General features: G+C 50.8%; 2 protein-coding genes and 3 long non-coding RNA genes across 8 annotated transcripts; 4 read left to right on the top strand and 1 right to left on the bottom strand.

The window, feature by feature from the left end:
- The first annotated feature begins 25,423 nt into the window (after nt 1-25,423).
- Nucleotides 25,424-26,470, top strand: LOC135278653 (ribosomal RNA processing protein 1 homolog). The gene is made up of 3 exons (XM_064385271.1): nt 25,424-25,580; nt 25,696-25,903; nt 26,221-26,470. The coding sequence occupies exons 1-2, from the start codon at nt 25,557-25,559 to the stop codon at nt 25,897-25,899; spliced, it is 228 nt and encodes a 75-aa protein (XP_064241341.1). The 5' UTR covers nt 25,424-25,556; the 3' UTR covers nt 25,900-25,903; nt 26,221-26,470.
- A 398-nt stretch (nt 26,471-26,868) lies between these two features.
- On the bottom strand, nt 26,869-33,919 carry LOC135278342 (uncharacterized). 4 transcript variants are annotated; one of them, XM_064384901.1, is made up of 2 exons: nt 28,121-33,917; nt 26,869-27,544 (listed from the first exon to the last, which is right to left on the bottom strand). In XM_064384901.1, exons 1-2 carry the CDS (start codon nt 29,158-29,160, stop codon nt 27,526-27,528), a joined length of 1,059 nt encoding a protein of 352 aa, XP_064240971.1. In that variant the 5' UTR covers nt 29,161-33,917; the 3' UTR covers nt 26,869-27,525. The 4 variants fall into 4 exon arrangements, with proteins under 4 accessions (XP_064240971.1, XP_064240968.1, XP_064240970.1 ...); XM_064384898.1 differs by lacking the exon at nt 26,869-27,544 and having other exon boundaries at nt 27,551-30,170; nt 31,040-33,919; XM_064384900.1 differs by lacking the exon at nt 26,869-27,544 and having other exon boundaries at nt 27,551-30,167; nt 31,040-33,919.
- A 639-nt stretch (nt 33,920-34,558) lies between these two features.
- Nucleotides 34,559-35,472, top strand: LOC135278977 (uncharacterized). Its single transcript, XR_010346347.1, has 3 exons — nt 34,559-34,670; nt 34,781-34,970; nt 35,245-35,472. It is a non-coding gene; the product is annotated as an uncharacterized LOC135278977 (long non-coding RNA).
- A 10,839-nt stretch (nt 35,473-46,311) lies between these two features.
- LOC135278885 (uncharacterized) lies at nt 46,312-47,212 on the top strand. The gene is made up of 3 exons (XR_010346263.1): nt 46,312-46,425; nt 46,536-46,725; nt 46,988-47,212. It is a non-coding gene; the product is annotated as an uncharacterized LOC135278885 (long non-coding RNA).
- Nucleotides 47,213-52,187: 4,975 nt separating this feature from the next.
- LOC135278890 (uncharacterized) lies at nt 52,188-53,088 on the top strand. Its single transcript, XR_010346268.1, has 3 exons — nt 52,188-52,301; nt 52,412-52,601; nt 52,864-53,088. It is a non-coding gene; the product is annotated as an uncharacterized LOC135278890 (long non-coding RNA).
- The last annotated feature ends 17,932 nt before the right edge of the window (nt 53,089-71,020 follow it).

Raw genomic sequence — 71,020 nt, 5'->3', positions numbered from 1 at the left:
TGACCATATCAACAGGGGTCTGGTGATGGTTGCCATGGAAACTAATCATAGCAACAGGAGTCGAGAGATGGTTGCCATGGGAACTCATCATAGCAACAGGGGTCTGGAGATGCTTGCCATGGAAACTGACCATAGCAACAGGCGGGCTGGTGATGGTTGCGATGGAAACTGACCATAGCAACGGGGGGGGATGGTTGCTATGGAAACTGACCATAGCAACAGGGTGCTGGGGATGGTTGCCATGGAAACTGAGCATAGCACCAGGGGGCTGGTGATGTTTTCCTTGGAAACTGACCATAGCAATAGGGGGCTGGGGATGGTTACCATGGAAACGGACCATAGGAACAAGGGGCTGGGAATGGTTGCCATGGAAAGTGACTATGGCAACTGGGGGCTGGGGATGGTTGCCATGGAAACTGACCATAGCAACGGGGGGCTGGTGATGGTTGCCATGGAACCTGGCATAGTAACAAGGGGCTGGGGATGGTTGCAATGGAAACTGGCCATAGCAACAGGGGGCTGGTAATAATTGCCGTGGAAGCTGACCACAGCAAGAGTGGGCTGGGGGTTGTTGCCATGTAAATTGATCATAGCAACTGGGGTGTGTTGATGGTTGCCATGGAAACGGACCATACCAACAGGGGGCTGGTGATGGTTGCCGTGGAAACTAATCATAGCAACAGGCAGCTGGGGATAGTTGCCTTGGAAACTGACCATAGCAAGAGGGGCCTAGTGATGTTTTCCTTGGGAACTGACCATAGCAACAGGGGGCTGGTGATGGTTGCCATGGAAACTGACCATAGCAACAGGGGTCTGGTGATGGTAGCCATGGAAAGCGACCACAGCAACAGGGTGCTGGGGATGGTTGCCATGGAAACTGAGCTTAGCAGCAGGGGGGTGGGGATGATTGGTATGAAAACTGACCATAGCAACGGCGGGCTGGTGATGGTTGCCATAGAAACTGACCACAAAAAGAGGGGTCTGGGATGGTTGCCATGGAAACCGACCATCGAAACAAGGGGCTGGGGATGGCTGCCATGGAAACCGACCATAGCAACGGTGGGCTGGTGATGGTTGCCATGGAAAGTGATCACAAAAAGAGGGGGCTGGGGTGGTTGCCATGGAAATTAATCATAGCAACTGGGGGGTGTTGATGGTTGCTATGAAAACTGACCATAGCAACGGGCGGCTGGTGAGGCTCGCCGTGGAAACTGACCATATCAACAGGGGTCTGGTGATGGTTGCCATGGAAACTAATCATAGCAACAGGAGTCTAGAGATGGTTGCCATGGGAACTCATCATAGCAACAGGGGTCTGGAGATGCTTGCCATGGAAACTGACCATAGCAACAGGCGGGCTGGTGATGGTTGCGATGGAAACTGACCATAGCAACGGGGGGGGATGGTTGCTATGGAAACTGACCATAGCAACAGGGTGCTGGGGATGGTTGCCATGGAAACTGAGCATAGCACCAGGGGGCTGGTGATGTTTTCCTTGGAAACTGACCATAGCAATAGGGGGCTGGGGATGGTTACCATGGAAACGGACCATAGGAACAAGGGGCTGGGAATGGTTGCCATGGAAAGTGACTATGGCAACTGGGGGCTGGGGATGGTTGCCATGGAAACTGACCATAGCAACGGGGGGCTGGTGATGGTTGCCATGGAACCTGGCATAGTAACAAGGGGCTGGGGATGGTTGCCATGGAAACTGGCCATAGCAACAGGGGGCTGGTAATAATTGCCGTGGAAGCTGACCACAGCAAGAGTGGGCTGGGGGTTGTTGCCATGTAAATTGATCATAGCAACTGGGGTGTGTTGATGGTTGCCATGGAAACGGACCATACCAACAGGGGGCTGGTGATGGTTGCCGTGGAAACTAATCATAGCAACAGGCAGCTGGGGATAGTTGCCTTGGAAACTGACCATAGCAAGAGGGGCCTAGTGATGTTTTCCTTGGGAACTGACCATAGCAACAGGGGGCTGGTGATGGTTGCCATGGAAACTGACCATAGCAACAGGGGTCTGGTGATGGTAGCCATGGAAAGCGACCACAGCAACAGGGTGCTGGGGATGGTTGCCATGGAAACTGAGCTTAGCAGCAGGGGGGTGGGGATGATTGGTATGAAAACTGACCATAGCAACAGTGGGCTGGGGATGGCTGCCATGGAAACTGACCATAGCAACAAGGGTCGGGGGATGGTTTCCATGGAAATTGACCATAGCAGCAGTGGGCTGCAGGTGGTTACCATGGAAACCGACCATAGCAACGGTGGGCTGGTGATGGTTGCCATGGAAAGTGATCACAAAAAGAGGGGGCTGGGGTGGTTGCCATGGAAATTAATCATAGCAACTGGGGGGTGTTGATGGTTGCTATGAAAACTGACCATAGCAACGGGCGGCTGGTGAGGCTCGCCGTGGAAACTGACCATATCAACAGGGGTCTGGTGATGGTTGCCATGGAAACTAATCATAGCAACAGGAGTCTAGAGATGGTTGCCATGGGAACTCATCATAGCAACAGGGGTCTGGAGATGCTTGCCATGGAAACTGACCATAGCAACAGGCGGGCTGGTGATGGTTGCGATGGAAACTGACCATAGCAACGGGGGGGGATGGTTGCTATGGAAACTGACCATAGCAACAGGGTGCTGGGGATGGTTGCCATGGAAACTGAGCATAGCACCAGGGGGCTGGTGATGTTTTCCTTGGAAACTGACCATAGCAATAGGGGGCTGGGGATGGTTACCATGGAAACGGACCATAGGAACAAGGGGCTGGGAATGGTTGCCATGGAAAGTGACTATGGCAACTGGGGGCTGGGGATGGTTGCCATGGAAACTGACCATAGCAACGGGGGGCTGGTGATGGTTGCCATGGAACCTGGCATAGTAACAAGGGGCTGGGGATGGTTGCCATGGAAACTGGCCATAGCAACAGGGGGCTGGTAATAATTGCCATGGAAAGTGATCACAAAAAGAGGGGGCTGGGGTGGTTGCCATGGAAATTAATCATAGCAACTGGGGGGTGTTGATGGTTGCTATGAAAACTGACCATAGCAACGGGCGGCTGGTGAGGCTCGCCGTGGAAACTGACCATATCAACAGGGGTCTGGTGATGGTTGCCATGGAAACTAATCATAGCAACAGGAGTCTAGAGATGGTTGCCATGGGAACTCATCATAGCAACAGGGGTCTGGAGATGCTTGCCATGGAAACTGACCATAGCAACAGGCGGGCTGGTGATGGTTGCCATGGAAACTGAGCATAGCACCAGGGGGCTGGTGATGTTTTCCTTGGAAACTGACCATAGCAATAGGGGGCTGGGGATGGTTACCATGGAAACGGACCATAGGAACAAGGGGCTGGGAATGGTTGCCATGGAAAGTGACTATGGCAACTGGGGGCTGGGGATGGTTGCCATGGAAACTGACCATAGCAATGGGGGGCTGGTGATGGTTGCCATGGAACCTGGCATAGTAACAAGGGGCTGGGGATGGTTGCCATGGAAACTGGCCATAGCAACAGGGGGCTGGTAATAATTGCCGTGGAAGCTGACCACAGCAAGAGTGGGCTGGGGGTTGTTGCCATGTAAATTGATCATAGCAACTGGGGTGTGTTGATGGTTGCCATGGAAACGGACCATACCAACAGGGGGCTGGTGATGGTTGCCGTGGAAACTAATCATAGCAACAGGCAGCTGGGGATAGTTGCCTTGGAAACTGACCATAGCAAGAGGGGCCTAGTGATGTTTTCCTTGGGAACTGACCATAGCAACAGGGGGCTGGTGATGGTTGCCATGGAAACTGACCATAGCAACAGGGGTCTGGTGATGGTAGCCATGGAAAGCGACCACAGCAACAGGGTGCTGGGGATGGTTGCCATGGAAACTGAGCTTAGCAGCAGGGGGGTGGGGATGATTGGTATGAAAACTGACCATAGCAACGGCGGGCTGGTGATGGTTGCCATAGAAACTGACCACAAAAAGAGGGGTCTGGGATGGTTGCCATGGAAACCGACCATCGAAACAAGGGGCTGGGGATGGCTGCCATGGAAACCGACCATAGCAACGGTGGGCTGGTGATGGTTGCCATGGAAAGTGATCACAAAAAGAGGGGGCTGGGGTGGTTGCCATGGAAATTAATCATAGCAACTGGGGGGTGTTGATGGTTGCTATGAAAACTGACCATAGCAACGGGCGGCTGGTGAGGCTCGCCGTGGAAACTGACCATATCAACAGGGGTCTGGTGATGGTTGCCATGGAAACTAATCATAGCAACAGGAGTCTAGAGATGGTTGCCATGGGAACTCATCATAGCAACAGGGGTCTGGAGATGCTTGCCATGGAAACTGACCATAGCAACAGGCGGGCTGGTGATGGTTGCGATGGAAACTGACCATAGCAACGGGGGGGGATGGTTGCTATGGAAACTGACCATAGCAACAGGGTGCTGGGGATGGTTGCCATGGAAACTGAGCATAGCACCAGGGGGCTGGTGATGTTTTCCTTGGAAACTGACCATAGCAATAGGGGGCTGGGGATGGTTACCATGGAAACGGACCATAGGAACAAGGGGCTGGGAATGGTTGCCATGGAAAGTGACTATGGCAACTGGGGGCTGGGGATGGTTGCCATGGAAACTGACCATAGCAACGGGGGGCTGGTGATGGTTGCCATGGAACCTGGCATAGTAACAAGGGGCTGGGGATGGTTGCCATGGAAACTGGCCATAGCAACAGGGGGCTGGTAATAATTGCCGTGGAAGCTGACCACAGCAAGAGTGGGCTGGGGGTTGTTGCCATGTAAATTGATCATAGCAACTGGGGTGTGTTGATGGTTGCCATGGAAACGGACCATACCAACAGGGGGCTGGTGATGGTTGCCGTGGAAACTAATCATAGCAACAGGCAGCTGGGGATAGTTGCCTTGGAAACTGACCATAGCAAGAGGGGCCTAGTGATGTTTTCCTTGGGAACTGACCATAGCAACAGGGGGCTGGTGATGGTTGCCATGGAAACTGACCATAGCAACAGGGGTCTGGTGATGGTAGCCATGGAAAGCGACCACAGCAACAGGGTGCTGGGGATGGTTGCCATGGAAACTGAGCTTAGCAGCAGGGGGGTGGGGATGATTGGTATGAAAACTGACCATAGCAACGGCGGGCTGGTGATGGTTGCCATAGAAACTGACCACAAAAAGAGGGGTCTGGGATGGTTGCCATGGAAACCGACCATCGAAACAAGGGGCTGGGGATGGCTGCCATGGAAACCGACCATAGCAACGGTGGGCTGGTGATGGTTGCCATGGAAAGTGATCACAAAAAGAGGGGGCTGGGGTGGTTGCCATGGAAATTAATCATAGCAACTGGGGGGTGTTGATGGTTGCTATGAAAACTGACCATAGCAACGGGCGGCTGGTGAGGCTCGCCGTGGAAACTGACCATATCAACAGGGGTCTGGTGATGGTTGCCATGGAAACTAATCATAGCAACAGGAGTCTAGAGATGGTTGCCATGGGAACTCATCATAGCAACAGGGGTCTGGAGATGCTTGCCATGGAAACTGACCATAGCAACAGGCGGGCTGGTGATGGTTGCGATGGAAACTGACCATAGCAACGGGGGGGGATGGTTGCTATGGAAACTGACCATAGCAACAGGGTGCTGGGGATGGTTGCCATGGAAACTGAGCATAGCACCAGGGGGCTGGTGATGTTTTCCTTGGAAACTGACCATAGCAATAGGGGGCTGGGGATGGTTACCATGGAAACGGACCATAGGAACAAGGGGCTGGGAATGGTTGCCATGGAAAGTGACTATGGCAACTGGGGGCTGGGGATGGTTGCCATGGAAACTGACCATAGCAACGGGGGGCTGGTGATGGTTGCCATGGAACCTGGCATAGTAACAAGGGGCTGGGGATGGTTGCCATGGAAACTGGCCATAGCAACAGGGGGCTGGTAATAATTGCCATGGAAAGTGATCACAAAAAGAGGGGGCTGGGGTGGTTGCCATGGAAATTAATCATAGCAACTGGGGGGTGTTGATGGTTGCTATGAAAACTGACCATAGCAACGGGCGGCTGGTGAGGCTCGCCGTGGAAACTGACCATATCAACAGGGGTCTGGTGATGGTTGCCATGGAAACTAATCATAGCAACAGGAGTCTAGAGATGGTTGCCATGGGAACTCATCATAGCAACAGGGGTCTGGAGATGCTTGCCATGGAAACTGACCATAGCAACAGGCGGGCTGGTGATGGTTGCCATGGAAACTGAGCATAGCACCAGGGGGCTGGTGATGTTTTCCTTGGAAACTGACCATAGCAATAGGGGGCTGGGGATGGTTACCATGGAAACGGACCATAGGAACAAGGGGCTGGGAATGGTTGCCATGGAAAGTGACTATGGCAACTGGGGGCTGGGGATGGTTGCCATGGAAACTGACCATAGCAACGGGGGGCTGGTGATGGTTGCCATGGAACCTGGCATAGTAACAAGGGGCTGGGGATGGTTGCCATGGAAACTGGCCATAGCAACAGGGGGCTGGTAATAATTGCCGTGGAAACTGACCACAGCAAGAGTGGGCTGGGGGTTGTTGCCATGTAAATTGATCATAGCAACTGGGGTGTGTTGATGGTTGCCATGGAAACGGACCATACCAACAGGGGGCTGGTGATGGTTGCCGTGGAAACTAATCATAGCAACAGGCAGCTGGGGATAGTTGCCTTGGAAACTGACCATAGCAAGAGGGGCCTAGTGATGTTTTCCTTGGGAACTGACCATAGCAACAGGGGGCTGGTGATGGTTGCCATGGAAACTGACCATAGCAACAGGGGTCTGGTGATGGTAGCCATGGAAAGCGACCACAGCAACAGGGTGCTGGGGATGGTTGCCATGGAAACTGAGCTTAGCAGCAGGGGGGTGGGGATGATTGGTATGAAAACTGACCATAGCAACGGCGGGCTGGTGATGGTTGCCATAGAAACTGACCACAAAAAGAGGGGTCTGGGATGGTTGCCATGGAAACCGACCATCGAAACAAGGGGCTGGGGATGGCTGCCATGGAAACCGACCATAGCAACGGTGGGCTGGTGATGGTTGCCATGGAAAGTGATCACAAAAAGAGGGGGCTGGGGTGGTTGCCATGGAAATTAATCATAGCAACTGGGGGGTGTTGATGGTTGCTATGAAAACTGACCATAGCAACGGGCGGCTGGTGAGGCTCGCCGTGGAAACTGACCATATCAACAGGGGTCTGGTGATGGTTGCCATGGAAACTAATCATAGCAACAGGAGTCGAGAGATGGTTGCCATGGGAACTCATCATAGCAACAGGGGTCTGGAGATGCTTGCCATGGAAACTGACCATAGCAACAGGCGGGCTGGTGATGGTTGCGATGGAAACTGACCATAGCAACGGGGGGGGATGGTTGCTATGGAAACTGACCATAGCAACAGGGTGCTGGGGATGGTTGCCATGGAAACTGAGCATAGCACCAGGGGGCTGGTGATGTTTTCCTTGGAAACTGACCATAGCAATAGGGGGCTGGGGATGGTTACCATGGAAACGGACCATAGGAACAAGGGGCTGGGAATGGTTGCCATGGAAAGTGACTATGGCAACTGGGGGCTGGGGATGGTTGCCATGGAAACTGACCATAGCAACGGGGGGCTGGTGATGGTTGCTATGGAACCTGGCATAGTAACAAGGGGCTGGGGATGGTTGCCATGGAAACTGGCCATAGCAACAGGGGGCTGGTAATAATTGCCGTGGAAGCTGACCACAGCAAGAGTGGGCTGGGGGTTGTTGCCATGTAAATTGATCATAGCAACTGGGGTGTGTTGATGGTTGCCATGGAAACGGACCATACCAACAGGGGGCTGGTGATGGTTGCCGTGGAAACTAATCATAGCAACAGGCAGCTGGGGATAGTTGCCTTGGAAACTGACCATAGCAAGAGGGGCCTAGTGATGTTTTCCTTGGGAACTGACCATAGCAACAGGGGGCTGGTGATGGTTGCCATGGAAACTGACCATAGCAACAGGGGTCTGGTGATGGTAGCCATGGAAAGCGACCACAGCAACAGGGTGCTGGGGATGGTTGCCATGGAAACTGAGCTTAGCAGCAGGGGGGTGGGGATGATTGGTATGAAAACTGACCATAGCAACGGCGGGCTGGTGATGGTTGCCATAGAAACTGACCACAAAAAGAGGGGTCTGGGATGGTTGCCATGGAAACCGACCATCGAAACAAGGGGCTGGGGATGGCTGCCATGGAAACCGACCATAGCAACGGTGGGCTGGTGATGGTTGCCATGGAAAGTGATCACAAAAAGAGGGGGCTGGGGTGGTTGCCATGGAAATTAATCATAGCAACTGGGGGGTGTTGATGGTTGCTATGAAAACTGACCATAGCAACGGGCGGCTGGTGAGGCTCGCCGTGGAAACTGACCATATCAACAGGGGTCTGGTGATGGTTGCCATGGAAACTAATCATAGCAACAGGAGTCTAGAGATGGTTGCCATGGGAACTCATCATAGCAACAGGGGTCTGGAGATGCTTGCCATGGAAACTGACCATAGCAACAGGCGGGCTGGTGATGGTTGCGATGGAAACTGACCATAGCAACGGGGGGGGATGGTTGCTATGGAAACTGACCATAGCAACAGGGTGCTGGGGATGGTTGCCATGGAAACTGAGCATAGCACCAGGGGGCTGGTGATGTTTTCCTTGGAAACTGACCATAGCAATAGGGGGCTGGGGATGGTTACCATGGAAACGGACCATAGGAACAAGGGGCTGGGAATGGTTGCCATGGAAAGTGACTATGGCAACTGGGGGCTGGGGATGGTTGCCATGGAAACTGACCATAGCAACGGGGGGCTGGTGATGGTTGCCATGGAACCTGGCATAGTAACAAGGGGCTGGGGATGGTTGCCATGGAAACTGGCCATAGCAACAGGGGGCTGGTAATAATTGCCGTGGAAGCTGACCACAGCAAGAGTGGGCTGGGGGTTGTTGCCATGTAAATTGATCATAGCAACTGGGGTGTGTTGATGGTTGCCATGGAAACGGACCATACCAACAGGGGGCTGGTGATGGTTGCCGTGGAAACTAATCATAGCAACAGGCAGCTGGGGATAGTTGCCTTGGAAACTGACCATAGCAAGAGGGGCCTAGTGATGTTTTCCTTGGGAACTGACCATAGCAACAGGGGGCTGGTGATGGTTGCCATGGAAACTGACCATAGCAACAGGGGTCTGGTGATGGTAGCCATGGAAAGCGACCACAGCAACAGGGTGCTGGGGATGGTTGCCATGGAAACTGAGCTTAGCAGCAGGGGGGTGGGGATGATTGGTATGAAAACTGACCATAGCAACGGCGGGCTGGTGATGGTTGCCATAGAAACTGACCACAAAAAGAGGGGTCTGGGATGGTTGCCATGGAAACCGACCATCGAAACAAGGGGCTGGGGATGGCTGCCATGGAAACCGACCATAGCAACGGTGGGCTGGTGATGGTTGCCATGGAAAGTGATCACAAAAAGAGGGGGCTGGGGTGGTTGCCATGGAAATTAATCATAGCAACTGGGGGGTGTTGATGGTTGCTATGAAAACTGACCATAGCAACGGGCGGCTGGTGAGGCTCGCCGTGGAAACTGACCATATCAACAGGGGCCTGGTGATGGTTGCCATGGAAACTAATCATAGCAACAGGAGTCTAGAGATGGTTGCCATGGGAACTCATCATAGCAACAGGGGTCTGGAGATGCTTGCCATGGAAACTGACCATAGCAACAGGCGGGCTGGTGATGGTTGCGATGGAAACTGACCATAGCAACGGGGGGGGATGGTTGCTATGGAAACTGACCATAGCAACAGGGTGCTGGGGATGGTTGCCATGGAAACTGAGCATAGCACCAGGGGGCTGGTGATGTTTTCCTTGGAAACTGACCATAGCAATAGGGGGCTGGGGATGGTTACCATGGAAACGGACCATAGGAACAAGGGGCTGGGAATGGTTGCCATGGAAAGTGACTATGGCAACTGGGGGCTGGGGATGGTTGCCATGGAAACTGACCATAGCAACGGGGGGCTGGTGATGGTTGCCATGGAACCTGGCATAGTAACAAGGGGCTGGGGATGGTTGCCATGGAAACTGGCCATAGCAACAGGGGGCTGGTAATAATTGCCGTGGAAGCTGACCACAGCAAGAGTGGGCTGGGGGTTGTTGCCATGTAAATTGATCATAGCAACTGGGGTGTGTTGATGGTTGCCATGGAAACGGACCATACCAACAGGGGGCTGGTGATGGTTGCCGTGGAAACTAATCATAGCAACAGGCAGCTGGGGATAGTTGCCTTGGAAACTGACCATAGCAAGAGGGGCCTAGTGATGTTTTCCTTGGGAACTGACCATAGCAACAGGGGGCTGGTGATGGTTGCCATGGAAACTGACCATAGCAACAGGGGTCTGGTGATGGTAGCCATGGAAAGCGACCACAGCAACAGGGTGCTGGGGATGGTTGCCATGGAAACTGAGCTTAGCAGCAGGGGGGTGGGGATGATTGGTATGAAAACTGACCATAGCAACAGTGGGCTGGGGATGGCTGCCATGGAAACTGACCATAGCAACAAGGGGCGGGGGATGGTTTCCATGGAAATTGACCATAGCAGCAGTGGGCTGCAGGTGGTTACCATGGAAACCGACCATAGCAACGGTGGGCTGGTGATGGTTGCCATGGAAAGTGATCACAAAAAGAGGGGGCTGGGGTGGTTGCCATGGAAATTAATCATAGCAACTGGGGGGTGTTGATGGTTGCTATGAAAACTGACCATAGCAACGGGCGGCTGGTGAGGCTCGCCGTGGAAACTGACCATATCAACAGGGGTCTGGTGATGGTTGCCATGGAAACTAATCATAGCAACAGGAGTCTAGAGATGGTTGCCATGGGAACTCATCATAGCAACAGGGGTCTGGAGATGCTTGCCATGGAAACTGACCATAGCAACAGGCGGGCTGGTGATGGTTGCGATGGAAACTGACCATAGCAACGGGGGGGGATGGTTGCTATGGAAACTGACCATTGCAACAGGGTGCTGGGGATGGTTGCCATGGAAACTGAGCATAGCACCAGGGGGCTGGTGATGTTTTCCTTGGAAACTGACCATAGCAATAGGGGGCTGGGGATGGTTACCATGGAAACGGACCATAGGAACAAGGGGCTGGGAATGGTTGCCATGGAAAGTGACTATGGCAACTGGGGGCTGGGGATGGTTGCCATGGAAACTGACCATAGCAACGGGGGGCTGGTGATGGTTGCCATGGAACCTGGCATAGTAACAAGGGGCTGGGGATGGTTGCCATGGAAACTGGCCATAGCAACAGGGGGCTGGTAATAATTGCCATGGAAAGTGATCACAAAAAGAGGGGGCTGGGGTGGTTGCCATGGAAATTAATCATAGCAACTGGGGGGTGTTGATGGTTGCTATGAAAACTGACCATAGCAACGGGCGGCTGGTGAGGCTCGCCGTGGAAACTGACCATATCAACAGGGGTCTGGTGATGGTTGCCATGGAAACTAATCATAGCAACAGGAGTCTAGAGATGGTTGCCATGGGAACTCATCATAGCAACAGGGGTCTGGAGATGCTTGCCATGGAAACTGACCATAGCAACAGGGTGCTGGGGATGGTTGCCATGGAAACTGAGCATAGCACCAGGGGGCTGGTGATGTTTTCCTTGGAAACTGACCATAGCAATAGGGGGCTGGGGATGGTTACCATGGAAACGGACCATAGGAACAAGGGGCTGGGAATGGTTGCCATGGAAAGTGACTATGGCAACTGGGGGCTGGGGATGGTTGCCATGGAAACTGACCATAGCAACGGGGGGCTGGTGATGGTTGCCATGGAACCTGGCATAGTAACAAGGGGCTGGGGATGGTTGCCATGGAAACTGGCCATAGCAACAGGGGGCTGGTAATAATTGCCGTGGAAGCTGACCACAGCAAGAGTGGGCTGGGGGTTGTTGCCATGTAAATTGATCATAGCAACTGGGGTGTGTTGATGGTTGCCATGGAAACGGACCATACCAACAGGGGGCTGGTGATGGTTGCCGTGGAAACTAATCATAGCAACAGGCAGCTGGGGATAGTTGCCTTGGAAACTGACCATAGCAAGAGGGGCCTAGTGATGTTTTCCTTGGGAACTGACCATAGCAACAGGGGGCTGGTGATGGTTGCCATGGAAACTGACCATAGCAACAGGGGTCTGGTGATGGTAGCCATGGAAAGCGACCACAGCAACAGGGTGCTGGGGATGGTTGCCATGGAAACTGAGCTTAGCAGCAGGGGGCTGGTGATGTTTTCCTTGGAAACTGACCATAGCAATAGGGGGCTGGGGATGGTTACCATGGAAACGGACCATAGGAACAAGGGGCTGGGAATGGTTGCCATGGAAAGTGACTATGGCAACTGGGGGCTGGGGATGGTTGCCATGGAAACTGACCATAGCAACGGGGGGCTGGTGATGGTTGCCATGGAACCTGGCATAGTAACAAGGGGCTGGGGATGGTTGCCATGGAAACTGGCCATAGCAACAGGGGGCTGGTAATAATTGCCATGGAAAGTGACCACAGCAAGAGTGGGCTGGGGTGGTTGCCATGGAAATTAATCATAGCAACTGGGGGGTGTTGATGGTTGCTATGAAAACTGACCATAGCAACGGGCGGCTGGTGAGGCTCGCCGTGGAAACTGACCATATCAACAGGGGTCTGGTGATGGTTGCCATGGAAACTAATCATAGCAACAGGAGTCTAGAGATGGTTGCCATGGGAACTCATCATAGCAACAGGGGTCTGGAGATGCTTGCCATGGAAACTGACCATAGCAACAGGCGGGCTGGTGATGGTTGCGATGGAAACTGACCATAGCAACGGGGGGGGATGGTTGCTATGGAAACTGACCATAGCAACAGGGTGCTGGGGATGGTTGCCATGGAAACTGAGCATAGCACCAGGGGGCTGGTGATGTTTTCCTTGGAAACTGACCATAGCAATAGGGGGCTGGGGATGGTTACCATGGAAACGGACCATAGGAACAAGGGGCTGGGAATGGTTGCCATGGAAAGTGACTATGGCAACTGGGGGCTGGGGATGGTTGCCATGGAAACTGACCATAGCAACGGGGGGCTGGTGATGGTTGCAATGGAAACTGGCCATAGCAACAGGGGGCTGGTAATAATTGCCATGGAAAGTGATCACAAAAAGAGGGGGCTGGGGTGGTTGCCATGGAAATTAATCATAGCAACTGGGGGGTGTTGATGGTTGCTATGAAAACTGACCATAGCAACGGGCGGCTGGTGAGGCTCGCCGTGGAAACTGACCATATCAACAGGGGTCTGGTGATGGTTGCCATGGAAACTAATCATAGCAACAGGAGTCGAGAGATGGTTGCCATGGGAACTCATCATAGCAACAGGGGTCTGGAGATGCTTGCCATGGAAACTGACCATAGCAACAGGCGGGCTGGTGATGGTTGCGATGGAAAGTGACCATGGCAACCGGGGGCTGGGCATGGTTGCCACGGAAACTGACCATAGCAACAGGGGGCTGGTGATGTTTTCCTTGCAAACCGACCATAGCAACTGGGGTCTGGTGATGGTTGCCATGGAAAGTGACCATAGCAACAGTGGGCTGCGGATGGTTACCATGGATACTGACCATAGCAACGGGGGACTGGGGATGGTTGCCATGGATCCTGACATAGTAACAAGGGGCTGGGGATGGTTGCCATGGAAACTGGCCATAGCAACTGGGGTCTGGTGATAATTGCCGTGGAAACTGACCATAGCAAGAGTGGGCTGGGGTTGTTGCCATGGAAATTGATCACAGCAACTGGGGGGTGTTGATGGTTGCCGTGGAAACCGACCATATCAACAGGGGGCTGGTGATGGTTGCCATGGAAAGTGACCATCGCAACTGGGGGCTGTTGATGGTTGCCATGGAAACTGACCATACCAACAGGGGGCTCACGATTGTTGCCATGGAAACCGACCATAGCAAGGGAGGGCTGGAGAGGTTTTCCTTGGAAACTGACCATAGCAACAGGGAGCTAGGGATGGTTGCCATGGATACTGACCATAGCAACATTGGGTGAGGATGGTTGTCATGGAAACCGACCATAGCAACGAGAGGCTGGGGATGGTTGGTATGGAAACTACCCATAGCAAGAAGGGGCTGGTGATGGTAGCCATGGAAACCGACAATAGCAACGGGGGGAGGCGATGGTTGCCATGGAAACGGACCATAGCAACAGGGGGCTGGGGATGGTTGCCGTGGAAACTAATCATAGCAACAGGCAGCTGGGGATAGTTGCCTTGGAAACTGACCATAGCAAGAGGGGCCTAGTGATGTTTTCCTTGGGAACTGACCATAGCAACAGGGGGCTGGTGATGGTTGCCATGGAAACTGACCATAGCAACAGGGGTTTGGTGATGGTAGCCATGGAAAGCGACCACAGCAACAGGGTGCTGGGGATGGTTGCCATGGAAACTGAGCTTAGCAGCAGGGGGGTGGGGATGATTGGTATGAAAACTGACCATAGCAACGGCGGGCTGGTGATGGTTGCCATAGAAACTGACCACAAAAAGAGGGGTCTGGGATGGTTGCCATGGAAACCGACCATCGAAACAAGGGGCTGGGGATGGCTGCCATGGAAACCGACCATAGCAACGGTGGGCTGGTGATGGTTGCCATGGAAAGTGATCACAAAAAGAGGGGGCTGGGGTGGTTGCCATGGAAATTAATCATAGCAACTGGGGGGTGTTGATGGTTGCTATGAAAACTGACCATAGCAACGGGCGGCTGGTGAGGCTCGCCGTGGAAACTGACCATATCAACAGGGGTCTGGTGATGGTTGCCATGGAAACTAATCATAGCAACAGGAGTCGAGAGATGGTTGCCATGGGAACTCATCATAGCAACAGGGGTCTGGAGATGCTTGCCATGGAAACTGACCATAGCAACAGGCGGGCTGGTGATGGTTGCGATGGAAACTGACCATAGCAACGGGGGGGGATGGTTGCTATGGAAACTGACCATAGCAACATATGTCTGGTGATGATTGCTGTGGAAACTGTCCATAGCAACAGTGGGTGGGGAGGGTTGTCATGGAAACTGACCATAGCAACAAGGGGCTGGTGATGGTAGCCATGGAAAGTGACCATGGCAACCGGGGGCTGGGCATGGTTGCCACGGAAACTGACCATAGCAACAGGGGGCTGGTGATGTTTTCCTTGCAAACCGACCATAGCAACTGGGGTCTGGTGATGGTTGCCATGGAAAGTGACCATAGCAACAGTGGGCTGCGGATGGTTACCATGGATACTGACCATAGCAACGGGGGACTGGGGATGGTTGCCATGGATCCTGACATAGTAACAAGGGGCTGGGGATGGTTGCCATGGAAACTGGCCATAGCAACTGGGGTCTGGTGATAATTGCCATGGAAACTGACCATAGCAAGAGTGGGCTGGGGTTGTTGCCATGGAAATTGATCACAGCAACTGGGGGGTGTTGATGGTTGCCGTGGAAACCGACCATATCAACAGGGGGCTGGTGATGGTTGCCATGGAAACTGACCATCGCAACTGGGGGCTGTTGATGGTTGCCATGGAAACTGACCATAGCAACAGGGGGCTCACGATTGTTGCCATGGAAACCGACCATAGCAACGGAGGGCTGGAGAGGTTTTCCTTGGAAACTGACCATAGCAACAGGGAGCTAGGGATGGTTGCCATGGATACTGACCATAGCAACAGTGGGCTGAGGATGGTTGTCATGGAAACCGACCATAGCAACGAGAGGCTGGGGATGGTTGGTATGGAAACTACCCATAGGAAGAAGGGGCTGGTGATGGTAGCCATGGAAACCGACAATAGCAACGGGGGGAGGCGATGGTTGCCATGGAAACGGACCATAGCAACAGGGGGCTGGGGATGGTTTCCATGGAAACCGACCATAGAAACGGGAGCTGGGGATGGTTGCCATGGAAACTGACCATAGCAACAGGGGGTTGGGGATGGCTGCCATGGATACCGACCATAGAAACAGGGGGATGGTGATAGTTGCCATGGAAACTAACCATAGCCACAGTGGGCTGGGGATGGCTGCCATGGAAACTAACCGTAGCAACAGTGGGCTGGGGATGGCTGCCATGGAAACTGATCATAGCAACAAGGGGCGGGGGATGGTTACCATGGAAAGTGACCATAGCAACAGTGGGCTGCGGGTGGTTACCATGGAAACTGACCATAGCAACGGGGTGCTGGGTATGGTTGCCATGGAAACCGAGCATAGCAACAGGCATGCTGGTGATGGTTGCGATGGAAACTGACCATAGCAACGGGGGGGATGGTTGCTATGGAAACTGACCATAGCAACCGGAGGTGGGGATGGTTGTCATGGAAACTGACCATAGCAACATGGGGTGGGGATGGCTGCCACGGAAACCGACCATAGCAAGGGGGGGCTGGGGATGGTGTCTATGGAAACTGATCATAGCAACAAGGGGCTGGTGATGGTTGCCATGGAAAGTGACCATGGCAACCGGGGGCTGGGGATGGTTGCCACGGAAACTGATCATAGCAACAGTGTGCTGCTGATGGTTGCCATGGAAACTGACCTTTGCAACGGGGGCTGTGATAGTTGCCATGGAACCTGACATAGCAACAATGGGTTGGGGATGGTTGCCATGGAAACTGACCATAGCAACAGGGGGCTGGTAATGTTTGCCATGGAAACTGACCATAGCAACAGGGGGCTGGGGTTGGTTGCCATGGAAACTGACCATAGGAACAAGGGGCTGGGAATGGTTGCCATGGAAAGTGACTATGGCAACTGGGGGCTGGGGATGGTTGCCATGGAAACTGACCATAGCAACGGGGGGCTGGTGATGGTTGCCATGGAACCTGACATAGTAACAAGGGGCTGGGGATGGTTGTCATGGAAACTGGCCATAGCAACAGGGGGCTGGTAATAATTGCCGTGGAAGCTGACCACAGCAAGAGTGGGCTGGGGGTTGTTGCCATGTAAATTGATCATAGCAACTGGGGTGTGTTGATGGTTGCCATGGAAACGGACCATACCAACAGGGGGCTGGTGATGGTTGCCGTGGAAACTAATCATAGCAACAGGCAGCTGGGGATAGTTGCCTTGGAAACTGACCATAGCAAGAGGGGCCTAGTGATGTTTTCCTTGGGAACTGACCATAGCAACAGGGGGCTGGTGATGGTTGCCATGGAAACTGACCATAGCAACAGGGGGCTGGGGTTGGTTGCCATGGAAACTGACCATAGGAACAAGGGGCTGGGAATGGTTGCCATGGAAAGTGACTATGGCAACTGGGGGCTGGGGATGGTTGCCATGGAAACTGACCATAGCAACGGGGGGCTGGTGATGGTTGCCATGGAACCTGGCATAGTAACAAGGGGCTGGGGATGGTTGCCATGGAAACTGACCATAGCAACAGGGGGCTGGTAATAATTGCCGTGGAAGCTGACCACAGCAAGAGTGGGCTGGGGTTGTTGCCATGGAAATTGATCACAGCAACTGGGGGGTATTGATGGTTGCTGTGGAAACCGACCATATCAACACGGGGCTGGGGTTGTTGCCATGGAAACTGACCATCGCAGCTGGGGGGTGTTGATGGTTACCATGGAAACTGACCATAGCAACAGGGGGCTGGGGATGGCTGCCATGGAAATAGACCATAGCAACAGGGGGCTCACGATTGTTGCCATGGAAACCGACCATAGCAAGGGAGGGCTGGAGACGTTTTCCTTGGAAACTGACCATAGCAACAGGGAGCTAGGGATGGTTGCCATGGATACTGACCACAGCAACAGTGGGCTGAGGATGGTTGTCATGGAAACCGACCATAGCAACGCGAGGCTGGGGATGGTTGGTATGGAAACTATCCATAGCAAGAAGGGGCTGGTGATGCTAGCCATGGAAACCGACAATAGCAACGGGGGGTGGCGATGGTTGCCATGGAAACGGACCATAGCAACAGGGGCTGGGGATGGTTGCCATGGAAACCGACCATAGAAACGGCAGCTGGGGATGGTTGCCATGGAAACTGACCATAGAAACAGTGGGCTGGGGATGGCTGCCATGGAAACTGACCATAGCAACGGGGTGCTGGGAATGGTTGCCATGGAAACTGACCATAGCAACAGGGGGGTGGGGATGATTGCTATGGAAACTGACCATAGCAACTGGGGGGTGGTGATGGTTGCCATGGAAACTGACCATAGCAACGGTAGCTGATGATGGTTGCCTTGGAATCTGACCATAGTAACAGTGGACTAGGGATGGTTGCCATGGAAAGTGACCATAGCAACAGGGGGCTGGGGATGGTTGCCATGGAAACTGACCATAGCAACAGGGGGCTGGTTATGGTTGCCATGGAAACTGACCATATGTCTTGGTTTGAAAAGACAGGAGTCTGTGAAGGAAGGCAAAAAGCCTCCTGTGAAATGGAAAAGGTAAACCCCCTCCTTCCGAATTATCACAATTTCAGAATTAAAAGGGCTCTCAGGCAAAGATATGGGAATAACAGTTTTTTACTAGGAAGAAAAAAACCTAAATAACAATGTAATTTAGCACAAGCAAAAAACCACTGGCAGAGTGAGAAAAACCTGACACCCTGAGAAGTCAGGGTGTTGATAGTAGTCCAGCCAGATGGTGGCTGCTCCTCCTGGAGCGGCGATCTGCAGAAGGGTGTAGATCCTTTCTGAAAATGCGGCGAAGGAGCAGCTGGGCCTTGGTTCCTGATTCCTCTGGGAAATCCAGCGAAGAAGGCTGTCTGTGGTCTCAGAAATGCTTGTTTTATGGTGGCAGGGATGCTTGGCTCCTCCCTCTGGGTGGAGCATCTCCCAATGGGATGATGTAACTAATCTTACCAGCCACAGTGAGTAATTCAATAGCCCATTAGCAGGAGATTATCTTCCAGGCAGTGTCATTGTTCTTGAAAGAGATAAGAAAAACTGCCTAACCCCCAACAGATGGCAAAAATAGAATACATGCTTATTTTACAAGCCAGGACATTATCCACCCCTTATTCTATTTCCATCTGTGTCACAATGAAATCTTATACTCAGTTTTCACTTAAGACCAGGTTTCCCTGTGGTACACAACGGGTTTCCCCATCTTTCTGCATTACCCACCAAGTGTAACCAGGTCCTTGAGCAAAAACAATCCCACGGATGGGTTTGTCTCTGCCTGAGGTGGGATTAATCCAGACAGTTTTCCCTAAAATACCCTTCATATGTACCACAGGGACTTTATCTCCATCTATTGTGTGCAAGGGTTCAGACTGGGCAGGGCCAGCTCGATTGATGGACCCTCGGGTGTTGACCATCCAGGTTGCTTTTGCCAGGTTATTTTCCCAGATTCTAAATGTTCCCCCACCAAGTGCCTTCAGGGTAGTCTTAAGGAGTCCGTTGCACCATTCAACTTTGCCAGCAGCTGGAGCATGATAGGGGATGTGATATATCCATTCGATACCATGTTCTCTGGCCCAGGTGTTGATAAGGCCGTTCTTGAAATGGGTGCCGTTGTCAGATTCAATCCTTTCAGGTGTGCCATGTCTCCATAGCACTTGCTTTTCCAGGCCTAAGATGGTGTTCCGGGCAGTGGCATGAGGTACAGGGTAGGTCTCTAGCCATCCAGTGGTGGCTTCCACCATGGTCAGCACGTAGCGCTTGCCTTGGCATGTCTGGGGCAGTGTGATGTAGTCAATCTGCCAGGCCTCCCCATACTTGTACTTGGACCACCGCCCCCCATACTACAGGGGCTTCACCCGCTTGGCCTGTTTGATGGCAGCACATGTCTCACAGTCGTGGATAACCTGAGAAATACTGTCCATGGTTAGATCCACCCCTCGGTCTCGTGCCCACTTGTAGGTGGCATCTCTGCCCTGATGACCCGAGGCATCGTGAGCCCATCGAGCCAGGAACAACTCCCCCTTATGGTGCCAATCTAAGTCTATCTTTGACACTTCTATTCTCGCTGCCTGATCTACCTGCTCGTTGTTTCGGTGTTCCTCATTAGCCCGACTTTTGGGGACATGGGCATCTACATGACGGACTTTCACCGTTAGTTTCTCCACCCGAGAGGCAATGTCTTTCCATATATCAGCAGCCCAGATTGGTTTTCCTTTACGTTGCCAGTTGGCTTTTCTCCACCTTCCCAGCCAGCCCCATAGAGCATTGGCTACCATCCATGAATCAGTATAAAGGTAGAGCTTTGGCCACCTCTCCCTTTCAGCAATGTCCAGGGCCAGCTGAACGGCCTTGAGTTCAGCAAGTTGGCTCGATCCACCTTCTCCTTCGGTAGCTTGTGCAACCTGTCGTGTGGGGCTCCATACGGCTGCTTTCCACTTCCGGTTCATCCCTACGATGCGACAAGAACCGTCAGTGAAAAGAGCGTAACGTGTTTCCTCTGCTGGTAGTTGGTTATAGGGTGGAGCTTCTTCAGCTCTTGTCGCTTGTACCTGCTCCTCATTGTCAGTGAGACTAAAGTTTTCACCTTCTGGCCAGTTTGTAATTATCTCTAAAATCCCAGGGCGATTCAGGTTTCCAATACGGGCGCGCTGGGTGATGAGGGCAATCCATTTGCTCCATGTGGCGTCGGTGGCGTGGTGGGTAGTAGGAACCTTTCCTTTGAACATCCACCCCAGCACTGGTAGTCGGGCTGCCAGGAGGAGTTGTGCTTCCGTGCCAATCACCTCTGAGGCGGCTTGAACTCCTTCATAGGCAGCCAAGATTTCCTTCTCTGTTGGGGTGTAGTTGGCTTCGGACCCTTTGAAACTTCGGCTCCAGAATCCCAATGGTCGACCTTGAGTCTCACCAGGCACCTTCTGCCAAAGGCTCCAGGAACAAACCATTGTTCCCGGCTGCAGAGTAGAGCACATTTTTGACTTCTGGTCCCGTTCTGACTGGGCCAAGGGCTACAGCATGAGCGATCTCCTGCTTGATCTGGGTGAAGGCTTGTTGCTGCTCAGGGCCCCAGTGGAAATTGTTCTTTTTGCGGGTAACCAGGTAAAGAGGGCTCACAATCTGGCTATACTCGGGAATGTGCATCCTCCAAAAACCTATGGCACCTAGGAAAGCTTGTGTTTCCTTCTTGCTGGTTGGTGGGGACATAGCGGTGATCTTGTTGATGACCTCAGTGGGAATCTGGCGCCGTCCGTCTTGCCATTTCACTCTCAGGAACTGGATTTCTCGGGCAGGTCCCTTGACTTTGCTCTTCTTGATGGCAAAGCCAGATTCTAGCAGTATCTGGATGATCCTCTTACCTTTCTCAAACACTTCTGCCGCTGTGTTCCCCCACACAATGATGTCATCGATGTACTGCAGGTGTTCTGGAGCCTCACCCTTTTCTAGTGCAGTCTGGATCAGTCCATGGCAGATAGTGGGACTGTGTTTCCACCGCTGGGGCAGTCGGTTCCAGGTGTACTGCACGCCCCTCCAGGTGAAAGCAAACTGAGGCCTGCATTCTGCTGCCAGAGGAATGGAGAAAAACGCATTAGCAATATCAATAGTGGCATACCACTTCGCTGCCTTGGACTCCAGCTCGTACTGGAGTTCCAGCATATCTGGTACAGCGGCGCTCAGCGGTGGAGTCACTTCATTCAAGGCACGATAGTCCACAGTCAATCTCCATTCTCCGTCAGATTTGCGCACAGGCCAGATGGGGCTGTTGAATGGTGAGTGGGTTTTGCTGACCACCCCTTGGCTCTCCAGCTCACGAATCATTCTGTGGATGGGGATCACGGCATCTCGATCCGTCCGATACTGCCGGCGGTGCACTGTCGAGGTCGCAATTGGCACGAGTTGCTCTTCCACCCTCAGGAGTCCTACTGCAGACGGGTTTTCTGACAGTCCAGGCAAGGTGTTCAATTGCTTAATGTCCCCTGCCTCTACAGCAGCTATGCCAAAAGCCCACCTGAGTCCCTTTGGGTCTTTGTAATAGCCGTTCCGGAGGAAGTCTATGCCCAGAATACACGGGGCCTCTGGGCCAGTCACTATAGGATGTTTCTGCCACTCCTTCCCAGTCAGGCTCACCTCGGCTTCCACCAGGGTCAATTGCTGTGATCCCCCTGTCACACCAGCAATAGAAACAGGCTCTGCCCCCACATGTCCCGATGGTATCAGGGTACACTGCGCACCAGTATCAACTAGGGCATCGTATTTTTGTGGCTCTGATGTGCCAGGCCATCGGATCCACACTGTCCAGAAGATCCGGTTTTCCCGTGCCTCTCCCTGGCTAGAGGCAGGGCCCCTCTAACACTGGTTATTATTCCTCTCCTGGGTATACATACTAGAGGTCCCTTCAAGGGGATCTGACAGATCGTACCCAAAAGCTTGGTCATGGGAGGTTGAGGCTACCTTCACCTTGGTGGAACTCCCCTGGTTAGAGTTTCCCTCCTTGAGTTGACAGACCCGTGCTGCCAGGACAGAAGTGGGTTTCCCATCCCACCTCCCCATGTCTTCCCCGTGGTCACGCAGGAAGAACCACAGATTAGCCCTTGGGGTGTACCCTCTCTCTCTAGCTGGGGAATGTTGGGCTCTGACTTTGGGGCCTGTGACTCATACGGGTGCTGCATTAACCTTCCTCATTTCCTCCCTCATCTCTTCTTTGAACTCCTTAATCACAGCTGAGATATGAGCCTGCATTGGGCCATTAATCATACTCTCATAATTCCTAAGTTTGTTGGCAACAGAGCCCACTGTCTCTCGGTTAGTGTCAGCATCAATTGTTGCAATGAAAGTGGTGTACTGAGATGGCCCCAGATTTGCCAGACTCCACAGCATTTGCCCTGTGCACCTGACCTTGTCGGGGTCATTATTATGTTGTCCATCCCTCCCAAAGAGTACCTCTAATACTGCCACTTCCCTTAACTGTTGGATCCCTTCCTCCAGGGTCTTCCAACGCATTCTATGGTGGTGCTCCTGCATTCTCTCCCTGTGGACAAACCTCTCTCTGACACTCATTAAAAGCCGCTCCCAGAGAGAAAGGGATCCTGGCTCCCTTACAAAAATCTGATTCATACCTGAGTCCTGGGTTAAGGGTCCCAAGTTCCTTGCCTCACCACCGTCCAGCTGCACGCCTGTACCCATAAGGTCCCAGACCCGGAGTAGCCAGGTAGTATAAGCCTCACGCCCTCGTCGCACAATGTCTTTGTGCAGATTACGGAGACTTTCGTACGTCAGGGACTCGGTGATGATCGCAACTCCTGGCTCCCCTGTGGGTTGTGAGGTTCCTCCATTCCTATCTCTATCTGGGTGCTCTGCTTTCATCTCAGACCTCCTTGTTTCTACCGGGGCAACTGCTGCTGGCTGTGACTGCCTTTGTGGTTCAGCTGGAGCCTGGACAGTTGTAACATTTGTGGGTTCCACAGCTGTACTATTAGACTGTCCCTCTTCAAGGCAAAAGGCGGGCTTCTCACCAGCTGGTGAAATGCACTCCTTCAGCATCTCTTGCATCTCCTGCATCTCCTTAACCAGCACCCTCACCCAATCTGGGTGGTTCGTTTCTGAGGCAGGCTGTGGGGCAGGGTCAGGCTCTGGAGCAGCAGCATCTCCAGTCTCTGGGGTAGTGTCAGGCTCTGCAGCAGCATCCCTAGTCTCTGGTGTAGGTGTCAGGGTAGTTATCCAGGTTAATCTTCTCTTATCTCTGAGTGCTAAACATAACAGGCATATCAGCAACACCATCCATTGTATGATATCATTAGCACTTAGAGTGGATCTTAACCCTTCGAAAACTGGTGGAGCAGACCCAAAAAGATGGTTAAAAGGTTGGGAGAAAGTTTCCCCCCGTGTCATTTCTACACAGTAGGTACCATTATTAAAGTAACTCCAAAAACATGCAGTTAGTGTGTGATAGCTCTGAATCCATGTACCTGCCATCCAGAGGAAATTAAAGATCCATGAATCCTTCACCCAGAGGACAAACTTGATAACAGACACAGTGGCTTTAGTTATAGGACCCATATTTAGATAAGGGCCTGTAAATGGGAAGAATACACTTGCGACCACATGCCACCCAAACCAGGGAAAACTAGACCACATGGTGGTACTTAAAAATTAAACTACCTAAGAACTGTTAATCCCTTTTTTTTTTTTTCTCAATGCCCTCGAGCCCCTGTTCAGGCGCCAAAATCTGTCTTGGTTTGAAAAGACAGGAGTCTGTGAAGGAAGGCAAAAGCCTCCTGTGAAATGGAAAAGGCAAACCCCCTCCTTCCGAATTATCACAATTTCAGAATTAAAAGGGCTCTCAGGCAAAGATATGGGAATGGGAATAACAGTTTTTTACTAGGAAGAAAAAAAACCCTAAATAACAATGTAATTTAGCACAAGCAAAAAACCACTGGCAGAGTGAGAAAAACCTGACACCCTGAGAAGTCAGGGTGTTGATAGTAGTCCAGCCAGATGGTGGCTGCTCCTCCTGGAGCGGCGATCTGCAGAAGGGTGTAGATCCTTTCTGAAAATGCGGCGAAGGAGCAGCTGGGCCTTGGTTCCTGATTCCTCTGGGAAATCCAGCGAAGAAGGCTGTCTGTGGTCTCAGAAACGCTTGTTTTATGGTGGCAGGGATGCTTGGCTCCTCCCTCTGGGTGGAGCATCTCCCAATGGGATGATGTAACTAATCTTACCAGCCACAGTGAGTAATTCAATAGCCCATTAGCAGGAGATTATCTTCCTGGCAGTGTCATTGTTCTTGAAAGAGATAAGAAAAACTGCCTAACCCCCAACAGATGGCAAAAATAGAATACATGCTTATTTTACAAGCCAGGACACCTGGGTCTAAAGCTTGCATCTCTCAGTTCCTGATGCTATTTGCTACCCTTCAGCCTTGACTGGCCCTGATGTGACTGACTGCTGGGCAAGTGGGGCTGGGGATGCTCAGCCTGGAGAGAGGAGACACTGGGCAGCCTCACTGCGGCTCTGCAGGACTGGAAGGCTCCCGCAGGAAAGAAGGGGACAGAGTGTTCAGCAGGGCCTGTGCTGACAGGACAAGGGGGGATGGCTTTCAACTGCAACAGGTTGATGGAAGCTGCATCTAAGGAAGCTGCTCTTTTCCACTGGGGGTGGTGGGGCACTGGCCCAGGCTGTGCAGAGAGGCTGTGCATGTCCCATCCTTGGCAACAGGGCTCTCAGCAGCATGCTCTGGGGGAAGACTGCTCAGCTGGGAACAAGATGTTGTTCTTCAGGCTCCCTTGCAAGCCCAACCGTTCAGGGACTCCATCATTCCATGGTCTCCACTGTCCACTTCAGATGGAGCCTGGGAACTGTGATGTCACAGCCCACGCTCCAGCTGGAACGTCCAGCGCCCAGCAAAGGGCACAACACAACCCTTGGCCGCTGTGTTGACACGCTCTGCACCTTGCTCCTGCCCTCGCCTTTCACTCTTCTTATCCCCCCGATACCCCGATCACCTCGATCATTCCTGACAGCTCCTGAGTGCCTGGATTTCATCATCCAGCCCTGCAGGATGCTCCCCTTTCTTCTGAGGAAGGTATGGTGCCATTCCATGGAGGTGGACACCCCCCACCTGCCCGGGTGGGCTGGAGCTCTGTGGGCATGGAGTGGGACAGGGACCCGCTCTGAGCTTTTGCTACCTACCTCTGCAGGCTGTCCCAGACAGAGAGGAGGAGATGGAGGTAGATACCAAGATTGATATGGAGGAGGAGATGGAAATAGATGGAGAAGACCCTGGAGAGGAAGAGATGGATGTGGATGAGGATGATGAAGAAGAGATGGACGTGGATGTGCATGAGGACGAAGAGATGGATGTGGATATGGAAGAGTCCATTGAGGACATGGATATTGATTAAGAAGGTGAGGAAGCGGCCATGATCTTGGCATGAAGAGCAATGCCAGCAGCAGGACAGGCAGAGTGGGTCTCCTGCTGCCAGGCTGGGGCTGGGCTGGGTGCTCCCTGCTCAGGGACATTGTAGCCAGGCCACTGGATTCTGGTGGCCATCCACAGCCCATCCTGTGCCTGCTTTGCTCCACACAAGCTCCATGCCAGACCCAGCCAGGCTCAGTTCTGGTAGCAGAGTCCTGCTGCTGGGTAAGCATGTGCCAGCCTGGGGGCACATGCAAGAGCCCTCTGTGCCTGACTGGAGTGACCATGCCATTTGCTTTTCTTCCAGGTGCGATGGACATCACCGACAGAGGCACCACCCTTTTGTATATATGTTTTACACTTTGTTGTTGTTTTTTAGAATATAGATTTTAGGGCTATTTTGGACTTCTGTAAATACATTTCACATAGTTTTGCTAGGTAGGTTTTTCTCTATATATGTTCTATCAATTGTTGTTGTTACAAACATTCTTAGAATGTAAATATCTTCTGTATTTTTGCTTCTGTTCTTCTGTAATAAACAAATTTTATTTTTCACATCTCAGTTCTCCTTGCATTTGCTTCAGGCACAGGCAGCATTTTGACAAGTTGTGCTTTCCACTTGCTCCAGGTTCCCAGGGCTGGAGGTCCCTGGCACAGCCTCCCCAGGAGTGGGGGTCCCTGTGCACAGAGGGGTCCCACTGACAGAGGTGAGCCTCTCCTTGCAGTTTCTCTGGACACACTTGGGAGCTGTAGGGGCAAAGCCCAGCGTGCCCTGGCCCATGAATCCCATGTTGGAGCAGGGCTGAGCCTGTGTGCTCCTGCAGAGCTTCAGCCATGGCTCTTCCCTGGGCAGCCCCAGGGCTAAGGAGGGGGAACTGGGCTGTGGGCACCCTGAGGGGCTGGAGCCAGCCTGGAGGGAGCCTCAGCCCCACATGGACCAAGATTTCCTTTGGAAACCCTCTCTGTCCCCAGACTCTGCTGAGCACAACAAGAATTGATCCTCCTAGTTCAAGGTGTGAAGTTCATTGGCACAAATTTGTCCCTTGGACTTTGTCCTGGTTTAGGGAAAATTTGGGAGATAACCCCCAAAGGGGCTTCTCTACAAAAGCAGATTCAATTGCCCCTCCACCCTCCAACCAGTTTGGGAGAAAATATCTCCTTGGAGAAAAAGTGGAAAGAAACCTGTTTATTAAACAATAGAAACCAAACAATATTAAACAACAAAACTTTTCACTGATCCAAAAAAACAAGCAAACTCAGAACAGCCACCTCCCTGGGTTGCAGCTCGGCTCACTCAGTCTTTGATCAGTCTCTCTGGTGCTGGAAATGCTGCTGCCCAGGCCCAGACAGGGGGGCTACAGGTGGAGCTGCTGGTGCTCTTCTGGGTGTTCAGTGCAGAGCAGGCTTGAACAGGTCCAAGAAAAAAGGAAAAAATCACAGTCCAGGGAACTTCTTTGCTTCAGCTAGGTAAAACTAACTAAAAGCAAGAAAATAGGGAAAAAGGAGCTCTGTCCGGCTGTCTGTCCATCCGCAGAATACACAGTCCAGGAGCAGGAATGTGGAGGAGTGAGAGCAGTCTGAAAACAAACTGTGCGCTTCTTCCCTCCCCTCTTCACTGTCTGGAAGAGAGTCTTAAAGGTGTAAAACATATTATTCAGTATAAACAGAACAAGACGATTGGGGATAAAAGCATCATATAGTCAACCCAGGACATTCCACCCCTTATCCCCATATCATCGGCTTACTACTAAAACTAATATATATTCTTACTCTACAAACACATATATTATACATCTAATATACAGCTATACACAGACAATGGTGGTAACATTCAGCAAACAGTGATATTTATACATTGTTCTCACCCAACAATCAGATCTCCCTGAGGTACACATCCTGTTCTTCCATCTTTTTGCATTATCCACCATGTGCAACCTGGTCCCTGAGCAAAAACAACTCCGCAAATGGGTTTGTCTGTACTCAAGGTAGGATTGATCCAAACTGTCTTCCCTAACAAACCCCTGACATGTACCACTGGGACTTTGTCTCCATCTACTCTATGCAAAGGCTCAGATTGGGCAGGGCCCACTCAGTTAGTAGAGCCTCGGGTATTAACTAACCAGGTGGCCTTTGCCAAATGCTGCTCCAAATTTTTGAAAGATCCCCCACCTAAGGCTTTTAAGGTGGTTTTTAGCAGCCCATTGTACCTTTCCACTTTTCCCGCAGCTGGTGCATGGTAGGGGTTATGGTACACCCACTCAATGCCATGTTCTCTGGCCCAGGTGCTGATAAGGCTGTTCTTGAAATGAGTCCTGTTGTCTGACTCAGTCCTCTCAGGGGTACCATGTCTCCACAGGACTTGCTTTTCCAGGCACAGGATGGTGTTCTGGGCAGTAGCATGAGGCACAGGGTAGGTCTCCAACCATCCTGTGGTGGCTTCTACCATTGTGAGCACGTAGCGCTTGCCTTGGTGTGTGTGGGGCAGTGTGATGTAGTCAATCTGCCAGGCCTCCCCATACTTGTACTTGGACCACCGCCCACCATACCATAGGGGCTTCATCCGCTTGGCCTGTTTGACGGCAGCACACGTCTCACAGTTGTGGATAACTTGAGAAATACTGTCCATGGTTAAATCCACTCCTCGGTCTCGTGCCCTCTTATAGGTGGCATCTCTACCCTGATGACCTGAGGCATCATGGGCCCATCGAGCTAGGAATAACTCTCCCTTATGCTCCCAATCTAGGTTTGTCTTGGACACCCCTATCTTTGCAGCCTGGTCTACCTGCTCATTGTTCTTGTGCTCCTCATTAGCTCTACTCTTGAGGACATGGGCATCTACATGGCGGACCTTCACAGGTAGCCTCCCTACCCTGGTAGCGATGTCTTTCCACTCTTCAACAGCCCAAACTGGTTTTCCTCTACGCTGCCAATTAGCCTCTTTCCACCTCTCCAGCCATCCCCACAGAGTGTTGGCTACCATCCATGAATCAGTATAGAGGTAGAGCTTTGGCCACCTCTCTCTTTCAGCAATGTCCAAGGCCAGTTGAACAGCTTTGAGTTCAGCAAGTTGGCTTGATCCATCTTCTCCTTCAGTGGCCTCTGCAACCTGTCGTGTGGGGCTCCATACGGCTGCTTTCCACTTCCGATTCATTCCTACCATGCGACAGGAACCATCAGTAAAAAGAGCATATTGTGTTTCTTCCGCTGGCAGTTGGTTATATGGAGGAGCTTCTTCAGCATGTGTCATTTCTTGTTCTTCTTTATCAGTGAGACTGAAGTTTTTACTTTCTGGCTAGTTTGTAATTATTTCTAGAATTTCAGGGCGATTCAGCTTTCTAATACGGGCACGCTGTGTTATGAGAGCAATCTACTTATTTTATGTAGCACTGGTGGCATGGTGGGTAGAGGGAACTTTTGCTTTGAACATCCACCCCAGTACTGGTAGTCGGGGTGCCAGGAGGAGTTGTGCTTCGGTGTTTATTACTTCTGAGGCAGTTTGGACTCTTTTATAGGTTGCTAAAATTTCTTTCTCTGTTGGAGTATAGTTGGCTTCAGACTTTCTGTAGTTTCGACTCTAAAATCCCAGTGGTCGGCTTCGAGTCTCTTCAGGCACTTTCTGCTACAAGTTCTAGGACAAACCATGGTTCCCGGCTGTAGAATAGAGCACATTTTTCACATCTGGTCTTGTTTTGACTGGGCTAAGGGTTACTGCATGAGCGATTTTTTGCTTAATTTGGACGAAGGCTTGTTGCTGTTCAGGGCTCTAGTGGAAAGTGTTCTTTTTATGGGTGACTAGATAGAGAGGGCTCACGATTTGACTATATTCAGGAATGTGCATTTTCTAAAAACCTATGGCACTTAGGAAAGCTTGTGTTTCCTTCTTGTTGGATGGTGGAGACATTGCTGTTATCTTGTTGATGACATCAGTGGGAATCTGACGCTGTTCGTCTTGCTACTTTACTCTTAGAAACTGGATTTCTTGAGCAGGTCTTTTGACTTTGCTCTTCTTGATGGTAAAGCCGGCTTTCAGGAGAATTTGGATAATTTTCTCTCTTTTCTCAAACACTTCTGCTGCTGTCTTCCCCTATATAATGATGTCATCAATATACTGCAGATGTTCTGGAGTTTTACCTTTTTCTAGTGTACTTTGGATCAGTCTATGGCAGATGGTAGGACTGTGCTTCTACTCCTGGGGCAGTCGGTTTCAAGTGTACTGCACACCTCTCTAGGTGAAGGCAAACTGAGGCTTGCATTCTGCTGTCAGCAGAATGGAGAAAAATGTATTGGCAATATTGATAGTGGCATACTACTTCGCTGCTTTGGACTCAAGCTCATACTGGAGCTCTAATATGTCTGGTACAGCAGCGCTCAGTGGTGGACTCACTTTATTTAATGCACGGTAGTTAACCGTCAGTCTCTATTCTCTTTTAGATTTATGCACAGGCTAGATGGGGCTGTTGAAGGGTGAGTGGGTTTTGTTGACTATTCTTTGGCTCTCTAGCTCTCGCATCATCTTATGGATGGGAATTACAGCATCTCGAGTGGTTTTATATTGTCGATGATGTACTGTGGAAGTGGCAATTGGTACTTGTTGTTCTTTTCTCTTTAGAAGCTTTATTGTAGATGGATTTTCAGACAGTCTAGGCAAGGTATTCAATTGCTGGACGCCCTCTGTTACTATAGTTGCTATCTTAAATGCTTACTTCAGTCCTTTTGGGTCTTTGAAATACCTACTTCACAGATAATCTATGCCCAGGATACATGGGGCTTTTGGGCCAGTCACAATAGGATGTTTCTTCTACTCATTCTCAGTCAAGCTCACATCAGCTTCTACTAAAGTGAAGTCTTGTGATCTCCCTGTCACACCAGCGATAGAAACGGATTCTGTCCCTACGTGTCTTGATGGAATTATGGTACACTGTGCACCAGTGTTGACTAAAGCTTTATACTTTTGTGGTTCTGATGTGCCAGGCCAACGAATCTATACTGTCCAGAAAACACGATTTTTTTTAGCTTCTACTTGGCTAGCGGCAGGGCTCCTCTAAGCTTGGTTATCTTTCTTTCTTTGGGCATATGTCTTAGAGGTTTTTTCAAGGGGATTAGACATGTCATTATTATTATCATACCTGGCAGTTTGGCTATGGGTAACTGGAGCTGCTTTCCTTGTGGTGGAACTTCTTCTCTGAGCTTTGTCTTCTTTTAATTCACGTACTTTTCGGGCCAGAGCAGCGGTGGATTTTTCATCTTATAGCTTCATGTTTTCTCTACAATTACGCAGAAAGAACCACAGCTCAGCTCGTGGGGTGTACTTTCTTTCTCCATCTGGGGAACGTCTGCATTGGGTACTAGAACCTCTGATCTGTACTGCTGAGATTTGGAGAAGGTTTTCTTTAATCTCTTTTCTAAGCTTCTTATGATTCTTTTTTATCTTATCTTCTAATCTCTGCAGACGTGTTTCCACCGCTGCGATTCTGGCATGTGTGGGGCTATGCACAGCATCTGCATAAGCTCGGAGTTTCTTTGCCATGTCAAGCACAGTCTCATCCGTGTTATCTCGCTTTATGATAGCTAGAGCAGATGCATATTCATGTGGTTCAAGTTGTACTAGTTTTCGCCACATCACAGATGTGCATGGTACTAAGTCTGGATTTTTAGTTGTTATGTCATCTGAGAATATAATTTCTCTTATTGTTATTTTTTTCAAGCGTTGAATCTTTTGTTCTATGGTTTTTTACTGTGTTTGCTGCATGTAGAGATCATCGGCACACAGGTATCTTTGCGCTACACTGTTTAAGACCCGTACCCAGAGGCTGTGAGGGTTAGCCCCCCTCATCATGCTTTGGTCAATGACAGGATCATGTGACAGGGATCTCAAATGCTTCGCTTCTGTGTTATTCAGAATTGTAGCTTCGCTTGCAGCATTTTAAAGACAGACTAACCAGCTAATTATGGATTTATCAGATCGTCGGGTGTAATCCTTCCTTAGGCCACGCAGGTCTTTTAGGGAGAAGGACTTAATATTGGCTTCTGATTTTGTGTTAGTTGCTTTGACTCCTGATTTTATGTTAGGAAATGTTGAGGGTCTTTCTTTTGCATCATCATCATTATCATCTATTGGTCGATCGGTCTTGTCTGTGCACTTCTTACTTTTAGTGCTAGTAGCAACAGCTATTGGTTGAGGCTTATTGTTTGGTTTAACCACTGGCTTAGGTTCACTATGTGGTTTAGCTGCTGGTTTTGAGCTTGGGGTGTTGGTTGCAACTTGAGCGATTGGGATAGCTCTTGATGTATCTCCCTGCCCCCGTTCCTCGGTCTGCTGCCCTAGAGTATCTAGCAGTGTACGATAAGCATATGCTAGGGCCCAGCTCACTGCAATGATCCTTTTCTCCTTAGGGCTATCATTGAGATACTTCTCTTTCAGATATTTCCCCACTTCAGCTGGGTTCTGAATTTGTTCATGGGGAAAGTCCCAGACTATAGGGTCAGAGAATTCTTTCAGGATTTGGCTCATATTTTCCCATTCTCCACCCCACTCAGGATTCTCCACACGTGGGTCTACTTCTGGGTCAGGGGTCTCATCAGCTCTTCTAGACATCTCAGCCCTCATTCTAGAGAAGCTGCAGACCATATAGAGGAAGCCTACTAGATTAAATGCCAGAAAGATGGTCTCTTTAATATTCAGGGGAAACTGAACATTCTCTACAAGTGACATAACAGATTCAAAGGAGAAGAAGGAAAGGAAAGGCTGGAAAGCCTCATTCCCTGCTCCTCCTCTAACCAGCTGGGTGCAATTACTAATAAATTCCCAAAACATACTGCTAGAACTGGGATGCAGGGTAAGACGAAGAAACCATAAACCATACATATCGTAAACAGACGCCAGTATTTTTGTAAACGCCTTATAAATCACTATCACCAAGGCTAACACAATAGCTAATCTAATCCATGCTCCTTTACCGCAAAAACTACGTGATAGGGACAATAATCCTAGTGACCAGAAAGGTATTGAAACCTCAAAAAGGTCTAGAGACCAGAGCCACATAAAGGCCTCCCCAAGAGACATTACAAATTCAAATAACATGGCTACTGGGTACTTTAACCTACTACACACCAAGCACAACAAACCTACAATCAATAAAGGGTTTTTTTCCACTTTCTCAAGCCACGCGTTGGGCGCCACTAGCTGTATTTGTCTTGGTTTAGGGCAAGTTTGGGAGATAACTCCCAAAGGGGCTTCTCTACAAAAGCAGATCCAATTGCCCCTCCACCCTCCAACCGGTTCAGGAGAAAATATTTCTTTGGAGAAAAGTGGAAAGAAACCTGTTTATTAAACAATAGAAACCAAACAATATTAAACAATAAAACTTCTCACTGATCCAAGGAAAGCAAACTCAGAACAGTCCTCTCTCCTGGTTGCAGCTTGGCTCACTCAGTCTCTGATCAGTCTCTGGTGCTGGAAACGCCGCGGCCTAGGCCTGGCCAGGGGCTACAGGTGGAGCTGCCGGTGCTCTTCTGGGTGTTCAGTGCAGAGCAGGCTTGAACAGGTCCAAGAAAAAAGGAAAAAAATCACAATCTGGAGAACTTCTTTACCTCAGCCAGCTAAAACTAACTAAAAAAAAGAAAAAGGGAAAAAAGGAGCTTTGTCCGGCTGTCTGTCCATCCGCAGACAACACAGTCCAGGAGCAGGAATGTGGAGGAGTGAGAGCAGTCTGAAAACAAACTGTGCGCTTCTTCCCTCCCGTCCTCACTGTCTGGAAGAGAGTCTTAAAGGTTTAAAACATATTATTCAGCGTAAACAGAACAAGACGATTGGGGATAAAAGCATCATATAGTCAACCCAGGACAACACTCTTCATGGCAATGCACAGCGTTTGGAGTTCCACACAAAGACCCATCTCTGGCCTCATTCATCAGCACTTGAAGCAAGTGTGCTCCGGCCTCTGGGAGTGCAGCTCGCTCACACGGGCTCACTGTGGACACGCCGCAATCACACAGTCATTGAGTGCACCAGAGAACCTGGCCTCTAATAAAAGGCATGAATGCCACAGCCCACCCAACCCAATGCCTTGCATGTCTCTACTTTTTCCTTCTTCTCTCATCTCTCATGTCACTTTCCCCATTGCCTCTCTCTGGCAGCTTGGCTTCTCTCTCTCCTGGCTGCAGCTTCAGCCACATGTGTGACCCTGCAGGAACATCCTGACCTACAGGGAAGTGGGAGAGGACTCTTTGTCAGCAACTGAAGTGACAGAACAAGGGGGAATGGGATGAAACTGCAAGAGCTGGAATCCATTCCATGATGGCAAGAAGTTCTTTCCTGTCAGGGTGCTTGTCCCTGACACAGGGACCAGCGCAGAGAGGCTGTGCATACCCCATGCCCACCAACATCCAAGGCCAGCTTGGACAGGGGCCGCAGCAACCTGCTGTGCTGGGAGGCTGCTCAGCTTGGAACCAGATGATCTTTAGGGTCCCTTCCTAGCCAAACCATTCAAGGATTTCATCATTCCACCATGCCCACCTCCCAGTGTGGAGCAGCCCTGAAACTTCTGTGACATCACAGCCCCCACAGCGTTCCAGGTGGAACGTCCAGCACCTGGAAACCACCACAGCAGACACTCTGCCTGCTGCCAGCGCTCAGTTGGCGCTCGCTCTGCGCTCTGCCCGTCAGCACTCAGCTGTTGCTGCTGCTGTCTGGCCTTTTCCTGCTGCCTGCTCTGGAGCACCAACCCCAGCAGGATGAGCACTGCTGCGCCAGTGGAGGTACTGTGCCATTCCAGGGAGGGGGCAGCCTGCTTGAGCAGGCTGCAGCCATGTAGGAATGGATGGTGTGGGACAGGAACCCCACTGTGAGATTGTGCTGTCTCTTGCAGACTAACAGAGACACTGTGGAGGAGATGCAAGTGGACATGGTGCTGGATGAGGAAGAAAGGATGCAGGTGGATGTGGAAGACCAGGTTGAGGAGATGGAAGTTGATGAGGAGGATGACATCGAGCAGATGGAAGTGGATGAGAAGGATGAGGAGGAGCCCATGGTCCTTGGATGAAGATGGAGCCCCACAAGTAAGACAGGCAGATGCTCCCCATGCCCTGCCCACAGACACAGTGGCTGCCCTGGCGCCAGGCTGGGGCTGGGCTGGATGGCCCCGCTCAGGGACACGCTGCCCGCAGGGGGCCTGGATTGTGCTGCCACAAGCACCAGCCCTGGCCTGCCCTGCACTTGCCTGGGGCCACACCAGCCCTGCCAGTCCTGTCCCAGCTCCTGTGGCCCAGCTCCCAGCCCAGCTGGGCCCAGGGCTGGCAGCTGACTCCAGCTTTGCTTCTTTCTTCCTTCCAGGACTGCTGGAGATGACGGCCGTACCTATTACGCCTCTGTATATATGTTTGAAAAGTTAGAAGATTTTTGTAAATATGTTCTTAGGTTAGTAGTTCTCTGTAAATATGTTTTGAAGATTGTTAGTCCATGGGATCCCACGGAAATATGTGCTGTAGATTGTTGTTGTTGTTGTTGTTATAAGGATTTTTGTAATGGAAGGTGTTCTGTAAATCCTCGTGTTTGCCGATGTTCAGCAAATAAATAATGATTCTTTATAAAACTTCACTTCTCTTTCTCATTCCTTTGGGCACTGTCAGAACCCCGGACGTCTCGCTGACCATCCTAAATGATTCCAGCCCCAGCCCGGGGGCTTTAAATCCCTGGCAGGGGGTTCAGAGACCCTGGCATGTAGCCAAAGACCCCTGGGCCTTTGAATTTAACCCATAAAGCATGTTACCACCTTTATGTCAAGAATTAAAAGTCACAACAATTTAGATAGTCTAGTAATAGTAATCACAAAGTGAACGGAAAACATTTAGAGCACTGTAGACAGAGGTTTTGAACCTTGTACGAAAGAGTTTGGTATTATCTACATAGATAGAAAAATTTGGGTGTACCCAGTCCTTCCTCTTTCTTCTCGCTAGCATCCATATGAAAGACGATATTACCATTCACATATTGGTTTCAAGTAGAAAGTCACTATCTAACTTAAGTAATAGCTATTAAAACATTCTTGTAAACATAGTATAGTCAGGTTTTAATATAAAAGATAACACCAACCCAAGAGGCAAAAAGAGTACCTTAAGCTGACCTGCTGAACAAACCTCAGCAGGCCAGCAAAAAAATGTTTTAGACAAAATATAAAAATCAACCTTAAGAGAGTGAAGCACATACTTCTCAACTCTTCCTTCGACAGCTAAGTTAGAGAAAAAGAGACTTCTAACGTACCTCGAAATCCCCTCAACCAAAGAAAACCCAAGAGGCACAGGCAGCGTTTGCACAGTTGGGATTTCCACTTGTTCCGGGATCCCGGGGCTGGAGCTCCCTGGGGCTGCTGCCACGGCCACCCCGCGGCTGGGGCTCCCTGTGCACAGGGGGTCCCACTGACACCACTGCTGCCGCTGGCCACTGCTGCTGCTCCTGGGCTGGGGCACAGCCGCGTCCCCAAGAGCTGAGCTCTCACCAGCACAGAGGGGGCTCTCACTGCACTGGCCCCTGCAGCCATGCCACCAAAGCAAGGCAGGAAACTTTCAGCCACCCTTCCTGCTGCAGCCACAGCCACTCCTGGCTCCAGAGCCGCCATCAGCCCACAGGGATGCAAAATCCACCTGCCCGCTCTCAAGGCCTTGACAGCCTTGGCAACTGTGGCACCTGCATCTGGGCTGCTGCAGGGGCTGATGTTTAAGGCTTGCAGCCTCCAAAGGCTCCGGGCTCTGCTTCCCACCCTGCTCTGCACTGCCCTGGCTCCGCATTGCTCAAGAGACAAAAGCCAAGCCAGGGGATCCTCACCCTGCCCAAACTGCTAAATTGACTGCAGTCCTTAGGACCTTCTCCACTTTCAGAGAACCTATTCGTTTGATCACTGATTCGGCACATGTCTATGGCCTAGTGCAGCGGGCTGAAAATTCCATTTTCAAAGACATTTCTAACCCCAACTAGAGCATTTGTTTTCAGCATTCATTTCTCTTTTGTCCCACAGACAACATCCACACTATATCATGCACACAAGGCCTCATACCACCCTTCCTGGGTTCATAGTAGGCAATGCTACAGCAGATGCCCCAGCAAGGGTTGTCCAAACTTCCCCACGGAATGTTTTTGAACAGGCTAGGATCCGCCACCACTTCCACCATCAAAACATTCCTGCACCGCTCAGCATCTTTAAAATTACCCAAGATCCATGGCAAACACCTGCCCAAATTGTCAGCAACGTGCCTTTGCTTCTGTCAGAGCTGCACTCAATCCAAGAGGACTAAAGACTCTCCAGATCGGGCAATCACACATCACACACCAAGCCCCTTTTGGGAGACTAAAATACATCCCCGTCTCAATCCACACCGACAACGCTGCGGTTTTCGCCTTTGCCCATGCTGGTGAGAAAGCAAAAGCTGCTATAAAACGTTCCTTTTTAGCCTTTTCCACCTTCCCTGTTCCACAGGAAATTAAAACTGATCATGGTCCTGCTTATACCTCCCACTAATTCCAACCGTTTTCTGACCAGTGGGCTACAAAACATGTCACAGCCATACCACACTCTGCCACAGGACAGTCCATAGTCCAGAGGGCCCACTCTTCCATCCAAAGGATCCTTGATCAACAGAGACAGGGAGTCCACATAGTATCTCCCATTGGAGGCCAAGGCCCTTGATGTGCTCAACTTTTTGAACAACTCCCCCAGTCATCAGGCATTTTATATTTAATTGGCAGCCCAATAAAAAGAAAAGCCACCTGTGTTGATCAAAGACCCTGAATCCAAACAAATTATGGGCCCTTTCCCATTCATTACTTGGGAGGGAGGATATGCTTGTGTCTCTACAGCAGCAGGCCCAAGACGCATCCCAGCAAAAAACATAAAACTCTTCTGCCAATGGCCAGGCAAACACCACAGCCACCATCAGAAAAACAGAACAAAAGCCTAAGAGAGACAGCAGCAGCCTGGAAAAGAAGAAGAAGAAGGACAGAAGAAGATCTCCTAAGCAGTGTGGACCGCACAGACCAACACCAAGAGAGCTCAGACACCACTAACTGCGATATACCGCTTAACAATTGGAAAAACTGTATTCTAGCCTTGATATTTGATTCTTCTAATAAGCTGACTTCAAACCCTTGCCTTACAGAAGAGAAAGTTTAGTGGGACCAGAATTTAAGTTTCACATTGCAATCTCCCTATCTCTTTACTTTCAGGCCACCCAAGCCTCCACCCACTAGTAAATTAGCTAAAGTCAAAGGATGCTGTCCTTTCTTGCCACTGCAGCAGGAAGCTGGATGCTCCTAACTATGCCGCATGCCTTCGCATGGGTGGTTCCACAGCCAAGCCACAATTTCTTGCCCATGGCCACGCATGTCAACCTCTTCTCACATAGGGACTCAGTATACCAGAGCGGCCAGCTGCTCACAGATCAAATCAATAAGATCCAGACAAAAGGCAACAACGACTGGCTCACTGGACTGTTGAAAGACTGGGGCATGAAAGGCTGGCTTTCATCTTTACGTCCAACAATATGAAGTCTAATAAGTCTAAGTGCCGTGTTCTGCATTTTGGCCACAAAAATCCCCTACAGCGTTACAGGCTGGGGACGGTGTGGCTGGATAGTGTTCAGGCAGAAAGGGACCTGGGGGTGCTGGTTGACAGCCGATTGGATATGAGCCAGCAATGTGCCTTGGTGGCCAAGAAGGCCAACGGCATCCTGGCCTGCATTAGGTCTTGTGTGAGCAGCAGGAGCAGGGAGGTCATTCTCCCCCTGTACTCGGCACTGGTGAGGCCACATCTTGAGTACTGTGTCCAGTTCTGGGCCCCTCAATTTAGGAAGGATATTGAGATACTTGAGCGTGTCCAGAGGAGAGCAACGAGGCTGGTGAGGGGCTTGGAAAACAAGCCCTACGAGGAACATTTGAGGGAGCTGGGGTTGTTTAGCCTGGAGAAGAGGAGGCTTAGAGGTGACCTTATTGCTCTCTACAACTTCCTGAAGGGAGGTTGTAGACAGGTGGGGGTCGGTCTCTTCCACCGGGCAGCAACTGACAGAACAAGGGGACACAGTCTCAAGCTACGTCAGGGAAGGTATAGGTTAGATATTAGGAAAAAAATTTTCACTGAAAGAATAATAAAGCACTGGAATTGTCTTCCCAGGGAGGTGGTGGAATCACCATCACTGGATGTGTTTAAAAAAAGACTGGACATGCCACTTGGTGCTATAGTCTAGTTGAGATGTTAGGGCATAGGTTGGACTTGATGATCTTAGGGGTCTCTTCCAAACTCATGTTTCTGTGATTCTGTGATTTAGTCAAGACTGTTTTGTGGGCTTTGTTTCTTGTATTCATTGTCTTGGTTATTCTATCCAGTTTTGCTCAACGCTTGCAAAAGTCCATGGCAGAAGCCTTCATTCTTGAAAACAAAAAGGGGGCACTTGTGGAGGCCCAGGGGCCTCTCATTGCAACTGTAATACCTTAGGGCAAAGGGGACCAAGGTGAAACAGAGAAACCCCTCTGAATGCAAGGCTCTCACCCATGGCCACTTGCAGCCTCTTGCAATCCGCAGGTTTTGTTGCTATCACCCACTTCAACTGCCATTTTTTCCTTATATCTACTCTCCAGAGAATGTTCTCCTCTCTCTTCTCCCCTGCTGGTCCTGGCTTCACCCCTTCGCCCCCCCGAATGAAACCCTCAGACCCCAGCCTCATTTTCTCTCTGGCCCTGGACTCTCTTCATGGCAATGCACAGCGTTTGGAGTTCCACACAAAGACCCATCTCTGGCCTCATTCATCAGCACTTGAAGCAAGTGTGCTCCGGCCTCTGGGAGTGCAGCTCGCTCACACGGGCTCACTGTGGACACGCCGCAATCACACAGTCATTGAGTGCACCAGAGAACCTGGCCTCTAATAAAAGGCATGAATGCCACAGCCCACCCAACCCAATGCCTTGCATGTCTCTACTTTTTCCTTCTCCTCTCATCTCTCATGTCACTTTCCCCATTTCCTCTCTCTGCCAGCTTGGCTTCTCTCTCTCCTGGCTGCAGCTTCAGCCACATGTGTGACACTGCAGGAACAGCCTGACCCACAGGGAAGTGGGAGAGGACTCTTTGTCAGCAACTGAAGTGACAGAACAAGGGGGAATGGGATGAAACTGCAAGAGCTGGAATCCATTCCATGATGGCAAGAAGTTCTTTCCTGTCAGGGTGCTTGTCCCTGACACAGGGACCAGCGCAGAGAGGCTGTGCATACCCCATGCCCACCAACATCCAAGGCCAGCTTGGACAGGGGCCGCAGCAACCTGCTGTGCTGGGAGGCTGCTCAGCTTGGAACCAGATGATCCTTAGGGTCCCTTCCAGGCCAAACCATTCAAGGATTTCATCATTCCACCATGCCCATCTCCCAGTGTGGAGCGGCCCTGAAACTTCTGTGACATCACAGCTCCCACAGCGTTCCAGGTGGAACGTCCAGCACCTGGAAACCACCACAGCAGACACTCTGCCTGCTGCCAGCGCTCAGTTGGCGCTCGCTCTGCGCTCTGCCCGTCAGCACTCAGCTGTTGCTGCTGCTGCCTGGCCTTTTCCTGCTGCCTGCTCTGGAGCACCAACCCCAGCAGGATGAGCACTGCTGCGCCAGTGGAGGTACTGTGCCATTCCAGGGAGGGGGCAGCCTGCTTGAGCAGGCTGCAGCCATGTGGGAATGGATGGTGTGGGACAGGAACCCCACTGTGAGATTGTGCTGTCTCTTGCAGACTAACAGAGACACTGTGGTGGCGATGGAAGTGGACATGGTGCTGAATGAGGAAGAGATGATGGAGGTGGACGTGGAAGACCAGGTTGAGGAGATGGAAGTTGATGAGGAGGATGACATCGAGGCGATGGAAGTGGATGAGAAGGATGAGGAGGAGCCCATGGTCCTTGGATGAAGATGGAGCCCCACAAGTAAGACAGGCAGATGCTCCCCATGCCCTGCCCACAGACACAGTGGCTGCCCTGGCGCCAGGCTGGGGCTGGGCTGGATGGCCCCGCTCAGGGACACGCTGCCCGCAGGGGGCCTGGATTGTGCTGCCACAAGCACCAGCCCTGGCCTGCCCTGCACTTGCCTGGGGCCACACCAGCCCTGCCAGCCCTGTCCCAGCTCCTGGGGCCCAGCTGGGCCCAGTGCTGGCAGCTGACTCCAGCTTTGCTTCTTTCTTCCTTCCAGGACTGATGCAGATGATGGCTGTAGATATTACGGCGGTGTAGATATGTTTGAAAAGTTAGGATATTTTTGTAAATATGTTCTTAGGTTAGTAGTTCTTTGTAAATATGTTTTGAAGATTGTTACTCCATAGGATCCCATGGAAATATGTGCAGTAGATTGTTGTTGTTGTTGTTATGAGGATTGTTGTAATGAAATGTGTTCTGTAAATCCTCGTGTTTGCCGATGTTCAGCAAATAAATAATGATTCTTTATAAAACTTCACTTCTCTTTCTCATTCCTTTGGGCACTGTCAGAAGCCCGGACCTCCCCCTGACCATCCTAAATGATTCCAGCCCCAGCCAGGGGGCTTTAAATCCCTGGCAGGGGGTTCAGAGACCCTGGCATGTAGCCAAAGACCCCTGGGCCTTTGAATTTAACCCATAAAGCATGTTACCACCTTTATGTCAAGAATTAAAAGTCACAACAATTTAGATAGTCTAGTAATAGTAATCACAAAGTGAACGGAAAACATTTAGAGCACTGTACACAGAGGTTTTGAACCTTGTACGAAAGAGTTTGGTATTATCTACATAGATAGAAAAATTTGGGTGTACCCAGTCCTTCCTCTTTCTTCTCGCTAGCATCCATATGAAAGACGATATTACCATTCACATATTGGTTTCAAGTAGAAAGTCACTATCTAACTTAAGTAATAGCTATTAAAACATTCTTGTAAACATAGTATAGTCAGGTTTTAATATAAAAGATAACACCAACCCAAGAGGCAAAAAGAGTACCTTAAGCTGACCTGCTGAACAAACCTCAGCAGGCCAGCAAAAAAATGTTTTAGACAAAATATAAAAATCAACCTTAAGAGAGTGAAGCACATACTTCTCAACTCTTCCTTCGACAGCTAAGTTAGAGAAAAAGAGACTTCTAACGTACCTCGAAATCCCCTCAACCAAAGAAAACCCAAGAGGCACAGGCAGCGTTTGCACAGTTGGGATTTCCACTTGTTCCGGGATCCCGGGGCTGGAGCTCCCTGGGGCTGCTGCCACGGCCACCCCGCGGCTGGGGGTCCCTGTGCACAGGGGGTCCCACTGACACCACTGCTGCCGCTGGCCACTGCTGCTGCTCCTGGGCTGGGGCACAGCCGCGTCCCCAAGAGCTGAGCTCTCACCAGCACAGAGGGGGCTCTCACTGCACTGGCCCCTGCAGCCATGCCACCAAAGCAAGGCAGGAAACTTTCAGCCACCCTTCCTGCTGCAGCCACAGCCACTCCTGGCTCCAGAGCCGCCATCAGCCCACAGGGATGCAAAATCCACCTGCCCGCTCTCAAGGCCTTGACAGCCTTGGCAACTGTGGCACCTGCATCTGGGCTGCTGCAGGGGCTGATGTTTAAGGCTTGCAGCCTCCAAAGGCTCCGGGCTCTGCTTCCCACCCTGCTCTGCACTGCCCTGGGCCCGCATTGCTCAAGAGACAAAAGCCAAGCCAGGGCATCCTCACCCTGCCCAAATTGCTGAATTGACTGCAGTCCTTAGGACCTTCTCCACTTTCAAAGAACCTCTTCCTTTGATCACTGATTCGGCACATGTCTATGACCTAGTGCAGCGGGCCGAAAATTCCATTTTCAAAGACATTTCTAACCCCAACTAGAGCATTTGCTTTCCCCTTTCATTTCTCTTCTGTCCCACAGACAACACCCACACTATATCATGCACACAAGGTCTCATACCACCCTTCCTGCATTTATAGTAGGCAATGCTAGAGCAGATGCCTCAGCAATGCTTCTCCAAACCTCCCTACGGAATCTTTCTGACCAGGCTAGGATCCGCCACCACTTCTACCATCAAAACATTCCTGCACCGCTCAGCATCTTTAAAATTACCCAAGATCAGGCAAGATTCATGGCAGCCACCTGCCCAAATTGTCAGCAACGTGCCTTTGCTTCTGTCAGAGCTGCACTCAATCCAAGAGGACTAAAGACTCTCCAGATCGGGCAATCACACATCACACACCAAGCCCCTTTTGGGAGACTAAAATACATCCCCGTCTCAATCCACACCGACAACGCTGCGGTTTTCGCCTTTGCCCATGCTGGTGAGAAAGCAAAAGCTGCTATAAAACGTTCCTTTTTAGCCTTTTCCACCTCCCCTGTTCCACAGGAAATTAAAACTGATCATGGTCCTGCTTATACCTCCCACTAATTCCAACCGTTTTCTGACCAGTGGGCTACAAAACATGTCACAGCCATACCACACTCTGCCACAGGACAGTCCATAGTCCAGAGGGCCCACTCTTCCATCCAAAGGACCCTTGATCAACAGAGACAGGGAGTCCACATATTATCTCCCATTGAGAGCCTGGCCAAGGCCCTTGATGTGCTCAACTTTTTCAACAACTCCCCCAGTCATCAGGCATTTTATATTTAATTGGCAGCCCAATAAAAAGAAAAGCCACCTGTGTTGATCAAAGACCCTGAATCCAAACAAATTATGGGCCCTTTCCCATTCATTACTTGGGAGGGAGGATATGCTTGTGTCTCTACAGCAGCAGGCCCAAGACGCATCCCAGCAAAAAACATAAAACTCTTCTGCCAATGGCCAGGCAAACACCACAGCCACCATCAGAAAAACAGAACAAAAGCCTAAGAGAGACAGCAGCAGCCTGCAAAAGAAGAAGAAGGACAGAAGAAGATCTCCTAAGCAGTGTGGACCACACACACCAACACCAAGAGAGCTCAGACACCACTAACTGCGATATCCCGCTTAACAATTGGAAAAACTGTATTCTAGCCTTGATATTTGATTCTTCTAATAAGCTGACTTCAAACCCTTGCCTTACAGAAGAGAAAGTTTAGTGGGACTAGAATTTCAGTTTCACATTGCAATCTCCCTATCTCTTTACTTTCAGGCCACCCAAGCCTCCACCCACTAGTAAATTAGCTAAAGTCAAAGGATGCTGTCCTTTCTTGCCACTGCAGCAGGAAGCTGGATGCTCCTAACTATGCCGCATGCCTTCGCATGGGTGGTTCCACAGCCAAGCCACAATTTCTTGCCCATGGCCACGCATGTCAACCTCTTCTCACATAGGGACTCAGTATACCAGAGCGGCCAGCTGCTCACAGATCAAATCAATAAGATCCAGACAAAAGGCAACAACGACTGGCTCACTGGACTGTTGAAAGACTGGGGCATGAAAGGCTGGCTTTCATCTTTACGTCCAACAATATGAAGTCTAATAAGTCTAAGTGCCGTGTTCTGCATTTTGGCCACAAAAATCCCCTACAGCGTTACAGGCTGGGGACGGTGTGGCTGGATAGTGTTCAGGCAGAAAGGGACCTGGGGGTGCTGGTTGACAGCCGATTGGATATGAGCCAGCAATGTGCCTTGGTGGCCAAGAAGGCCAACGGCATCCTGGCCTGCATTAGGACTTGTGTGAGCAGCAGGAGCAGGGAGGTCATTCTCCCCCTGTACTCGGCACTGGTGAGGCCACATCTTGAGTACTGTGTCCAGTTCTGGGCCCCTCAATTTAGGAAGGATATTGAGATACTTGAGCGTGTCCAGAGGAGAGCAACGAGGCTGGTGAGGGGCTTGGAAAACAAGCCCTACGAGGAACATTTGAGGGAGCTGGGGTTGTTTAGCCTGGAGAAGAGGAGGCTTAGAGGTGACCTTATTGCTCTCTACAACTTCCTGAAGGGAGGTTGTAGACAGGTGGGGGTCGGTCTCTTCCACCGGGCAGCAACTGACAGAACAAGGGGACACAGTCTCAAGCTACGTCAGGGAAGGTATAGGTTAGATATTAGGAAAAAAATTTTCACTGAAAGAATAATAAAGCACTGGAACTGTCTTCCCAGGGAGGTGGTGGAATCACCATCACTGGATGTGTTTAAAAAAAGACTGGACATGCCACTTGGTGCTATAGTCTAGTTGAGATGTTAGGGCATAGGTTGGACTTGATGATCTTAGGGGTCTCTTCCAAACTCATGATTCTGTGATTCTGTGATTTAGTCAAGACTGTTTTGTGGGCTTTGTTTCTTGTATTCATTGTCTTGGTTATTCTATCCAGTTTTGCTCAACGCTTGCAAAAGTCCATGGCAGAAGCCTTCATTCTTGAAAACAAAAAGGGGGCACTTGTGGAGGCCCAGGGGCCTCTCATTGCAACTGTAATACCTTAGGGCAAAGGGGACCAAGGTGAAACAGAGAAACCCCTCTGAATGCAAGGCTCTCACCCATGGCCACTTGCAGCCTCTTGCAATCCGCAGGTTTTGTTGCTATCACCCACTTCAACTGCCATTTTTTCCTTAGATCTACTCTCCAGACAATGTTCTCCTCTCTCTTCTCCCCTGCTGGTCCTGGCTTCACCCCTTCGCCCCCCCGAATGAAACCCTCAGACCCCAGCCTCATTTTCTCTCTGGCCCTGGACCCTCTTCATGGCAATGCACAGCGTTTGGAGTTCCACACAAAGACCCATCTCTGGCCTCATTCATCAGCACTTGAAGCAAGTGTGCTCCGGCCTCTGGGAGTGCAGCTCGCTCACACGGGCTCACTGTGGACACGCCGCAATCACACAGTCATTGAGTGCACCAGAGAACCTGGCCTCTAATAAAAGGCATGAATGCCACAGCCCACCCAACCCAATGCCTTGCATGTCTCTACTTTTTCCTTCTCCTCTCATCTCTCATGTCACTTTCCCCATTTCCTCTCTCTGCCAGCTTGGCTTCTCTCTCTCCTGGCTGCAGCTTCAGCCACATGTGTGACACTGCAGGAACAGCCTGACCCACAGGGAAGTGGGAGAGGACTCTTTGTCAGCAACTGAAGTCACAGAACAAGGGGGAATGGGATGAAACTGCAAGAGCTGGAATCCATTCCATGATGGCAAGAAGTTCTTTCCTGTCAGGGTGCTTGTCCCTGACACAGGGACCAGCGCAGAGAGGCTGTGCATACCCCATGCCCACCAACATCCAAGGCCAGCTTGGACAGGGGCCGCAGCAACCTGCTGTGCTGGGAGGCTGCTCAGCTTGGAACCAGATGATCCTTAGGGTCCCTTCCAGGCCAAACCATTCAAGGATTTCATCATTCCACCATGCCCATCTCCCAGTGTGGAGCGGCCCTGAAACTTCTGTGACATCACAGCTCCCACAGCGTTCCAGGTGGAACGTCCAGCACCTGGAAACCACCACAGCAGACACTCTGCCTGCTGCCAGCGCTCAGTTGGCGCTCGCTCTGCGCTCTGCCCGTCAGCACTCAGCTGTTGCTGCTGCTGCCTGGCCTTTTCCTGCTGCCTGCTCTGGAGCACCAACCCCAGCAGGATGAGCACTGCTGCGCCAGTGGAGGTACTGTGCCATTCCAGGGAGGAGGCAGCCTGCTTGAGCAGGCTGCAGCCATGTGGGAATGGATGGTGTGGGACAGGAACCCCACTGTGAGATTGTGCTGTCTCTTGCAGACTAACAGAGACACTGTGGTGGCGATGGAAGTGGACATGGTGCTGAATGAGGAAGAGATGATGGAGGTGGACGTGGAAGACCAGGTTGAGGAGATGGAAGTTGATGAGGAGGATGACATCGAGGCGATGGAAGTGGATGAGAAGGATGAGGAGGAGCCCATGGTCCTTGGATGAAGATGGAGCCCCACAAGTAAGACAGGCAGATGCTCCCCATGCCCTGCCCACAGACACAGTGGCTGCCCTGGCGCCAGGCTGGGGCTGGGCTGGATGGCCCCGCTCAGGGACACGCTGCCCGCAGGGGGCCTGGATTGTGCTGCCACAAGCACCAGCCCTGGCCTGCCCTGCACTTGCCTGGGGCCACACCAGCCCTGCCAGCCCTGTCCCAGCTCCTGGGGCCCAGCTGGGCCCAGTGCTGGCAGCTGACTCCAGCTTTGCTTCTTTCTTCCTTCCAGGACTGATGCAGATGATGGCTGTAGATATTACGGCGGTGTAGATATGTTTGAAAAGTTAGGATATTTTTGTAAATATGTTCTTAGGTTAGTAGTTCTTTGTAAATATGTTTTGAAGATTGTTACTCCATAGGATCCCATGGAAATATGTGCAGTAGATTGTTGTTGTTGTTGTTATGAGGATTGTTGTAATGAAATGTGTTCTGTAAATCCTCGTGTTTGCCGATGTTCAGCAAATAAATAATGATTCTTTATAAAACTTCACTTCTCTTTCTCATTCCTTTGGGCACTGTCAGAAGCCCGGACCTCCCCCTGACCATCCTAAATGATTCCAGCCCCAGCCAGGGGGCTTTAAATCCCTGGCAGGGGGTTCAGAGACCCTGGCATGTAGCCAAAGACCCCTGGGCCTTTGAATTTAACCCATAAAGCATGTTACCACCTTTATGTCAAGAATTAAAAGTCACAACAATTTAGATAGTCTAGTAATAGTAATCACAAAGTGAACGGAAAACATTTAGAGCACTGTACACAGAGGTTTTGAACCTTGTACGAAAGAGTTTGGTATTATCTACATAGATAGAAAAATTTGGGTGTACCCAGTCCTTCCTCTTTCTTCTCGCTAGCATCCATATGAAAGACGATATTACCATTCACATATTGGTTTCAAGTAGAAAGTCACTATCTAACTTAAGTAATAGCTATTAAAACATTCTTGTAAACATAGTATAGTCAGGTTTTAATATAAAAGATAACACCAACCCAAGAGGCAAAAAGAGTACCTTAAGCTGACCTGCTGAACAAACCTCAGCAGGCCAGCAAAAAAATGTTTTAGACAAAATATAAAAATCAACCTTAAGAGAGTGAAGCACATACTTCTCAACTCTTCCTTCGACAGCTAAGTTAGAGAAAAAGAGACTTCTAACGTACCTCGAAATCCCCTCAACCAAAGAAAACCCAAGAGGCACAGGCAGCGTTTGCACAGTTGGGATTTCCACTTGTTCCGGGATCCCGGGGCTGGAGCTCCCTGGGGCTGCTGCCACGGCCACCCCGCGGCTGGGGGTCCCTGTGCACAGGGGGTCCCACTGACACCACTGCTGCCGCTGGCCACTGCTGCTGCTCCTGGGCTGGGGCACAGCCGCGTCCCCAAGAGCTGAGCTCTCACCAGCACAGAGGGGGCTCTCACTGCACTGGCCCCTGCAGCCATGCCACCAAAGCAAGGCAGGAAACTTTCAGCCACCCTTCCTGCTGCAGCCACAGCCACTCCTGGCTCCAGAGCCGCCATCAGCCCACAGGGATGCAAAATCCACCTGCCCGCTCTCAAGGCCTTGACAGCCTTGGCAACTGTGGCACCTGCATCTGGGCTGCTGCAGGGGCTGATGTTTAAGGCTTGCAGCCTCCAAAGGCTCCGGGCTCTGCTTCCCACCCTGCTCTGCACTGCCCTGGGCCCGCATTGCTCAAGAGACAATAGCCAAGGCAGGGCATCCTCACCCTGCCCAAATTGCTGAATTGACTGCAGTCCTTAGGACCTTCTCCACTTTCAAAGAACCTCTTCCTTTGATCACTGATTCGGCACATGTCTATGACCTAGTGCAGCGGGCCGAAAATTCCATTTTCAAAGACATTTCTAACCCCAACTAGAGCATTTGCTTTCCCCTTTCATTTCTCTTCTGTCCCACAGACAACACCCACACTATATCATGCACACAAGGTCTCATACCACCCTTCCTGCATTTATAGTAGGCAATGCTAGAGCAGATGCCTCAGCAATGCTTCTCCAAACCTCCCTACGGAATCTTTCTGACCAGGCTAGGATCCGCCACCACTTCTACCATCAAAACATTCCTGCACCGCTCAGCATCTTTAAAATTACCCAAGATCAGGCAAGATTCATGGCAGCCACCTGCCCAAATTGTCAGCAACGTGCCTTTGCTTCTGTCAGAGCTGCACTCAATCCAAGAGGACTAAAGACTCTCCAGATCGGGCAATCACACATCACACACCAAGCCCCTTTTGGGAGACTAAAATACATCCCCGTCTCAATCCACACCGACAACGCTGCGATTTCTGCCCCTGCCCATGCTGCTGAAAAATCAAAAGATGCTATAAAACGTTACTTTTTAGCCTTTTCCACCTCCCCTGTTCCACAGGAAATTAAAACTGATCATGGTCCTGCTTATACCTCCCACTGATTCCAACCATTTTCTGACCAGTGGGCTACAAAACATGTCACAGCCATACCACACTCTGCCACAGGACAGTCCATCGTCCAGAGGGCCCACTCTTCCATCCAAAGGACCCTTGATCAACAGAGACAGGGAGTCCACATATTATCTCCCATTGAGAGCCTGGCCAAGGCCCTTGATGTGCTCAACTTTTTCAACAACTCCCCCAGTCATCAGGCATTTTATATTTAATTGGCAGCCCAATAAAAAGAAAAGCCACCTGTGTTGATCAAAGACCCTGAATCCAAAGAAATTATGGGCCCTTTCCCATTCATTACTTGGGAGGGAGGATATGCTTGTGTCTCTACAGCAGCAGGCCCAAGACGCATCCCAGCAAAAAACATAAAACTCTTCTGCCAATGGCCAGGCAAACACCACAGCCACCATCAGAAAAACAGAACAAAAGCCTAAGAGAGACAGCAGCAGCCTGCAAAAGAAGAAGAAGGACAGAAGAAGATCTCCTAAGCAGTGTGGACCACACACACCAACACCAAGAGAGCTCAGACACCACTAACTGCGATATCCCGCTTAACAATTGGAAAAACTGTATTCTAGCCTTGATATTTGATTCTTCTAATAAGCTGACTTCAAACCCTTGCCTTACAGAAGAGAAAGTTTAGTGGGACCAGAATTTCAGTTTCACATTGCAATCTCCCTATCTCTTTACTTTCAGGCCACCCAAGCCTCCACCCACTAGTAAATTAGCTAAAGTCAAAGGATGCTGTCCTTTCTTGCCACTGCAGCAGGAAGCTGGATGCTCCTAACTATGCCGCATGCCTTCGCATGGGTGGTTCCACAGCCAAGCCACAATTTCTTGCCCATGGCCACGCATGTCAACCTCTTCTCACATAGGGACTCAGTATACCAGAGCGGCCAGCTGCTCACAGATCAAATCAATAAGATCCAGACAAAAGGCAACAACGACTGGCTCACTGGACTGTTGAAAGACTGGGGCATGAAAGGCTGGCTTTCATCTTTACGTCCAACAATATGAAGTCTAATAAGTCTAAGTGCCGTGTTCTGCATTTTGGCCACAAAAATCCCCTACAGCGTTACAGGCTGGGGACGGTGTGGCTGGATAGTGTTCAGGCAGAAAGGGACCTGGGGGTGCTGGTTGACAGCCGATTGGATATGAGCCAGCAATGTGCCTTGGTGGCCAAGAAGGCCAACGGCATCCTGGCCTGCATTAGGACTTGTGTGAGCAGCAGGAGCAGGGAGGTCATTCTCCCCCTGTACTCGGCACTGGTGAGGCCACATCTTGAGTACTGTGTCCAGTTCTGGGCCCCTCAATTTAGGAAGGATATTGAGATACTTGAGCGTGTCCAGAGGAGAGCAACGAGGCTGGTGAGGGGCTTGGAAAACAAGCCCTACGAGGAACATTTGAGGGAGCTGGGGTTGTTTAGCCTGGAGAAGAGGAGGCTTAGAGGTGACCTTATTGCTCTCTACAACTTCCTGAAGGGAGGTTGTAGACAGGTGGGGGTCGGTCTCTTCCACCGGGCAGCAACTGACAGAACAAGGGGACACAGTCTCAAGCTACGTCAGGGAAGGTATAGGTTAGATATTAGGAAAAAAATTTTCACTGAAAGAATAATAAAGCACTGGAACTGTCTTCCCAGGGAGGTGGTGGAATCACCATCACTGGATGTGTTTAAAAAAAGACTGGACATGCCACTTGGTGCTATAGTCTAGTTGAGATGTTAGGGCATAGGTTGGACTTGATGATCTTAGGGGTCTCTTCCAAACTCATGATTCTGTGATTCTGTGATTTAGTCAAGACTGTTTTGTGGGCTTTGTTTCTTGTATTCATTGTCTTGGTTATTCTATCCAGTTTTGCTCAACGCTTGCAAAAGTCCATGGCAGAAGCCTTCATTCTTGAAAACAAAAAGGGGGCACTTGTGGAGGCCCAGGGGCCTCTCATTGCAACTGTAATACCTTAGGGCAAAGGGGACCAAGGTGAAACAGAGAAACCCCTCTGAATGCAAGGCTCTCACCCATGGCCACTTGCAGCCTCTTGCAATCCGCAGGTTTTGTTGCTATCACCCACTTCAACTGCCATTTTTTCCTTAGATCTACTCTCCAGACAATGTTCTCCTCTCTCTTCTCCCCTGCTGGTCCTGGCTTCACCCCTTCTCCCCCCCGAATGAAACCCTCAGACCCCAGCCTCATTTTCTCTCTGGCCCTGGACCCTCTTCATGGCAATGCACAGCGTTTGGAGTTCCACACAAAGACCCATCTCTGGCCTCATTCATCAGCACTTGAAGCAAGTGTGCTCCGGCCTCTGGGAGTGCAGCTCGCTCACACGGGCTCACTGTGGACACGCCGCAATCACACAGTCATTGAGTGCACCAGAGAACCTGGCCTCTAATAAAAGGCATGAATGCCACAGCCCACCCAACCCAATGCCTTGCATGTCTCTACTTTTTCCTTCTCCTCTCATCTCTCATGTCACTTTCCCCATTTCCTCTCTCTGCCAGCTTGGCTTCTCTCTCTCCTGGCTGCAGCTTCAGCCACATGTGTGACACTGCAGGAACAGCCTGACCCACAGGGAAGTGGGAGAGGACTCTTTGTCAGCAACTGAAGTCACAGAACAAGGGGGAATGGGATGAAACTGCAAGAGCTGGAATCCATTCCATGATGGCAAGAAGTTCTTTCCTGTCAGGGTGCTTGTCCCTGACACAGGGACCAGCGCAGAGAGGCTGTGCATACCCCATGCCCACCAACATCCAAGGCCAGCTTGGACAGGGGCCGCAGCAACCTGCTGTGCTGGGAGGCTGCTCAGCTTGGAACCAGATGATCCTTAGGGTCCCTTCCAGGCCAAACCATTCAAGGATTTCATCATTCCACCATGCCCATCTCCCAGTGTGGAGCGGCCCTGAAACTTCTGTGACATCACAGCTCCCACAGCGTTCCAGGTGGAACGTCCAGCACCTGGAAACCACCACAGCAGACACTCTGCCTGCTGCCAGCGCTCAGTTGGCGCTCGCTCTGCGCTCTGCCCGTCAGCACTCAGCTGTTGCTGCTGCTGCCTGGCCTTTTCCTGCTGCCTGCTCTGGAGCACCAACCCCAGCAGGATGAGCACTGCTGCGCCAGTGGAGGTACTGTGCCATTCCAGGGAGGGGGCAGCCTGCTTGAGCAGGCTGCAGCCATGTGGGAATGGATGGTGTGGGACAGGAACCCCACTGTGAGATTGTGCTGTCTCTTGCAGACTAACAGAGACACTGTGGTGGCGATGGAAGTGGACATGGTGCTGAATGAGGAAGAGATGATGGAGGTGGACGTGGAAGACCAGGTTGAGGAGATGGAAGTTGATGAGGAGGATGACATCGAGGCGATGGAAGTGGATGAGAAGGATGAGGAGGAGCCCATGGTCCTTGGATGAAGATGGAGCCCCACAAGTAAGACAGGCAGATGCTCCCCATGCCCTGCCCACAGACACAGTGGCTGCCCTGGCGCCAGGCTGGGGCTGGGCTGGATGGCCCCGCTCAGGGACACGCTGCCCGCAGGGGGCCTGGATTGTGCTGCCACAAGCACCAGCCCTGGCCTGCCCTGCACTTGCCTGGGGCCACACCAGCCCTGCCAGCCCTGTCCCAGCTCCTGGGGCCCAGCTGGGCCCAGTGCTGGCAGCTGACTCCAGCTTTGCTTCTTTCTTCCTTCCAGGACTGATGCAGATGATGGCTGTAGATATTACGGCGGTGTAGATATGTTTGAAAAGTTAGGATATTTTTGTAAATATGTTCTTAGGTTAGTAGTTCTTTGTAAATATGTTTTGAAGATTGTTACTCCATAGGATCCCATGGAAATATGTGCAGTAGATTGTTGTTGTTGTTGTTATGAGGATTGTTGTAATGAAATGTGTTCTGTAAATCCTCGTGTTTGCCGATGTTCAGCAAATAAATAATGATTCTTTATAAAACTTCACTTCTCTTTCTCATTCCTTTGGGCACTGTCAGAAGCCCGGACCTCCCCCTGACCATCCTAAATGATTCCAGCCCCAGCCAGGGGGCTTTAAATCCCTGGCAGGGGGTTCAGAGACCCTGGCATGTAGCCAAAGACCCCTGGGCCTTTGAATTTAACCCATAAAGCATGTTACCACCTTTATGTCAAGAATTAAAAGTCACAACAATTTAGATAGTCTAGTAATAGTAATCACAAAGTGAACGGAAAACATTTAGAGCACTGTACACAGAGGTTTTGAACCTTGTACGAAAGAGTTTGGTATTATCTACATAGATAGAAAAATTTGGGTGTACCCAGTCCTTCCTCTTTCTTCTCGCTAGCATCCATATGAAAGACGATATTACCATTCACATATTGGTTTCAAGTAGAAAGTCACTATCTAACTTAAGTAATAGCTATTAAAACATTCTTGTAAACATAGTATAGTCAGGTTTTAATATAAAAGATAACACCAACCCAAGAGGCAAAAAGAGTACCTTAAGCTGACCTGCTGAACAAACCTCAGCAGGCCAGCAAAAAAATGTTTTAGACAAAATATAAAAATCAACCTTAAGAGAGTGAAGCACATACTTCTCAACTCTTCCTTCGACAGCTAAGTTAGAGAAAAAGAGACTTCTAACGTACCTCGAAATCCCCTCAACCAAAGAAAACCCAAGAGGCACAGGCAGCGTTTGCACAGTTGGGATTTCCACTTGTTCCGGGATCCCGGGGCTGGAGCTCCCTGGGGCTGCTGCCACGGCCACCCCGCGGCTGGGGGTCCCTGTGCACAGGGGGTCCCACTGACACCACTGCTGCCGCTGGCCACTGCTGCTGCTCCTGGGCTGGGGCACAGCCGCGTCCCCAAGAGCTGAGCTCTCACCAGCACAGAGGGGGCTCTCACTGCACTGGCCCCTGCAGCCATGCCACCAAAGCAAGGCAGGAAACTTTCAGCCACCCTTCCTGCTGCAGCCACAGCCACTCCTGGCTCCAGAGCCGCCATCAGCCCACAGGGATGCAAAATCCACCTGCCCGCTCTCAAGGCCTTGACAGCCTTGGCAACTGTGGCACCTGCATCTGGGCTGCTGCAGGGGCTGATGTTTAAGGCTTGCAGCCTCCAAAGGCTCCGGGCTCTGCTTCCCACCCTGCTCTGCACTGCCCTGGGCCCGCATTGCTCAAGAGACAATAGCCAAGGCAGGGCATCCTCACCCTGCCCAAATTGCTGAATTGACTGCAGTCCTTAGGACCTTCTCCACTTTCAAAGAACCTCTTCCTTTGATCACTGATTCGGCACATGTCTATGACCTAGTGCAGCGGGCCGAAAATTCCATTTTCAAAGACATTTCTAACCCCAACTAGAGCATTTGCTTTCCCCTTTCATTTCTCTTCTGTCCCACAGACAACACCCACACTATATCATGCACACAAGGTCTCATACCACCCTTCCTGCATTTATAGTAGGCAATGCTAGAGCAGATGCCTCAGCAATGCTTCTCCAAACCTCCCTACGGAATCTTTCTGACCAGGCTAGGATCCGCCACCACTTCTACCATCAAAACATTCCTGCACCGCTCAGCATCTTTAAAATTACCCAAGATCAGGCAAGATTCATGGCAGCCACCTGCCCAAATTGTCAGCAACGTGCCTTTGCTTCTGTCAGAGCTGCACTCAATCCAAGAGGACTAAAGACTCTCCAGATCGGGCAATCACACATCACACACCAAGCCCCTTTTGGGAGACTAAAATACATCCCCGTCTCAATCCACACCGACAACGCTGCGATTTCTGCCCCTGCCCATGCTGCTGAAAAATCAAAAGATGCTATAAAACGTTACTTTTTAGCCTTTTCCACCTCCCCTGTTCCACAGGAAATTAAAACTGATCATGGTCCTGCTTATACCTCCCACTGATTCCAACCATTTTCTGACCAGTGGGCTACAAAACATGTCACAGCCATACCACACTCTGCCACAGGACAGTCCATCGTCCAGAGGGCCCACTCTTCCATCCAAAGGACCCTTGATCAACAGAGACAGGGAGTCCACATATTATCTCCCATTGAGAGCCTGGCCAAGGCCCTTGATGTGCTCAACTTTTTCAACAACTCCCCCAGTCATCAGGCATTTTATATTTAATTGGCAGCCCAATAAAAAGAAAAGCCACCTGTGTTGATCAAAGACCCTGAATCCAAAGAAATTATGGGCCCTTTCCCATTCATTACTTGGGAGGGAGGATATGCTTGTGTCTCTACAGCAGCAGGCCCAAGACGCATCCCAGCAAAAAACATAAAACTCTTCTGCCAATGGCCAGGCAAACACCACAGCCACCATCAGAAAAACAGAACAAAAGCCTAAGAGAGACAGCAGCAGCCTGCAAAAGAAGAAGAAGGACAGAAGAAGATCTCCTAAGCAGTGTGGACCACACACACCAACACCAAGAGAGCTCAGACACCACTAACTGCGATATCCCGCTTAACAATTGGAAAAACTGTATTCTAGCCTTGATATTTGATTCTTCTAATAAGCTGACTTCAAACCCTTGCCTTACAGAAGAGAAAGTTTAGTGGGACCAGAATTTCAGTTTCACATTGCAATCTCCCTATCTCTTTACTTTCAGGCCACCCAAGCCTCCACCCACTAGTAAATTAGCTAAAGTCAAAGGATGCTGTCCTTTCTTGCCACTGCAGCAGGAAGCTGGATGCTCCTAACTATGCCGCATGCCTTCGCATGGGTGGTTCCACAGCCAAGCCACAATTTCTTGCCCATGGCCACGCATGTCAACCTCTTCTCACATAGGGACTCAGTATACCAGAGCGGCCAGCTGCTCACAGATCAAATCAATAAGATCCAGACAAAAGGCAACAACGACTGGCTCACTGGACTGTTGAAAGACTGGGGCATGAAAGGCTGGCTTTCATCTTTACGTCCAACAATATGAAGTCTAATAAGTCTAAGTGCCGTGTTCTGCATTTTGGCCACAAAAATCCCCTACAGCGTTACAGGCTGGGGACGGTGTGGCTGGATAGTGTTCAGGCAGAAAGGGACCTGGGGGTGCTGGTTGACAGCCGATTGGATATGAGCCAGCAATGTGCCTTGGTGGCCAAGAAGGCCAACGGCATCCTGGCCTGCATTAGGACTTGTGTGAGCAGCAGGAGCAGGGAGGTCATTCTCCCCCTGTACTCGGCACTGGTGAGGCCACATCTTGAGTACTGTGTCCAGTTCTGGGCCCCTCAATTTAGGAAGGATATTGAGATACTTGAGCGTGTCCAGAGGAGAGCAACGAGGCTGGTGAGGGGCTTGGAAAACAAGCCCTACGAGGAACATTTGAGGGAGCTGGGGTTGTTTAGCCTGGAGAAGAGGAGGCTTAGAGGTGACCTTATTGCTCTCTACAACTTCCTGAAGGGAGGTTGTAGACAGGTGGGGGTCGGTCTCTTCCACCGGGCAGCAACTGACAGAACAAGGGGACACAGTCTCAAGCTACGTCAGGGAAGGTATAGGTTAGATATTAGGAAAAAAATTTTCACTGAAAGAATAATAAAGCACTGGAACTGTCTTCCCAGGGAGGTGGTGGAATCACCATCACTGGATGTGTTTAAAAAAAGACTGGACATGCCACTTGGTGCTATAGTCTAGTTGAGATGTTAGGGCATAGGTTGGACTTGATGATCTTAGGGGTCTCTTCCAAACTCATGATTCTGTGATTCTGTGATTTAGTCAAGACTGTTTTGTGGGCTTTGTTTCTTGTATTCATTGTCTTGGTTATTCTATCCAGTTTTGCTCAACGCTTGCAAAAGTCCATGGCAGAAGCCTTCATTCTTGAAAACAAAAAGGGGGCACTTGTGGAGGCCCAGGGGCCTCTCATTGCAACTGTAATACCTTAGGGCAAAGGGGACCAAGGTGAAACAGAGAAACCCCTCTGAATGCAAGGCTCTCACCCATGGCCACTTGCAGCCTCTTGCAATCCGCAGGTTTTGTTGCTATCACCCACTTCAACTGCCATTTTTTCCTTAGATCTACTCTCCAGACAATGTTCTCCTCTCTCTTCTCCCCTGCTGGTCCTGGCTTCACCCCTTCTCCCCCCCGAATGAAACCCTCAGACCCCAGCCTCATTTTCTCTCTGGCCCTGGACCCTCTTCATGGCAATGCACAGCGTTTGGAGTTCCACACAAAGACCCATCTCTGGCCTCATTCATCAGCACTTGAAGCAAGTGTGCTCCGGCCTCTGGGAGTGCAGCTCGCTCACACGGGCTCACTGTGGACACGCCGCAATCACACAGTCATTGAGTGCACCAGAGAACCTGGCCTCTAATAAAAGGCATGAATGCCACAGCCCACCCAACCCAATGCCTTGCATGTCTCTACTTTTTCCTTCTCCTCTCATCTCTCATGTCACTTTCCCCATTTCCTCTCTCTGCCAGCTTGGCTTCTCTCTCTCCTGGCTGCAGCTTCAGCCACATGTGTGACACTGCAGGAACAGCCTGACCCACAGGGAAGTGGGAGAGGACTCTTTGTCAGCAACTGAAGTCACAGAACAAGGGGGAATGGGATGAAACTGCAAGAGCTGGAATCCATTCCATGATGGCAAGAAGTTCTTTCCTGTCAGGGTGCTTGTCCCTGACACAGGGACCAGCGCAGAGAGGCTGTGCATACCCCATGCCCACCAACATCCAAGGCCAGCTTGGACAGGGGCCGCAGCAACCTGCTGTGCTGGGAGGCTGCTCAGCTTGGAACCAGATGATCCTTAGGGTCCCTTCCAGGCCAAACCATTCAAGGATTTCATCATTCCACCATGCCCATCTCCCAGTGTGGAGCGGCCCTGAAACTTCTGTGACATCACAGCTCCCACAGCGTTCCAGGTGGAACGTCCAGCACCTGGAAACCACCACAGCAGACACTCTGCCTGCTGCCAGCGCTCAGTTGGCGCTCGCTCTGCGCTCTGCCCGTCAGCACTCAGCTGTTGCTGCTGCTGCCTGGCCTTTTCCTGCTGCCTGCTCTGGAGCACCAACCCCAGCAGGATGAGCACTGCTGCGCCAGTGGAGGTACTGTGCCATTCCAGGGAGGGGGCAGCCTGCTTGAGCAGGCTGCAGCCATGTGGGAATGGATGGTGTGGGACAGGAACCCCACTGTGAGATTGTGCTGTCTCTTGCAGACTAACAGAGACACTGTGGTGGCGATGGAAGTGGACATGGTGCTGAATGAGGAAGAGATGATGGAGGTGGACGTGGAAGACCAGGTTGAGGAGATGGAAGTTGATGAGGAGGATGACATCGAGGCGATGGAAGTGGATGAGAAGGATGAGGAGGAGCCCATGGTCCTTGGATGAAGATGGAGCCCCACAAGTAAGACAGGCAGATGCTCCCCATGCCCTGCCCACAGACACAGTGGCTGCCCTGGCGCCAGGCTGGGGCTGGGCTGGATGGCCCCGCTCAGGGACACGCTGCCCGCAGGGGGCCTGGATTGTGCTGCCACAAGCACCAGCCCTGGCCTGCCCTGCACTTGCCTGGGGCCACACCAGCCCTGCCAGCCCTGTCCCAGCTCCTGGGGCCCAGCTGGGCCCAGTGCTGGCAGCTGACTCCAGCTTTGCTTCTTTCTTCCTTCCAGGACTGATGCAGATGATGGCTGTAGATATTACGGCGGTGTAGATATGTTTGAAAAGTTAGGATATTTTTGTAAATATGTTCTTAGGTTAGTAGTTCTTTGTAAATATGTTTTGAAGATTGTTACTCCATAGGATCCCATGGAAATATGTGCAGTAGATTGTTGTTGTTGTTGTTATGAGGATTGTTGTAATGAAATGTGTTCTGTAAATCCTCGTGTTTGCCGATGTTCAGCAAATAAATAATGATTCTTTATAAAACTTCACTTCTCTTTCTCATTCCTTTGGGCACTGTCAGAAGCCCGGACCTCCCCCTGACCATCCTAAATGATTCCAGCCCCAGCCAGGGGGCTTTAAATCCCTGGCAGGGGGTTCAGAGACCCTGGCATGTAGCCAAAGACCCCTGGGCCTTTGAATTTAACCCATAAAGCATGTTACCACCTTTATGTCAAGAATTAAAAGTCACAACAATTTAGATAGTCTAGTAATAGTAATCACAAAGTGAACGGAAAACATTTAGAGCACTGTAGACAGAGGTTTTGAACCTTGTACGAAAGAGTTTGGTATTATCTACATAGATAGAAAAATTTGGGTGTACCCAGTCCTTCCTCTTTCTTCTCGCTAGCATCCATATGAAAGACGATATTACCATTCACATATTGGTTTCAAGTAGAAAGTCACTATCTAACTTAAGTAATAGCTATTAAAACATTCTTGTAAACATAGTATAGTCAGGTTTTAATATAAAAGATAACACCAACCCAAGAGGCAAAAAGAGTACCTTAAGCTGACCTGCTGAACAAACCTCAGCAGGCCAGCAAAAAAATGTTTTAGACAAAATATAAAAATCAACCTTAAGAGAGTGAAGCACATACTTCTCAACTCTTCCTTCGACAGCTAAGTTAGAGAAAAAGAGACTTCTAACGTACCTCGAAATCCCCTCAACCAAAGAAAACCCAAGAGGCACAGGCAGCGTTTGCACAGTTGGGATTTCCACTTGTTCCGGGATCCCGGGGCTGGAGCTCCCTGGGGCTGCTGCCACGGCCACCCCACGGCTGGGGGTCCCTGTGCACAGGGGGTCCCACTGACACCACTGCTGCCGCTGGCCACTGCTGCTGCTCCTGGGCTGGGGCACAGCCGCGTCCCCAAGAGCTGAGCTCTCACCAGCACAGAGGGGGCTCTCACTGCACTGGCCCCTGCAGCCATGCCACCAAAGCAAGGCAGGAAACTTTCAGCCACCCTTCCTGCTGCAGCCACAGCCACTCCTGGCTCCAGAGCCGCCATCAGCCCACAGGGATGCAAAATCCACCTGCCCGCTCTCAAGGCCTTGACAGCCTTGGCAACTGTGGCACCTGCATCTGGGCTGCTGCAGGGGCTGATGTTTAAGGCTTGCAGCCTCCAAAGGCTCCGGGCTCTGCTTCCCACCCTGCTCTGCACTGCCCTGGGCCCGCATTGCTCAAGAGACAAAAGCCAAGCCAGGGCATCCTCACCCTGCCCAAATTGCTGAATTGACTGCAGTCCTTAGGACCTTCTCCACTTTCAAAGAACCTCTTCCTTTGATCACTGATTCGGCACATGTCTATGACCTAGTGCAGCGGGCCGAAAATTCCATTTTCAAAGACATTTCTAACCCCAACTAGAGCATTTGCTTTCCCCTTTCATTTCTCTTCTGTCCCACAGACAACACCCACACTATATCATGCACACAAGGTCTCATACCACCCTTCCTGCATTTATAGTAGGCAATGCTAGAGCAGATGCCTCAGCAATGCTTCTCCAAACCTCCCTACGGAATCTTTCTGACCAGGCTAGGATCCGCCACCACTTCTACCATCAAAACATTCCTGCACCGCTCAGCATCTTTAAAATTACCCAAGATCAGGCAAGATTCATGGCAGCCACCTGCCCAAATTGTCAGCAACGTGCCTTTGCTTCTGTCAGAGCTGCACTCAATCCAAGAGGACTAAAGACTCTCCAGATCGGGCAATCACACATCACACACCAAGCCCCTTTTGGGAGACTAAAATACATCCCCGTCTCAATCCACACCGACAACGCTGCGGTTTTCGCCTTTGCCCATGCTGGTGAGAAAGCAAAAGCTGCTATAAAACGTTCCTTTTTAGCCTTTTCCACCTCCCCTGTTCCACAGGAAATTAAAACTGATCATGGTCCTGCTTATACCTCCCACTAATTCCAACCGTTTTCTGACCAGTGGGCTACAAAACATGTCACAGCCATACCACACTCTGCCACAGGACAGTCCATAGTCCAGAGGGCCCACTCTTCCATCCAAAGGACCCTTGATCAACAGAGACAGGGAGTCCACATATTATCTCCCATTGAGAGCCTGGCCAAGGCCCTTGATGTGCTCAACTTTTTCAACAACTCCCCCAGTCATCAGGCATTTTATATTTAATTGGCAGCCCAATAAAAAGAAAAGCCACCTGTGTTGATCAAAGACCCTGAATCCAAACAAATTATGGGCCCTTTCCCATTCATTACTTGGGAGGGAGGATATGCTTGTGTCTCTACAGCAGCAGGCCCAAGACGCATCCCAGCAAAAAACATAAAACTCTTCTGCCAATGGCCAGGCAAACACCACAGCCACCATCAGAAAAACAGAACAAAAGCCTAAGAGAGACAGCAGCAGCCTGCAAAAGAAGAAGAAGGACAGAAGAAGATCTCCTAAGCAGTGTGGACCACACACACCAACACCAAGAGAGCTCAGACACCACTAACTGCGATATCCCGCTTAACAATTGGAAAAACTGTATTCTAGCCTTGATATTTGATTCTTCTAATAAGCTGACTTCAAACCCTTGCCTTACAGAAGAGAAAGTTTAGTGGGACTAGAATTTCAGTTTCACATTGCAATCTCCCTATCTCTTTACTTTCAGGCCACCCAAGCCTCCACCCACTAGTAAATTAGCTAAAGTCAAAGGATGCTGTCCTTTCTTGCCACTGCAGCAGGAAGCTGGATGCTCCTAACTATGCCGCATGCCTTCGCATGGGTGGTTCCACAGCCAAGCCACAATTTCTTGCCCATGGCCACGCATGTCAACCTCTTCTCACATAGGGACTCAGTATACCAGAGCGGCCAGCTGCTCACAGATCAAATCAATAAGATCCAGACAAAAGGCAACAACGACTGGCTCACTGGACTGTTGAAAGACTGGGGCATGAAAGGCTGGCTTTCATCTTTACGTCCAACAATATGAAGTCTAATAAGTCTAAGTGCCGTGTTCTGCATTTTGGCCACAAAAATCCCCTACAGCGTTACAGGCTGGGGACGGTGTGGCTGGATAGTGTTCAGGCAGAAAGGGACCTGGGGGTGCTGGTTGACAGCCGATTGGATATGAGCCAGCAATGTGCCTTGGTGGCCAAGAAGGCCAACGGCATCCTGGCCTGCATTAGGACTTGTGTGAGCAGCAGGAGCAGGGAGGTCATTCTCCCCCTGTACTCGGCACTGGTGAGGCCACATCTTGAGTACTGTGTCCAGTTCTGGGCCCCTCAATTTAGGAAGGATATTGAGATACTTGAGCGTGTCCAGAGGAGAGCAACGAGGCTGGTGAGGGGCTTGGAAAACAAGCCCTACGAGGAACATTTGAGGGAGCTGGGGTTGTTTAGCCTGGAGAAGAGGAGGCTTAGAGGTGACCTTATTGCTCTCTACAACTTCCTGAAGGGAGGTTGTAGACAGGTGGGGGTCGGTCTCTTCCACCGGGCAGCAACTGACAGAACAAGGGGACACAGTCTCAAGCTACGTCAGGGAAGGTATAGGTTAGATATTAGGAAAAAAATTTTCACTGAAAGAATAATAAAGCACTGGAACTGTCTTCCCAGGGAGGTGGTGGAATCACCATCACTGGATGTGTTTAAAAAAAGACTGGACATGCCACTTGGTGCTATAGTCTAGTTGAGATGTTAGGGCATAGGTTGGACTTGATGATCTTAGGGGTCTCTTCCAAACTCATGATTCTGTGATTCTGTGATTTAGTCAAGACTGTTTTGTGGGCTTTGTTTCTTGTATTCATTGTCTTGGTTATTCTATCCAGTTTTGCTCAACGCTTGCAAAAGTCCATGGCAGAAGCCTTCATTCTTGAAAACAAAAAGGGGGCACTTGTGGAGGCCCAGGGGCCTCTCATTGCAACTGTAATACCTTAGGGCAAAGGGGACCAAGGTGAAACAGAGAAACCCCTCTGAATGCAAGGCTCTCACCCATGGCCACTTGCAGCCTCTTGCAATCCGCAGGTTTTGTTGCTATCACCCACTTCAACTGCCATTTTTTCCTTAGATCTACTCTCCAGACAATGTTCTCCTCTCTCTTCTCCCCTGCTGGTCCTGGCTTCACCCCTTCTCCCCCCCGAATGAAACCCTCAGACCCCAGCCTCATTTTCTCTCTGGCCCTGGACCCTCTTCATGGCAATGCACAGCGTTTGGAGTTCCACACAAAGACCCATCTCTGGCCTCATTCATCAGCACTTGAAGCAAGTGTGCTCCGGCCTCTGGGAGTGCAGCTCGCTCACACGGGCTCACTGTGGACACGCCGCAATCACACAGTCATTGAGTGCACCAGAGAACCTGGCCTCTAATAAAAGGCATGAATGCCACAGCCCACCCAACCCAATGCCTTGCATGTCTCTACTTTTTCCTTCTCCTCTCATCTCTCATGTCACTTTCCCCATTTCCTCTCTCTGCCAGCTTGGCTTCTCTCTCTCCTGGCTGCAGCTTCAGCCACATGTGTGACACTGCAGGAACAGCCTGACCCACAGGGAAGTGGGAGAGGACTCTTTGTCAGCAACTGAAGTCACAGAACAAGGGGGAATGGGATGAAACTGCAAGAGCTGGAATCCATTCCATGATGGCAAGAAGTTCTTTCCTGTCAGGGTGCTTGTCCCTGACACAGGGACCAGCGCAGAGAGGCTGTGCATACCCCATGCCCACCAACATCCAAGGCCAGCTTGGACAGGGGCCGCAGCAACCTGCTGTGCTGGGAGGCTGCTCAGCTTGGAACCAGATGATCCTTAGGGTCCCTTCCAGGCCAAACCATTCAAGGATTTCATCATTCCACCATGCCCATCTCCCAGTGTGGAGCGGCCCTGAAACTTCTGTGACATCACAGCTCCCACAGCGTTCCAGGTGGAACGTCCAGCACCTGGAAACCACCACAGCAGACACTCTGCCTGCTGCCAGCGCTCAGTTGGCGCTCGCTCTGCGCTCTGCCCGTCAGCACTCAGCTGTTGCTGCTGCTGCCTGGCCTTTTCCTGCTGCCTGCTCTGGAGCACCAACCCCAGCAGGATGAGCACTGCTGCGCCAGTGGAGGTACTGTGCCATTCCAGGGAGGGGGCAGCCTGCTTGAGCAGGCTGCAGCCATGTGGGAATGGATGGTGTGGGACAGGAACCCCACTGTGAGATTGTGCTGTCTCTTGCAGACTAACAGAGACACTGTGGTGGCGATGGAAGTGGACATGGTGCTGAATGAGGAAGAGATGATGGAGGTGGACGTGGAAGACCAGGTTGAGGAGATGGAAGTTGATGAGGAGGATGACATCGAGGCGATGGAAGTGGATGAGAAGGATGAGGAGGAGCCCATGGTCCTTGGATGAAGATGGAGCCCCACAAGTAAGACAGGCAGATGCTCCCCATGCCCTGCCCACAGACACAGTGGCTGCCCTGGCGCCAGGCTGGGGCTGGGCTGGATGGCCCCGCTCAGGGACACGCTGCCCGCAGGGGGCCTGGATTGTGCTGCCACAAGCACCAGCCCTGGCCTGCCCTGCACTTGCCTGGGGCCACACCAGCCCTGCCAGCCCTGTCCCAGCTCCTGGGGCCCAGCTGGGCCCAGTGCTGGCAGCTGACTCCAGCTTTGCTTCTTTCTTCCTTCCAGGACTGATGCAGATGATGGCTGTAGATATTACGGCGGTGTAGATATGTTTGAAAAGTTAGGATATTTTTGTAAATATGTTCTTAGGTTAGTAGTTCTTTGTAAATATGTTTTGAAGATTGTTACTCCATAGGATCCCATGGAAATATGTGCAGTAGATTGTTGTTGTTGTTGTTATGAGGATTGTTGTAATGAAATGTGTTCTGTAAATCCTCGTGTTTGCCGATGTTCAGCAAATAAATAATGATTCTTTATAAAACTTCACTTCTCTTTCTCATTCCTTTGGGCACTGTCAGAAGCCCGGACCTCCCCCTGACCATCCTAAATGATTCCAGCCCCAGCCAGGGGGCTTTAAATCCCTGGCAGGGGGTTCAGAGACCCTGGCATGTAGCCAAAGACCCCTGGGCCTTTGAATTTAACCCATAAAGCATGTTACCACCTTTATGTCAAGAATTAAAAGTCACAACAATTTAGATAGTCTAGTAATAGTAATCACAAAGTGAACGGAAAACATTTAGAGCACTGTAGACAGAGGTTTTGAACCTTGTACGAAAGAGTTTGGTATTATCTACATAGATAGAAAAATTTGGGTGTACCCAGTCCTTCCTCTTTCTTCTCGCTAGCATCCATATGAAAGACGATATTACCATTCACATATTGGTTTCAAGTAGAAAGTCACTATCTAACTTAAGTAATAGCTATTAAAACATTCTTGTAAACATAGTATAGTCAGGTTTTAATATAAAAGATAACACCAACCCAAGAGGCAAAAAGAGTACCTTAAGCTGACCTGCTGAACAAACCTCAGCAGGCCAGCAAAAAAATGTTTTAGACAAAATATAAAAATCAACCTTAAGAGAGTGAAGCACATACTTCTCAACTCTTCCTTCGACAGCTAAGTTAGAGAAAAAGAGACTTCTAACGTACCTCGAAATCCCCTCAACCAAAGAAAACCCAAGAGGCACAGGCAGCGTTTGCACAGTTGGGATTTCCACTTGTTCCGGGATCCCGGGGCTGGAGCTCCCTGGGGCTGCTGCCACGGCCACCCCACGGCTGGGGGTCCCTGTGCACAGGGGGTCCCACTGACACCACTGCTGCCGCTGGCCACTGCTGCTGCTCCTGGGCTGGGGCACAGCCGCGTCCCCAAGAGCTGAGCTCTCACCAGCACAGAGGGGGCTCTCACTGCACTGGCCCCTGCAGCCATGCCACCAAAGCAAGGCAGGAAACTTTCAGCCACCCTTCCTGCTGCAGCCACAGCCACTCCTGGCTCCAGAGCCGCCATCAGCCCACAGGGATGCAAAATCCACCTGCCCGCTCTCAAGGCCTTGACAGCCTTGGCAACTGTGGCACCTGCATCTGGGCTGCTGCAGGGGCTGATGTTTAAGGCTTGCAGCCTCCAAAGGCTCCGGGCTCTGCTTCCCACCCTGCTCTGCACTGCCCTGGGCCCGCATTGCTCAAGAGACAAAAGCCAAGCCAGGGCATCCTCACCCTGCCCAAATTGCTGAATTGACTGCAGTCCTTAGGACCTTCTCCACTTTCAAAGAACCTCTTCCTTTGATCACTGATTCGGCACATGTCTATGACCTAGTGCAGCGGGCCGAAAATTCCATTTTCAAAGACATTTCTAACCCCAACTAGAGCATTTGCTTTCCCCTTTCATTTCTCTTCTGTCCCACAGACAACACCCACACTATATCATGCACACAAGGTCTCATACCACCCTTCCTGCATTTATAGTAGGCAATGCTAGAGCAGATGCCTCAGCAATGCTTCTCCAAACCTCCCTACGGAATCTTTCTGACCAGGCTAGGATCCGCCACCACTTCTACCATCAAAACATTCCTGCACCGCTCAGCATCTTTAAAATTACCCAAGATCAGGCAAGATTCATGGCAGCCACCTGCCCAAATTGTCAGCAACGTGCCTTTGCTTCTGTCAGAGCTGCACTCAATCCAAGAGGACTAAAGACTCTCCAGATCGGGCAATCACACATCACACACCAAGCCCCTTTTGGGAGACTAAAATACATCCCCGTCTCAATCCACACCGACAACGCTGCGGTTTTCGCCTTTGCCCATGCTGGTGAGAAAGCAAAAGCTGCTATAAAACGTTCCTTTTTAGCCTTTTCCACCTCCCCTGTTCCACAGGAAATTAAAACTGATCATGGTCCTGCTTATACCTCCCACTAATTCCAACCGTTTTCTGACCAGTGGGCTACAAAACATGTCACAGCCATACCACACTCTGCCACAGGACAGTCCATAGTCCAGAGGGCCCACTCTTCCATCCAAAGGACCCTTGATCAACAGAGACAGGGAGTCCACATATTATCTCCCATTGAGAGCCTGGCCAAGGCCCTTGATGTGCTCAACTTTTTCAACAACTCCCCCAGTCATCAGGCATTTTATATTTAATTGGCAGCCCAATAAAAAGAAAAGCCACCTGTGTTGATCAAAGACCCTGAATCCAAACAAATTATGGGCCCTTTCCCATTCATTACTTGGGAGGGAGGATATGCTTGTGTCTCTACAGCAGCAGGCCCAAGACGCATCCCAGCAAAAAACATAAAACTCTTCTGCCAATGGCCAGGCAAACACCACAGCCACCATCAGAAAAACAGAACAAAAGCCTAAGAGAGACAGCAGCAGCCTGCAAAAGAAGAAGAAGGACAGAAGAAGATCTCCTAAGCAGTGTGGACCACACACACCAACACCAAGAGAGCTCAGACACCACTAACTGCGATATCCCGCTTAACAATTGGAAAAACTGTATTCTAGCCTTGATATTTGATTCTTCTAATAAGCTGACTTCAAACCCTTGCCTTACAGAAGAGAAAGTTTAGTGGGACTAGAATTTCAGTTTCACATTGCAATCTCCCTATCTCTTTACTTTCAGGCCACCCAAGCCTCCACCCACTAGTAAATTAGCTAAAGTCAAAGGATGCTGTCCTTTCTTGCCACTGCAGCAGGAAGCTGGATGCTCCTAACTATGCCGCATGCCTTCGCATGGGTGGTTCCACAGCCAAGCCACAATTTCTTGCCCATGGCCACGCATGTCAACCTCTTCTCACATAGGGACTCAGTATACCAGAGCGGCCAGCTGCTCACAGATCAAATCAATAAGATCCAGACAAAAGGCAACAACGACTGGCTCACTGGACTGTTGAAAGACTGGGGCATGAAAGGCTGGCTTTCATCTTTACGTCCAACAATATGAAGTCTAATAAGTCTAAGTGCCGTGTTCTGCATTTTGGCCACAAAAATCCCCTACAGCGTTACAGGCTGGGGACGGTGTGGCTGGATAGTGTTCAGGCAGAAAGGGACCTGGGGGTGCTGGTTGACAGCCGATTGGATATGAGCCAGCAATGTGCCTTGGTGGCCAAGAAGGCCAACGGCATCCTGGCCTGCATTAGGACTTGTGTGAGCAGCAGGAGCAGGGAGGTCATTCTCCCCCTGTACTCGGCACTGGTGAGGCCACATCTTGAGTACTGTGTCCAGTTCTGGGCCCCTCAATTTAGGAAGGATATTGAGATACTTGAGCGTGTCCAGAGGAGAGCAACGAGGCTGGTGAGGGGCTTGGAAAACAAGCCCTACGAGGAACATTTGAGGGAGCTGGGGTTGTTTAGCCTGGAGAAGAGGAGGCTTAGAGGTGACCTTATTGCTCTCTACAACTTCCTGAAGGGAGGTTGTAGACAGGTGGGGGTCGGTCTCTTCCACCGGGCAGCAACTGACAGAACAAGGGGACACAGTCTCAAGCTACGTCAGGGAAGGTATAGGTTAGATATTAGGAAAAAAATTTTCACTGAAAGAATAATAAAGCACTGGAACTGTCTTCCCAGGGAGGTGGTGGAATCACCATCACTGGATGTGTTTAAAAAAAGACTGGACATGCCACTTGGTGCTATAGTCTAGTTGAGATGTTAGGGCATAGGTTGGACTTGATGATCTTAGGGGTCTCTTCCAAACTCATGTTTCTGTGATTCTGTGATTTAGTCAAGACTGTTTTGTGGGCTTTGTTTCTTGTATTCATTGTCTTGGTTATTCTATCCAGTTTTGCTCAACGCTTGCAAAAGTCCATGGCAGAAGCCTTCATTCTTGAAAACAAAAAGGGGGCACTTGTGGAGGCCCAGGGGCCTCTCATTGCAACTGTAATACCTTAGGGCAAAGGGGACCAAGGTGAAACAGAGAAACCCCTCTGAATGCAAGGCTCTCACCCATGGCCACTTGCAGCCTCTTGCAATCCGCAGGTTTTGTTGCTATCACCCACTTCAACTGCCATTTTTTCCTTAGATCTACTCTCCAGACAATGTTCTCCTCTCTCTTCTCCCCTGCTGGTCCTGGCTTCACCCCTTCGCCCCCCCGAATGAAACCCTCAGACCCCAGCCTCATTTTCTCTCTGGCCCTGGACCCTCTTCATGGCAATGCACAGCGTTTGGAGTTCCACACAAAGACCCATCTCTGGCCTCATTCATCAGCACTTGAAGCAAGTGTGCTCCGGCCTCTGGGAGTGCAGCTCGCTCACACGGGCTCACTGTGGACACGCCGCAATCACACAGTCATTGAGTGCACCAGAGAACCTGGCCTCTAATAAAAGGCATGAATGCCACAGCCCACCCAACCCAATGCCTTGCATGTCTCTACTTTTTCCTTCTCCTCTCATCTCTCATGTCACTTTCCCCATTTCCTCTCTCTGCCAGCTTGGCTTCTCTCTCTCCTGGCTGCAGCTTCAGCCACATGTGTGACACTGCAGGAACAGCCTGACCCACAGGGAAGTGGGAGAGGACTCTTTGTCAGCAACTGAAGTCACAGAACAAGGGGGAATGGGATGAAACTGCAAGAGCTGGAATCCATTCCATGATGGCAAGAAGTTCTTTCCTGTCAGGGTGCTTGTCCCTGACACAGGGACCAGCGCAGAGAGGCTGTGCATACCCCATGCCCACCAACATCCAAGGCCAGCTTGGACAGGGGCCGCAGCAACCTGCTGTGCTGGGAGGCTGCTCAGCTTGCAACCAGATGATCCTTAGGGTCCCTTCCAGGCCAAACCATTCAAGGATTTCATCATTCCACCATGCCCATCTCCCAGTGTGGAGCGGCCCTGAAACTTCTGTGACATCACAGCTCCCACAGCGTTCCAGGTGGAACGTCCAGCACCTGGAAACCACCACAGCAGACACTCTGCCTGCTGCCAGCGCTCAGTTGGCGCTCGCTCTGCGCTCTGCCCGTCAGCACTCAGCTGTTGCTGCTGCTGCCTGGCCTTTTCCTGCTGCCTGCTCTGGAGCACCAACCCCAGCAGGATGAGCACTGCTGCGCCAGTGGAGGTACTGTGCCATTCCAGGGAGGAGGCAGCCTGCTTGAGCAGGCTGCAGCCATGTGGGAATGGATGGTGTGGGACAGGAACCCCACTGTGAGATTGTGCTGTCTCTTGCAGACTAACAGAGACACTGTGGTGGCGATGGAAGTGGACATGGTGCTGAATGAGGAAGAGATGATGGAGGTGGACGTGGAAGACCAGGTTGAGGAGATGGAAGTTGATGAGGAGGATGACATCGAGGCGATGGAAGTGGATGAGAAGGATGAGGAGGAGCCCATGGTCCTTGGATGAAGATGGAGCCCCACAAGTAAGACAGGCAGATGCTCCCCATGCCCTGCCCACAGACACAGTGGCTGCCCTGGCGCCAGGCTGGGGCTGGGCTGGATGGCCCCGCTCAGGGACACGCTGCCCGCAGGGGGCCTGGATTGTGCTGCCACAAGCACCAGCCCTGGCCTGCCCTGCACTTGCCTGGGGCCACACCAGCCCTGCCAGCCCTGTCCCAGCTCCTGGGGCCCAGCTGGGCCCAGTGCTGGCAGCTGACTCCAGCTTTGCTTCTTTCTTCCTTCCAGGACTGATGCAGATGATGGCTGTAGATATTACGGCGGTGTAGATATGTTTGAAAAGTTAGGATATTTTTGTAAATATGTTCTTAGGTTAGTAGTTCTTTGTAAATATGTTTTGAAGATTGTTACTCCATAGGATCCCATGGAAATATGTGCAGTAGATTGTTGTTGTTGTTGTTATGAGGATTGTTGTAATGAAATGTGTTCTGTAAATCCTCGTGTTTGCCGATGTTCAGCAAATAAATAATGATTCTTTATAAAACTTCACTTCTCTTTCTCGTTCCTTTGGGCACTGTCAGAAGCCCGGACCTCCCCCTGACCATCCTAAATGATTCCAGCCCCAGCCAGGGGGCTTTAAATCCCTGGCAGGGGGTTCAGAGACCCTGGCATGTAGCCAAAGACCCCTGGGCCTTTGAATTTAACCCATAAAGCATGTTACCACCTTTATGTCAAGAATTAAAAGTCACAACAATTTAGATAGTCTAGTAATAGTAATCACAAAGTGAACGGAAAACATTTAGAGCACTGTAGACAG

Source organism: Passer domesticus, chromosome 11 (genome assembly GCF_036417665.1).
Source record: "Passer domesticus isolate bPasDom1 chromosome 11, bPasDom1.hap1, whole genome shotgun sequence".
Lineage (NCBI taxonomy): Eukaryota > Metazoa > Chordata > Aves > Passeriformes > Passeridae > Passer > Passer domesticus.
This window is presented reverse-complemented; position numbering and strand designations above follow the sequence as displayed.

Bases quoted from the DNA above. Each gene is read 5' to 3' on its own strand.
- LOC135278653 (XM_064385271.1), top strand. From the start codon at position 25,557: ATGCTCCCCTTTCTTCTGAGGAAG. The intron at 25,581-25,695 runs GTATGGTGCCAT...CTACCTCTGCAG, and splicing joins TCCCCTTTCTTCTGAGGAAG to GCTGTCCCAGACAGAGAGGA.
- LOC135278342 (XM_064384898.1), bottom strand. From the start codon at position 29,160: ATGACACATGCTGAAGAAGCTCCTCCATATAACCAACTGCCAGCGGAA.